Below are 72,089 nucleotides of genomic sequence, written 5' to 3' on the forward strand. Positions count from 1 at the left end.
ATAAAGTACTTTCGCGATGGTATCGTGTACCGACCACCCACAGGGTCATGTTCCCCTCGGCACCGGACTCCTGCTGGAGATGCACCACAGCCAAGGGTACGTATAGTCACATTTGGTGGGAATGCGATCGGATCCGCCCGTTTTGGTCCCAAATTTTCCTGATTTTCACACTGGGGCACCTGTAAAGCGCCTAAAAAAAGCCTCTCTAACCACCCCAGTGTGAAAGCCAGAGTGCTTTCACACTGGGGCGGTGCGCTTGCAGGATGGTAGAAAAAAGTCCTGCAAGCAGCATCTTTGGGGTGGTTTGGGAGCAGTTTCGGCAGCGCAGCCACACGGGCGCTATTAACCCTTTCTGCATCCGCTAGCGGGGGTTAAAAGTACCCGCTAGCAGGCAAAAGCACCGCTATAACACCAGTAAAAAACTAGGGGCGCTTTACCGCTAACACCCCCACAGCTCCAGTGTGAAAGGGGTCTAAGTTTTCTACTGCTGTGGATACTGACTCTTCATTGGGCATTTGTGTATGTCGCAACTGTTTTTCTTTTTTAATGTGTTTATTAGGTTATTTGGTAACCATAACATAAGAAGTAAGCTTGCTTAGGAGAGCAAAGCACAACTGTTTTTTTTACTTATACAAGCCAATAGGAATGCAGAAGCAGCTTGAAGAAGGAGGTCAGAAGCACCGGTTAAGGAATACAAATAGATCCCTGGTGTGTTTTAGTCTGCCCCACCTCCTGTCACTGTCACCTTTGCTGCTCAGCTTGATCTGCATGAAAATGTGAAATACTGGGGTTTATTTACTGGAGAGTGTAAAATCTGATACAGCTGTGCATAGAAACCAATCAGCTTCCAGTTTTTATTGTAAAAGCTTAATTGAACAAGCTGAAGTTAGAAGCTGATTGGCTACCATGCCACCATATTTTTCACTCCAGTGTTAGTAAATCAACTCCTAACATAGGTGTGCGTATCCTATTGCATTAGGGTGTGCACCCCAAAGCTCCAACACATATGCGTTTGACATATTTACCGGCCTCTTCCCCGCTCCCCACCCTGAAACAATGGGAGGAAGGGGAACAAGGGAGCACATGGGGGACCCGAGCAACAGAAGGAAGAGTAACAGGGAAAGGAGGGATGGCATATATTGGTACCGATCCCCTGTATTTTCCTCCTGTGGCAGCTGTATGTTGACGAGAGAGAGAAAATGAGAAGCCTACTTTTAGCTGCTGCTTGGGGAAAATACAAATCGGTTACACTAAACTCCACCGCCGCCGCCTCTTCTGTCCAGGTTCTGAGGGTCAGCAAGGAAGGATTGCGGTTAACATGTCACCTGCTCGTCAATGGCAGGTTGCCAACCACAGGATTAGGGTGTGCCCAGGCACACGCCTTGCGCACGCCTATGACTTCAAAATATAAATACAGTTTGATAACAGAGACTGGCGCAATTCATTTTGGCAACACAGAGTCATATTATACAGACATACGTTCTATTTACCTTAGGGTATCAGTTTCCTGAGGCACCCCTTCTTTCTGTCAATTAGACAGACACTGAAACATTTTCTTATACTTCCTTTCTCATTAATCATATAGGTTGAGGAGTGCGCACTTTATTCTACATGGCATGTTGTGAAATATACATAGACGCTTTATAGTGAATAATATAAAATATTTATTGAAACAATAAAATAAAATTAAGAAATAAAAAGTGCACAAAAAATTCCAGTGCTTTTTGTGATCACAGTTTGTGTGTCCGTTAGTCACAGGACAGCTATGGTGGTCGGAGTGTGAGCTTTCTTATCCAGTAGGCAGGGACTACACAGAGAGTCAAACAGTGATCATTTGGATCCATAGGCATGTTTCCTTCATTATGACAAAAGCACACTTGTCAATGGAAGATACAGTATGTCTGTATGTAAACCAGCAATAAACTTTTCTTCTACACAAGGGTTACCTATGCAGTGGAACGTGGACGGCATGGTAACTTATTTTAGGGTGAACTAAGAATTATGCAGCATTAATGTAGTATGCTTCCATGTGTTATTCACATTTCCTTATGTTTCTTCATCGGCATGCTACAATATTAACAATACAATTTTCTTTATAATTTATGCATATATATATATACAATAGTTAGAAGTAATTTAGTAGGGTTCACAGTTAAGAAAGAGATACTACAAATGCTGCCATGTGTTTATGCCCAAAACATTATGTACATGATGAAACGTCTGCTATATAGCTTATAACATAACATCTCATTATGCTACAAGTGGTCTTAGGTTTCGTAACTAAGTTTCAGTCATAAAGAAGGTATCTAGGAGTCATTAAAGACTAATGAGATCATACATTTATCACTTGATTGTAGAGCACATGATATCGTTCCACAATTTGGATTTTTAAAGCAATGGAATGGCTTCTTTATTTGTGAGTGGTTTAAAGTTGCAGTTAAAGTTGATTGCGGTGAATCAAAATCCTGGAAATAGCAACCTTCTAGCCATATTCCAAGATAGGCAGACTTGCAAGGCTTGCGTTCCTCTAGGGCTTATATCCAGTTGTCTTGTTAGTTTGTTAGATGGCAAGCCTCTGTCATAAAACATACATTTTTGGAAATGCTCTGGAAGGCTCCAGACGGATTTCTTAGAGAGGGAGTCATTAAAAATGTCTTTTCAGTATAAAGTCTTTGTTATGTTCCCATGTCATCCAATAATACTGAATGAGTAAACCAGGCTTGCTTTGAAGCCATCAAATTAATTCTCTCGCACCATGACTTCAGTCACTCCATGTACTTGACTCATCTCATTGCTTTCCAAACTAGCCACAAGCTGACGCAATCCGGCACGCCGAGGTGTAAAGCATTCTTTGATAGAGACTGTTTTCAAGGGCCCAATATCTCTGTAGAGAAGAAAACATTGTAAAATGTGTTAGCGTCCTGAAATGTTGTGCTTTTCAAGCCAGAAAACAGTAACGTGGATTGAACTGTTAATTGCTGTATGCTATTTCTTTAAAAGTAATGTTGGTACTAGATACTCTATAGAGAATGGTTTATATTTAACACAATTTTTTAAAATGATTGGCTTGATGAAAAATAACATAATGTTAACAGGGCAAAAGAGGTAGACATATATGAGTTAACTTACCCAACTTGCACAATCTTTGGTCTTTGAAGACCAGGTCCTTCCACATGGAAGCAGGCATTGTGCAATGTTGTCTGAAGAGGGTTCTGGAATATGATTTCTGCCACAATTTGTTGGCCAACCACAGGGTTACCCTGCACCTGTAATACAGACATAACAATACATTCTTTAATATTTGTCCCAAGGGCACCTTAAATTCTTAATAAAAGCAAAATATTTGTGACATTATATTATCCCTAAGGCCGCGTACACACGATCGGTCCATCCGATGAGAATGGTCTGGTGGACCGTTTTCATCGGTCCAAACCGATTGTGTGTGGGCCCCATCGGTTAGTTAACCTTCGGTCAAAAAAATAGGAACTTGCTTCGGACCGTTCTCATCGGATGGACTGATCGTGTGTACGAGGCCTTAGACTTTTAATTCAGATTTTTGACAGGGAAGTTCCATACGTAATTCATTCCAGTTTTTTTGGAAAGGTGACTGCTGCAGTAGTGGAACTACACTCCCAGGAAAGCAACACAATCCCCATCTCTACCCCTTTCCAATGAGCAGAGCCCCTTCCAGAATGTGTTTTGGTGGGTACAAAGAGCTGCACCTGCTCAACAAACATGTGAGAAAAAAAATACTGACAGTAGACTGGAATATTAGTTCATAGTAGAGCCTCCAATGAATAATTTACAATACATATGTTGCCCCCAAATAGCCATTGGAATCACTTGGATCACAGTTGGCACATTTTAGTGCCATCCCTAAGGCCCCTTTCACATTGAGGAGTTTTTCAGGCGGTAAAGCGCTAAAAATAGCGCTGCTATCCCGCCTGAAAAACTCCTGCACTGCAGACTCAATGTGAAAGCCCGAGGGCTTTCACACTGAGGCGATGCGCTGGCGGGAGACAAAAAAATCTCCTGTCAGCAGCATCTTTGGAGCGGTGAGAGGAGCGGCATGTATACCGCTCCTTCACCGCTCCTTCCCATCGAAAACAATGGGAACCGCGGCAATACCGCCCGCAATGCGCCTCTATAGAAGCGCATTGCGGGCGGTATTAACTCTTTATCGGCCGCTAGCGGGGGTTAATACCGCACCGCTAGCGGCTGATACCCGCGGCAATTCCGGCGGTATAGCGCCGCTATTTTTAGCGGCGTTATACCGCCACCGCAGCTCCCGCCCCAGTCTGAAAGGGGCCTAACCTTTCCTGAAAAATGCCTCCTCTGAAACAACAATTCAGTTATCTGTTCTGTTAAAGCCATGTCTTTTTAAATAAGTGAATGGTCTTCCAAAAATTTTTTCCATAATTCTCCTCACAGCAGTAAAGGTAGTGTGCTGTGTGTTTTGTATTTATAATAATTTCTGTTGTTCCCATTTCCTCTGTCATATAAACTAACAGGAGAGGTTTTCTGTTGCTTTTTGCAGTTTGGACCTGTATCACTGTACATTTTGAGGACATTAGGTATATCTTTCAGGTAGGCTTGCTTTCAGTTTTATTATTGATATATACACTCTCCTGCAACTTTATTAGGTACACCTTGCTAGTACCAGGCTGGGCCCCTTTTGCCTTCAGAACTGCCTTAATTCTTAATGGCATAGATTCAACAAGCTGTTGGAAACATTCCTCATAGATTTTGGTCCATATTGACATGAAAGCATCACACAGTTGCTGCAGATTTGTCAGCTGCTCATCCATGATTATAATCTCCCATCCTAACACATCCCAAAGGTGCTCTATTGGATGAGATCTGGTGAATGTGGATACCCATTGAAGTACAGTGACCTCATTGTCCTGTTCAATAAACCAGTTGTGAGATGATTTGAGCTTTGTGACCTGGTGCATTATCCTGCTGGAAGTAGCCATCAGAAGATGGGTACACTGTAGTCATAAAGGGATGGACATGGCCAACAATACTCAGGTAGGTCGTGGCATTTAAACAACGCTCAATTGGTACTAAGGGGCCCAAAGTGCGCCAAGAAAATATCCCCCACACCATCACAACCAGCCTGAACCATTGATACAAGGCAGGATGGATCCATCCTTTCATGTTGTTTACGTCAAATTCTGACCCTGTTATCTGAATGTGACAGCTGAAATCGAGATTCTTTAGACCAGCAAGGTTTTTCCAATCTTCTGTTGTCCAATGTTGTGCGAATTGTAGCCTTTAGTTTCCTGTTTTTAGCTGACAGAAGTGGCAACCCAGTGTAATCTTCTGTAGCCCAACTGCTTCAAGGTTCGATGTGTTGTGCATTTATAGATGGTATTCTGCATACCTTGGTTGTAACGAGTGGTTATTTGAGTTACTGTTGCCTCTCTACTGCCCATTCTCCTCTTACATCAACAGGGCATTTTCCTCCACGTCTGCCGCTCACTAAATATTTTCATTTTCTCTGACCATTCTCTGTAAACCCTAGAGATGGTTGTGTGTAAAAAATCCCAGTAGGTCAGCAGTTTTTGAAATACACAGACCAGTCACGTAAATCCCCTTTCTTCCAAATTCTGATGCTCTGTTCGAACTTCAGCAAATCATCTTCATTATGTCTAGATGTCTCAATGCATTGAGTTGCTGCCGTGTGATTGGCTGATTAGCAATTTGTGCTAGCAAGCAATTGAACAGGTGTACCTAATAAAGTGTCCGGTGAATGTATTTTTTAACACTGCTAGTTCCAGAAAAACCAAAGTACTCTTGAGAGGCACCTTGATAGTGGTGTGTGGCTTTTATGTATGGTTTAGAACTTTCTTTATACCATAACTTTAGATACAGGATTTAATTAGGACACCTTTGCTGGCTAGTATGTTTGTGAACTGTGGGATTTTTGTTTGTCACATTTGCAGTCATTTCCACCCAGCAAAACATGAGTATAAAAAACAAACAAAAAAAAACATATTATAAATTCTGTATAGTCTGTGCATGTAAATGTTCTAATTTACCAAGTTTGGGTATAGCTAGTATTAGTAAGTCACATTTATCTGATTTTGTCCAGTATTGTTGAAGATGTTTTGCAGCTTATCCAAACAACCTCTTCAGCTGAAGATATGGATGGATATGGCGTAAAATACAGTCAGCGTTTAACAATAAGTCCACCTGAATGTGACTAACTACTGCTAGCTGTATATGGTGGCAGGGCTGGACTGGGACAAAAATTTGGCCCTGGACTTCATCCAGACTGGCCCACTTTGACAGGTCTCTCCCACGGCGGCTGGACAACTCCCACACACCCCCGGCCACAGAAGTCCCCTCTCCCCCTTCACTAGCCGTTCTACTTTATTAGAGTAGAACGGCTGGTACTGGTACTCTTATAGGCAGTACCAGTGTGGAAGCTAGACATTATTTCACCTGGGCAAATAATCAGTTTGGTGCCCCCCCTTATGGGACAAGATTAGGCAGAAGTGAGAAACGCCCAGGCCATAGCTGTTGAGTCAGCTGTCTGTCCCCTCCCCCCATGCTCCTCTGTCGTCCTCCCTGCTCCTCCGGTCCTCCTCCTGCTTCTTGGTTCCCCCCAGGTGAGCGCTGCGGGGAGGGAGAGACAGAGGAGCGGAGGGGGGCGGCGGCCACTGTCACTGAAGCCGGCCCACTGAGCCATCAGCCCACCGGGAAACTCCCTGTTGTCCCAATGGCCAGTCCATCCTTGTATGGTGGGGATTTATATTGTAACAATGCCAAGTCTATGGAGCTTACAAGCAAAAACTGTGCTAAAGCATAAACTCAGTCCGTAGTAATTCAGAATATTAGAATACCTTAATCACAAGATCTGGGGTTCTTATTCTAAAGGTGTGTTGTTTGGCTAATTTCTGTCCACTTTCTTTCACAATTCCAGACACTGTTAACATCATGGCTGACTGGTCCACCAGCTGTGTATGATATTCACTGTAAGGTAACATCATCCCAACTGCTTTAGCTGTGCAAAGGAAATAAAGGAGAATGACATAAATATGTTATATATGGAGAAATATTTTTTTTCTTCAATATAATAAATGATATACAATGAAAAGCAAAGATATACATAATGTAATGCTATTGTTTCAGTCCCTCACTACTGTCTTAACATTAGATTCCTAAACGCTTTCAGCTGAGTTTAGCCCATTTGGTCATGTGGCTGGCTACTGATTTGCTTTAGAATTTGGAAAAACTTTTTACCATACAGAAAACAAAAATAAATGAAAGGTATACTCAAATATTATGTAGAAAATGTTCTGACCTCATGGTATTACAATGGCAATGAGTTCATTGGAATGTAAAGACAGACATGCCATTTGTATTAGATGTGTTAACAGGCAGTCCTCTGGTGAATTTACTTTTTGGTATTTCATTAATAAACATGTGACTATTTAAAACTGAGGACTATTTGTGAATTCCATCCATGAAGAGGATTTATTAAGAGTCATACATATAAAACCAGCTGATATAGGATGATAAAAGTACATAGTATACACTCATACATTCCTATCCCTATACACGCAATACTCATTTAGCACCTTATAACTAACTGCATTTACAGCACTAGTTCACATAACTGCTTAATGAGTAAATTATTACCTGACTTGAAACACAGTTTATAAGGTCAATCCACCCAAAAACTACTGTGTTTTTTTTTTTCTTATGATAAAAAAATTATTAAAGTAAGTAGTCGGTGGCATTTCTCATAGTATTCTCAATAACAGTGGATACCAAATGCTGATACAAAACCTATTTTTTTTAACTTGTTGAAAAAGGGAGGTAAGTTGGTAGCATTTATTATTGTTGAGGGAGTCAATTCTGTATGCTATCTAAGATTGAGGAAGTTCCTACCAGGCCTTTATTTCCAGATGTTTACATACCCATCGTGGCTGCACAACAGCAGAAGCCAGTAAGAAATAAAGGGGCTTTGAAAATAGTAGAGAGGGTGTAGATGAGAGACTAATACAGCAAAATGAAGGAATTAAGGAAGTGAAGAAGGGGAGGAAAATGATATCGAGATTTTGATAGGGGGCTGGAGAGGTAAAACACTTAATGGATTCTTATGCCCCATATACACGAGCGGAATTTTTTGCCAGCAAAAGTCTGATGTGAGCTTTTTTTATCGGAAATTCCGACCGTGTGTGTGCTCCATCAGACTTTTGCTGTCAGGAAATTTCCGCAAGCAAAGGTTTGTGAGCAGGTTCTCAATTTTTCCGACGGAAAAAAATCCTATCGGAAAATCCATTCGTCTGTATGGAATTCCGACGGGAAAAAAAACACACATGCTCGGAAACAATTTGACGCATACTCGGAAGCATTGAACCTGATTTTCTCGCCTCGTCGTAGTGTTGTACGTCACCGCGTTCAGAGAACTTTTGTGTGACCGTGTGTATGCAAGCCAAGCTTGAGCGGAATTCCATTGGAAAAACCATCCCACTTTTTTCTACCTGAAATTCTGCTCTGGTGTACAGGGCATTAGAGACTCAAGATGTTAAGATAATGCTTGTGATCCCAGGCATCCACAGCTGTTATGGTTGGATTTGTAAACCTTATACCTTAGCAGTATACCTGTGTAGCCCCCAGGTTGCACAATACAACCTTCAATATTTTTTACTTCAAAGTGAAAATCTATTTTAAAATTAACTTTTTTTTTAATGGAAGTTATAATTAAGCTTGATAGTGGGATTAAAAAATCACGGTATGCCTAGGTAAAATTCCCTATTTAGCCTCATATGACTAATTGCAATTTTCTTAACAGTGATGTAGAGCAGTGGTTCTCAACCTCAGTACCCCCAATGGGCCATGTTTTAATGATATTGTATTAATAAGAGCTATTTTATCTAAGGGAAGTTCCCAAAACATGTCCCGTTGGGGGTACTTAAGGACTGAGGTTGAGAACCACTGATGTAGAGCATATCCACCTTATGACCTTCTGTGTTTGCTCCTTCTCCCATTATACTCCCCATTCTGTTTTTACTGTTCTGTTTCATATCTTTAACCACTTCAGTATTTAAAAAAAAATTGGCATATTGTAACTTACTTTCTCCAGGGCTTAGAGTTGCATTGCAGGTCTCATTCTTGAATGACTCTTTGCAGACACCGTTATAAAACATAATAGCAACAGCCATAGATAAGGACACTGACCGCCGACTACTGCAGCCATTTTTCAGTAAGATGCGGACATTAATGTCACTGCCCATATTGAAACCATCCTGTGACTCAATGGTAAGTGATACATCACTTGACACATCTGTAGCAACTTCTGCTATGGGCTTGTTGCCGTATTTGGCAGCTGTCTGCACTGACTCACGTTCTGCAGCAGAACCTGATGATAAAAAAGTAGGGTCAGTGAAGTACAAAATAAGGCCAGAAAGAATTGAATTAAAAATTAAACTTTATTATAACATGATGGAAAACATTGCAATAAAAGTAATGAATCTGATTGCACACTTTAGTCCCTAGTGTCTATTGGGGCCACAAAATAACTCCCTTTTTGGGAGGTTATAATGACATAAAAATGTAATGTTGTCACCATAGCTTTTAGTAAGTGACATATTGAGAAGATTTCGGTATAACCCCTTGACTGTGCTGTTCCTGAGCAACAGAACCACGAGGAGTGGCCATACATAGCATGGATGTCCTGAATTGTGCGGCCTTAAATTTGGGCTACCAGCAATCTTAAATGATCTTCGTTTACATTAAAACATTTCTTTGAGAATCACCATTCCTTTCCATCTGAACAATGTTGATGCATCTCTCTTTATAAGAAGGAGAGTTTTCTTCTCATAAATATATAAAGTTCAACCTGTACTACTTCTACACGTTTTAGAAATGTAAATATTAATTAGGTGAATGTGTTACCTTCAGGATGCTTGTACAGGTAAGTGATGTCTTCCCTTGCATTTGATCCTACAGCTTTGGTGCTGATACAGTGTCCTACTGCTCGTTCTTCCACATGGACTTGCTTAAACTTGCCATTTGGCTGCCGCTGGTAGAACACCTTGTCACTGTTTACCTGTGTGAAATACAGCAGACAGTTTAGTTTGCTTACCATTTATGTTAATAAATAAATAAATGTTAATAAATAAATATGTTAGAGCCGGTTCACACTGGGGCAACTCGCAGCTGCCTGACGAATCGCGTCCCATTCTATGCAATAGAACTGTTCTATTAGGAGCGACGCAAGTCGCTCCGACTTAGAAAAAGGTTCTTGTACGACTTCTGGGGCGGCTCGGGGCGACCTGCATTGACTTCTATACAGAGGTCATTTTGCAGGTCGCCTCTGAAGTCGTCTTCAGGACGCCTTGCGGAGTCGCCCCCAAAGTCATGCCACCTAAGTGTGAACCGGCTCTTAATAAATTAAAGACCATTTATTGTGGTCAGTGATTTACTAAATATCAACATACAAGAGAATGCATATATAGTACAATCATTGTGAACGTATCACACATAATTCAAATTACCTCAGCAAAGATAAATCCACAATCATATTTAATATTCACTAAGCCATTCTTTATGGCCAAAAGGGGACATGGGCCACAGCAGTATATACCTGAAAAAAGAAAACATATGAAATGATTAAACAATATAGAATTGGAATCAAGAAATCTTTGAGGAAAAAAAAGGGGGTAAAAGCAAAATATGCATATGCAACATTGTAGTGCATTACCATTGCTGGTTTCTTGAGGTGTGGCATCAATAGCCTGCCATCCATCATATCCACCAGGCAGGTCTGGACGTCTCATCCAACAGTCATTCCAGCAATGATAATTCCTAGGGAAGAATTCAAAAATCAACATATGATTATTTACATATATTTAACCATTAGCATTAAATGCATGTCAAAATATATAAATATTTTTCCATCACTCACCAGACTGAATCACTGTTTTTATCTTCTATTGGCTTCATATCTTCATCAAAATACACATCAAATATTAAATTGCCATCGGTGTCATGAGCAGAGGCAAAATTGGTGACGGTACGTCCAGGGATTCCAAGACAACGTAGCACTAGAATAATTTAGGTGATATAATAAGTAAAGGTTGACCTACTCCATTTATATGAAAAGCAACTACAGTAGCTTGACATACCTCAAACCCAGTACAGAGTTCCTACACTACTCCAGACTCAACAACCCCAACCACAACCACTCTATGCCTCCTACAGCCAACATGGTCACCTTAAGGCCCCGTACACACGGTCGGACAAAACCGATGAGAATGGTCCGACGGACCGTTTTCATCGGTTCACCGCTGAAGTGGCCTGATGGTCTGATGTGCGTACACACCATCAGTTCAAAATCCGATCGGGTCAGAACGCGGTGACGTAAAACACACGACGTGCTGAAAAAAACGAAGTTCAATGCTTCCAAGCATGCGTCGACTTGATTCTGAGCATGCGCGGGTTTTGAACCGATGCTTTTCTGTACTAACCATCGGTTTGGTCCGATGGGGCAGCGGTCCATCGGTTTGGTTTTGAAGCATGTTTTAAAATTTTGGACAAAGGAAAATAGACCGATAGCCTATACACATGGTCGGTTTGGTTCGATTAAAATGAACTTCGGTTCATTCTCATCGGACCAAACTGACTGTGTGTACGGGGCCTAAGACTTCCTGAATCTAATCCCTGTCTTACATATATTCAATCCTCTCTACTTCTATGACCCCCCATCTTGCCCTTCTTGCACACTTGTTTTAGGTGGTGGTGAAGGAGTGGGTTTTTAAATAGGGTAGTCCCCATAAGCCCTATATCAGCAGCTCAATTTCATTTACAAACTCTGAAAAGATTATTCCTACACCACTGGCACTCTTGAGGAAAAATACATCATATTCTATATCTTCTCTAACATAACTAACAGGGCATATTATTAATGTGCATATTATTACATTTAAGAATCTCCTCATACAACATTACCTGTGGTGGTGACAGCTGCAAACACCCAGCACTGCCCATACTTCACAGAGCAACCACTTTGGTGATAACGAAGCAGAATGTCCACACTACCAACCCAAGAAACTGGGTTCACACCATCAGCATATTCACCAGACCAACTTCCAGCAACAACTCCATTGTCATCCATAGAATTTACCTAATAAGAGAAGAAGGACCAGGAAGGTTATCTGTTATTCCACTGTATGAAAAACAGCAAATAATACACAAAATACAATTTAGGCAATGTATTAAAAAAATTTTCATCATTCTGATTACAGTAATTTGCATGATGTGAGTAATGTGCTAATTATTAAAATGTTTCATTCTAACAGACAGTGACACGTTTTCCAAGTAATGTTTGGTCATTATAGTCATAGATAATATCACTACTTACACCATTAAAAACAGTAATTTTAGCTATAGTCATAACTGTAGGTAGAGTAAACGCTATAATAATAATAATAATCCACATTCAGCAGACGCAGAAGGAATTTTGTGATATGTCAGTCATGCTTATATATAAAATCCAAGTAAACAGGGTTAGAAAATATGAGCCAGTCACTGAGTGCACAGTTTGTCATACATACATCAGCTGCAATTTGTCCTGTGCAGTTTACGACTATAACTTGGTCTGAAGTACAGTAATAAACTGAACTTTATCATGAAACACTAAACAGTAAATAGGACTTTTTTAGTGCATACAAATTAGATGCTGTAATCCAGACTACTGAAGCAGAATTAACTCAAGTCACTAACACAAAATAGATTCTAGTTGGTTACTGGGGGTTTTGCACTTAGGAATACGAACTCTTAAAACAGGCTATTTGGTGTTCACTAATAAGCAGAAATCTTGGGGAATCATCAACATAAATGCTTCTATCTTTCCATATTTAGATTAGTAGATGAGTAGGACTCACCAGGGCAGAAATAACTCTGGAAACAGTTACAGGATCTCCTCTTGATCCAGGTGCAATACCACTACGATCCAGTATAAACATTACAGCATCCAGAACCCCCTTATCAAACTGTAGGTAAAAAATAATAATAAAATAAAGATTAGCATCATATGATTCTTGTCATGAACTAGCATAAATAGACCTAATTTAAGAGAAATACTGTTAACACTCATAAAAAAAAATAGATTTTGACATATACATCTTAATTTCCAGTGATAATCAAAACCAGTCAAATCTTTTAAAAGATAAAGCTGTAACTTTTTTTTTTTTTACGCGATACAGGATATTCTGAAACATACAGATACACTCTGCCGCCGTTACTTACAGCGTATTTTCCGTATCCACAAAGAATTTGTAAGTTACGGCGGCGTAGTGTAAATGTGTCGGCGTAAGGGCGCGCAATTCAAATGACTAAGTTGTGGGCATGTTTTATGATAATACGTCTTGACCCCACGTAAATGACGTTTTTTTTTAACGGCGCATGCGCCGTCCGTGGGGGTATCCCAGTGCGCATGCTCGAAATCACGTCGCAAATAGTCAATGCTTTCGACGTGGACGTAATTTACGCAAAGCCCTATTCGCGAACGTTTTACGCAAACGACGTACACCACCGAAAATTCGATGCTGGCCCAACGTCCATACTTAACATTGCGTACGCCTCATAGAGCAGGGGTAACGTTACGCCGAAAAAGCCTTACGTAAACGACGTAAAAAAATGTGCCGGACGGACGTACGTTTGTGGATTGGCGTATCTAGCTAATTTGCATACTCAACGCGGAAATCAACGGAAGCTTCACCTAGCGACCAGCGTAAATATGCACCTTAGATCCGACGGCGTACTAGCCCAGCTTCAGGCGTATCTTGTTTTGTGGATACAAAACAAAGATACGCCGGAGCATCCTAGAAGTTACACGACGTATCAATAGATACGCCGACGTAACTTCTTCGTGGAACTTGCCCATTGTTTTTATCATGCAAGTAGCAGATATAGAAACAATTTTGAGAGGGCCTCCTTCTTTCTGTTGTATTTTACATCTTTCTTTAGACTATGGAAAATGCAGCAGGCAGAAAAAGACTCCACTTTTGCAACGGGAGATGGAAAGTTCTATTAAATGAAATGAGTTAGGAAGATCCTGTTCTAGTGTTTATGACCTTCAAGCTCCTCAAGCCTTCAGTCAAAACAGGAATATCAGTATAGGGCGCATGGACTTTTAAAGGTTTACAAGGAAGAATGTCCACAATCATACCTGTCCATAGTTCCATGAACGTTCACCAATTTGATGCTCAGTACCATAGTAAATTCTTCCAATCTCATTAAGAACATATTCCTGTTTCCATGCTTCATTATCCAAAAATACAGAATCCACTAGAAAAAAAGAACATAGATAATTGCAGACAGGATTTCTGAAAAGTTGGTTTACCTTAAGAGTAAAGAGAAAATATCAGCAGAAGGAACAAGAAAATGAATGGATAATTGGTTCATAAGGAAAGTTAGTCATACTTACTGTTACACCAAGGATTAAACAGAACGTAGACTTTTAGTTTAGCGTCACTGCATATTCCTCCGCTACTTTTAACACTGAGCTGGTATTTTCCAACAGGAGCCTGAGCTGAAGTGTTCACCCAGAAAATGACATTCTGTCCACTTGCTTCTGCCAGTTGACATCCCCAGTTTCCCTCATCAAACTCTTTTACCAGGGGTAAGTTGATTGCTTGGCCATTTCCTGAAAGAGTGAGGGTGACTGTTACAAAGCAGAACACTGAAAAAATATACCGTCGGAAGAGATAAGCAAAATGATTAAGAAAAGAACTGCAGCTAAAATCAGATGTTGAAATAACCATCTTATATCAACGGTCAACATTACCCAACATTTTTAACGTAATCTTTCTGCTAGGGACAGGTCAGTTAATCTAACTGAAACAAACAATGGTTAAACCGGAACTTAAGGCACTATACTTACGTCCTTAGTAATGGCCTGAAATCTGCAAAGGGTCCCTCGCTGGCGCTGGCATCTTCTCCCCGGGTGCTGGTTTTCGGGCATCTCCATTGGCCGGCGCAGGATGAAATAACTCCTGCACATGCGCAGGAATCAGTCATTTCAGCACACAGGGACCGTGCCGGCAATGTAAGCTGAGCTGCACATACACAGCTCAGTTTACAAGCTGCAGAAGACTGCAAGCAGGCAGGCAGGTGAATTGTATTGCAGAAGAAACATTGCATGACTCTTCTGCGATAAATAGCCAGCCTGCTTGCAGTCTACCTTCAGGAAATACCTTCAGTCCCACTTTAAGTCACTTTAACATTACCAGAGTGGAGTCAGACACAAAAAAAATGTCTTCAGGTATTTTAGAAAATCTTCTGTTACTTCTTTTATTGCATGTAGGGATCTACAATACAACACTCACATAGCTGTGCTTATCATAATTTTAGGAAAGAAGCCACCATTTTTCTAAGACCAGTGGCTGCTTTTCCTGGCCTCCACGTGTGGGTAGGTGCAGCGTGGTGTGGCAGCAGAAAATACCCAGAGTCTAGGTGCAAAGAACAGAAATATATTGTAATTGAAGTTTGCCTATATACAGGGAACCATCCTGACTGGGGCACTCACAGGATGTGACTGCGATAAGTAGAAGCAAAAAGTCTCAAGTGTGCCGACAGCATCTGTCTTGAGGGGCAGAATGAGGCCTGGCCGGTCCGTACCCAAGTGGGAGGCTTCCAGGAAGGTTGCCGTGTCCGTGCACTTTCCCTACTCATCTGGAACCTCCCCCTGACGCTAAACACTATCCCTGACAGATGGGTGACCTATTCCTACTCTAACAGCACGTAAAATGTGCACCAGGCCCGGGAGCCAGGATCTTAGGTAGACTCTGCCTAACCCAAGATGACTGTCAGGGTCGTATGGGGTGCTAAAATCCAACCGGATAGCTGCCCATTTGTGACCCAGGAAACCATAGAGGAACTAGGATCCTCCCGACTTCCTCTCCCTCTGCAATGCCACTGCAGTTGAGCACCACCTGCAGTTGAAAAAATAGACTGTTCCTGCCTACACACACCCTTACTCCTTTTAATGTTTTTTTTTTTTTGTTAATGGACAGTACTGGTGCAAGATGTCCTATGCCTGCTATTTGTAGGGGTTTCCCATAGCTCAACCAATGTATCTTAGTCAAAATGACAGTGTATCAATACCATGTCATGTTCTGTATTGTTGTAAATTGACAAATGATATGTTTTAGTTGATTCTCAGATGCACCTGAGACACTTATGGGAAATCATATGTTTGTACCTTTGCCATAGTCGTAAATAAGGAATAAAAAAAATATCAGCATAAGAATATCAAAGATACTCAATAGCCACAACCTAGCTGAAGTGGTAACTAAATGTCTTTTTATAACAATATACATTTCATTATCTGACTCATAATGTCAGCACATCACATTCTTCTCACTAACCTTGTTGTAGCAAAATGCAGATTTGGTCATTTCTGCCAAATTCTTTTTGGAAAGTAACACAGATCTGGAAGGGTTGTCCCCTTCTTACAATTAGATCTTCACATTCATATTCATCAGTGTGATGAGATCGACGATTTTCACCAGTCCGAGATGGGAGAAGATCCACTTTCTGAATTTTCAGAGGTCCTCCTGGAAATAGAAAAAAAAACAACAGGTCTTCAGATTGGTTTGCTGTAGAGAAGTATTATATGGACAAGTTCATACAGTGAATACCTATCTAAACATAGGAACTCAAATTTTTCAGTCCTTAGATGTGGGGCTGTATTAGTTTTATTTTTTCCCTTATTTTCATCTGGTGATCATGCCAGTAACACAATTTCTACTCACTCACTGTACTGTATTTATACAGAAGCAGAGTTTTCCCCCTTAGGGCAGGACTACAGAGCATCTACCCCTCTACTCTTTTTCATAACATACGGGGGGGGGGCGTGTTCTATAGTTCACAGATAGAGCTGAGAACAACCCAAGCAATAACATCACAGGCAAAGAGCACATGACGTTATCAACTCACAAGATTTCTGGCAGAAATAACAGGTGTTTTGTTTCTTATCGAACAGCTATACGGTATATCAATTGTATAGTTAACAGACCAAAACAATATGTATTTGCTATATTTTAAAGCTGAACTCCAGACAGCAGAGTTGACATCCAGTGCAGTCTACATTGCAGCTAGGAAATACAACCTGCTATGGGACTTATTCCAAACTTTAAAAGAAAATGAAGAAGCATCACCATACATGAATCAAAATTCAGCTGGTTCAGCAGGGACCGGACAAATTTCATTCTGTGTATGGGCAGGGAGGTTGTACAGATCTCAATCAATCAATCACCTTCTTTACAACAACCCTGTCGTAATTTTGTCACTTGATCAGCACGGCTGGCTATAGCCGGCCGCGCTGATCAAAGCATTCTAATGGTGGGGAAGTCTCTCTATTGTTAGAATACAATAGCTCAATGGGAGAATTCACTTTTTGAATGAAAAAATTACTTATATAAGGGCTGCTTAAAGGGTCTGTTTTATAAATATTTTCATACAACTTTCACTCCAAAATCACAATTTTGGGTGAAAGTAAACCTTGCATTTATTAAGAGATTAATAATTGTGCTAAATCGCAGAGTTGAGTAACTCTCAGGACCCATGTGTAAACATAAAGCTTAGGGCAGTCACAGGTATTTGACAAGGTATACATAATCCAATACTTTTTCACCAACGTTTCAGTGGGTCACAGCCCACCTTGCCTTGTTGATGGTGGACTGTAACCAAATGAAATGTAGGTAAATAAAGGCTTGGATTTGTTTATGCTCTTTTAAATGCCTGTAAGTGCCCTGAGCTTTATATTTACTTGGGTATCCTCTACAGCATGCATCCAGGACTAACGTGTGTGGGGATCACCTATTGCTTTTTATATACAGTATATATGGCAATGGTGTATTTAGCTGACTGAGAGGAGCCCAGCTTTAAGGTTTTTTTTCATATCTGCGTAGTTTGTGCTACAGAGCACATTTGCAGAAAATATAGCCAAAGACAAGCTGAGAGAAAGTTGTAAAAAGTCCTCACCTGGAGTAACTGTAGGCAGGTCATCTAGGGTAGTTCCTGGTCTGTCTCCATCTCTACCTGGTTGAGATCCATCTCGGTGTCCTCCCGATTCATTGTCCACCCCAGAATTTCTGTCTCCTGGAGCTCTTGTATATTCTTCTACATCTTCTCCTCTTCTACTAGAGCAACACGAACAGCAATTAAGCCACCAGGACTTCTTTCTTTCTGGAACACGAGTCATATTTTAAAAACCTGCACAGAAAAAAAAAAACACACATGGATGAGAAATAAAGAGAGTGACAGAATAAAATAAAAGCTTAGGAACTGCTTTCTTAAAGATGTGAGAGGGACATTTGAGATCTAGAGCTTAAGGGTCTACATAACGCCCTTTGGGATTTTACTCTGCATTCAACTTTTCATATCATCTCTGTTTTACCTAATCCAGTGTGCCAGGCCTCCTCTGGATCTTGTGCTGGTTATTTAGTTCAGGCGCACAGAACCTTAACTTGTCATATCATGATTAATATGGATTTAAGTAGCATAAGCTGTTTTTTGAATAGCTAGCTAAACCAGTCTTGTTAGAAAGCTGTCCCATAAATCTTGAGAGAACTTGCAGGGCTCTAACAGTAGTAATTGAAAAGAGCAATGTAATTCCAAGTTCAGTGTTAATTAGTATCAAGCTGACTTGATTCTGCCTACACAATACAGTGGATGAAAACAGTTAGAAAAAATAGATAAAAATAAACTCAGCTTTACCAAAAGCTACACCCTCTAACTAGCTTCCTGTTTAAAGCACTCTTAAAAACAGTGCTAGAAGTTCTCTATGGCAAGAACAATTACGTCTTTTGCTGTGCAGTCTCGAATATTTGCAAGCAGACCCCTCTCTTCCCTGTTATTCTGAACTTTATACCTCCTCTTTCGAAACACCCAGACTCCAGCCTGCGCCAGCAACCTCTCTTATCCGCCCAATACAGAAACCAAAAAAAGAAACTAAATTAAGGAGGAAGTTTTGCCAAAAACTGGTCACACCCTCCCTCTACAAGCCTCCTTATCCTCTACTTACACATCTATCACACAGTCAGCACAGTGTCCTTTGACACTCACATTACTGGATGAACTGCCAACTCTACATTCTCATCTCTGAACGTAGTGTGCTGCTGTCCATAAATCTCATCTACAGTATAGTGAGAAAAATATAACATAACCACAGACACCAGACAAACCAACTAATATACAGATACTTTTATATGATGTTTATTTGTGTTATTTTTGGACAGAGTGAATAGGTTACCCTAATTCCTGTAAGGTTTTGTGTAATCTCTGGAGAGATTCACCCTATTTGTCCCGTTGATCACTAAAAAGAAAATAATAGAAAGCTAAAAGTTTAGAATAGTCTCCATAACAGGGAAAATTTTCCAATAGGGATACACCTATTACGGTGACAACACCAGTAACTTTTGCTCTCAATGACAGGATGTGAAGGGAAATCTCCCTAACAGGACACAGACAGCAGAAAAAGGACAGGGCTTCTAACCATTTACACTGAGGTTGATTTATAAAAACTGGACCGTGCAATCTGGGTCAGCTCTGCATAGAAACCAATCAGCTTCCAGGTTGTTTGTCAAAGTTTAATTGAACAAGCTGAAGTTAGAAGTTACCATGCAAACCTAAACCAGATTTTGTACTCTCCAGTTTTAGTAAAAAAAAAAAAACACTATCCGAAACTATCCAAATCATGGCAATGTGGACCCGGCTTAAAAGTTTTGGCTTCAGACACATTTTAAATATACAGTATATTGTGATATATAGCCACACAGACCACAAATGGTCAACATACAAAAAGCTACTAATACATTTGTACAAGAAGAGCCTATAGCAGGCTTCACACAATATGCTTGCTAATATGTTCCGGGAAATCAACAAATACTTATGAACCTATAATATTGTCTATTTCTAATATATATGCTTTAAACTAAAAAAAATGTACGGGGTCTCACTAAATGTTAAAATGTTTTTCATTACAGAACATTGGAGATCATTTGGTTATATTTAATTGTTTTTTTTTTACTTTGACATTTATGATGTATAGAATGCCAGATTACATTATCCTTTCAGTGGCTCAACATTAGATGAAGGCATCAAAATACATGCACTCTACTGAAGACTTTACTTTGCACTAAAGTCCATTTAAGGCTCGGTCCAGAATACCGCGACCTGAAACTTGTGGGACTTACGGTGCGACTTTGTCAGGTGACTTCCTGGTGATTTGCTGTGGTTTTGAGTACTACTTGATGCGACTTTGAAGCCACTTTTACAAGACTTTGTAGTGACTTTGAAGCAACTTTCAGGTAATGCCTGGGTAATCTTCCTGTAATGTCGGATCAAAATCACATCAATATAGATGAGGCTCTGACTTGGAGGCAACTTCCATTAAAGTCCATGGGCACAAGTCGGATAGAAGTCATCTTGAAGTAGTACAGGAACCTTTTCTAAAGTCGGAGTGACTTCAGTAGTGCTAATTAAGACAGCCAGCATTGACTAACACCGGACTTTTTCTTAACTTGAGGTCTCAGAAGTCGGATCCCAAGTCGCGGCAGGGTGAACCGAGCCTTCATTTCCTACATAACACATATTTTTTCACAAATGATCCTTTGGCATACATTTACTCCAGCACAGGAAAAAAAAAAAAGTGACTACGAACCCTCCTAACCAGAAAGAAATCAAGCAAACCTAATGGAAACTTTCCCTGCACCAACATGTTTATACAGTAAGCAGATAAATTCAAAGTCAATTAAATTAACACTCCATGACATAGATACCTAGCGTGTAAATTCAGGCAAAAAGTAACTTGTGGGGTTCATAACATTAAAGATATACAGATAAAATAAATGTGGTTCTAGCATTACAGCAGACAACACATAACTTCTAGAATCTACTATTTCTAGACAATTTAAAAAAGAAAAGTGTAAAATAAACTTTACATTCGCCCCAAAATGAGGGGAAGAACAATAAAGGCAACAATAAGACTAGCTGCCAGATTGTATAGCAGAGACCTAATCATCAAAGAGTTGTTTCTAGCTGTCACACTGTGCCCTGTCCAAGCATGCAATCACTGCTTTCTTACTTATGCCAACAACTACACATGTACTCTTTACTATGCTTTCTTCCTTTATTTCTTACTTTCTTCGTTTTGTTTTTCTTTCTTTCTTTCTTTTTGTTCTCCTCTTTCTTTCTCTTTCTTTTTTTTTCTTTCTTTCTCTCTTTCTTTCTTTCTTTCTTTCTTTCTCTCTTTCTTTCTTTCTTTCTTTCTTTTTCTTTCTTCTCTTTTGTTTTCCTCTTTCTTTCTTTTTTTTTTTTCTGTTTCTTTCTTTCCTATCTTTGTATATCCATCTGTCTATTTCTCTCTGTATCCCTTACACAAGAACAGATAAGTAACAACATCCTTACGGAGTATTCGTGGATAGCATTAAAAGGCACATAGGAAGTAAAGGTAGCACTAACCTGTAGCAGCTGCTGTCTGTATAATGACAGATCCTCTCACTGTGGCTTATGCTATGAGGTTAGGGATGGCTATAAATCCTGGGGTGGTACCAAGATATTATCCACACCCCATGAAAGTCCTTCCCATATCATATTCCGGCAGAATAAGAATCTTTGGAATGTGGAACTTGTAAGTGTCATAACTCATCATTGCACACCCATAGGAGGGCCCCCACAAACAAGTCATCTGTGTTATACACACCTTAACCTCTCCTCTCACATGTCTTCCTGCATCCGACTACATTGTTACAAAAATGACTTCTATTGCATCATGAACATCTTATACATTCTGTTACAAAAATTATCCACACCTAGCTCTGGTTTTCTTCTGTTTTTAGGTGTTTCGAGCATTGGGAACAGTAGCATTTTATTTGAAGTGTTGACAGCCTTACAAATTTCTTCTCTATGGTGATATCAGCCAGTAAACTTAAAATGTTGGCTTAAAGAGCAATCAAGGGTTTTTGTTTTTTTGTCAGTTTTAGATAAAGTGGAGAGGCATAAGAATACCTTTTTACTGCAGTTTGTGTCTTTGTAAGGGTCACAATACATGTTACAATCTGACTGTACAATCTTTTTAGATTTACCTAAACGATGTAATGTGAGGATCTACCTAATCTATCCATTCTGGGCTGGATTCAGATACAATGGTGTATCTATCCACCCGGCGTAACGTATCTCAGATACGTTACGCTGCCGTAATTTAGGGCGCAAGTTCTGTATTCAGAAACAACTTGCGCCCTTAGTTACAGTGGCGCAACGTATCTGTGTCGGCGTAAGCCCGCCTAATTCAAATGTGGATGATGTGGGCGTGTTTTATGTATATTACAGTAACTGTGACCCCGCGTATTTGACGTTTTTTACGTGCGCATGCTCGAAATTCCGCCGCAAATCGTCACTGCTTTCGACGTGAACGTAAATTACGTCCAGCCCTATTCGCGAACGACTTACGCAAACAACATAACATTTTCAAAACTCGACGCAGGAACGACGGCCATACTTAACATAGGATACACCTTATATAGCAGGGGTAACTATACGCCGTAAAAAGCCTAACGTAAACAACGTAAAAAAATGTGCCAGCCGGACATACGTTTCTAAATCGGCGTATCTAGCTCATTTGCATATTCCTCGCATAAATATACGGAAGCGCCACCTAGCGGCCAGCGTAAATATGCAGCCTAAGATACGACGGTGTTAGACACTTACGCCGGTCGAATCTTAGGGAAATCTATACGTAACTGATTCTATGAATCAGGCGCATAGATACGACCCCGCACACTCAGAGATACGATGGCGTATCTGGAGATACGCCGTTGTATCTTCTCTGTGAATCTACCCCTCTATCTGTATCTAATCAGGCAGGACCTTGCACTAGATAGCTGTTGACAGATCTAAAGAAGTTCGCACAATCAGATTGTAACGTGTGTGGGGAGCTTTAGGTTTATTCCACCTCTTTATTTGGCTTGATGACCAATAGTACTAGTGAAAAAAATCCCAAATATTAAGGCCCCTTTCACACTGGGGCGGGAGCTGCGGGGGTGGTATAGCGCTGCTAAAAATAGCGGCGCTATTCTGTCGGATTTGCCACGGGATTCGGCCGCTAGCGGTGCGGTAATAACCCCCGCTAGCGGCCGATAAAGGGTTAATACCGCCCGCAATGCGCCTCTGCAGAGGCGCATTGCGGGTGGTATTGCCGCGGTTTCCCATTGTTTTAAATTGGAAAGAGCGGTAAAGGAGCGGTTTACACGCCGCTCCTCTCACCGCTCCAAAGATGCTGCTGAAATGGTTAGCTTACATACTGTTTACACCTTGCTTCAATGAGGCTTTGATGAGGCTTCTGTGGGGCTTTAACCAGTTCCCATCCTGCGGCCGACTATTTACGGCCGCAAGGTTGGCTCTGATCTGCCGGGAGGCCGTCTATATACGGCCTCCGGCCACGCAGCACTGGGGGGTACGCGTGCACCCGCCGCGTCACACAGGTGCCGATGCGCGTGCCTGTCAGCCGCGATGTCCGCCAAGCACCCGCGATCATCAGTAATAATTCTATTACCTATTTTGTAGTCGTTATAACGTTTGCGCAAACCAATCACTATACCCTTTTTGCGATTTTTTTTTTACCAAAAATATGTAGAAGAATAAGTATCGGACTAAACTGAAAAAAATATATATATTCATAAAGAACTTGCGCCCTATGTTACGGCGGCGTAACGTATGTGGTCCGGCGTAAGCCCGCGTAATTCAAATGTGGATGGTGTGGGCGTGTTTTATCTAAATTTACTGTGACCTCACGTATTTGACGTATTTTGGCGCATGCGCTGTTCGTGAAAAAATCCCAGTGCGCATGCTCGAAATTCCGCCGCAAATTGTCATTGCTTTCGACGTGAACGTAAATTACGTCCAGCCCTATTCGCGAACGACTTACGCAAACGACGTAAAAATGTTAAAGCTTGACGCGGGAACGACGTCCATACTTAACATAGGATACGCCTCATATAGCAAGGGTAACTATACGCCGGAAAAAGCCTAACGTAAACGACATAAAAAAAAATGCGCCGGGCAAACGTGCGTTTCTGAATCAGCGTATCTACCTAATTTGCATATTAGACGCGTAAATATACGGAAGCGCCACCTAGTGGCCAGCCTAAAATTGCAACTAAGATACGACGGCGTAAGAGACTTACGCCGGTCGGATCTTAGTCAAATCTATGCGTAACTGATTCTATGAATCAGGCGCATAGATACGACGCCGCACACTCAGAGATACGATGGCGTATCTGGAGATACGACGGCGTATCTGGAGATACGCCGTCGTATCTCCTACCTGAATCTACCCCATTGTGTTTTTTTTTAAATTGTCGCTATATTTTTGTTTATAGCGCAAAAAATAAAAACCGCATAGGTGATCAAATACCATCAAAAGAAAGCTCCATTTGTGGAAAAAAACGAGCGTCAATTTTGTTTGGGACCCACGTCGCACGACCGCGCAATTGTCATTCAAAGCTTGACAGTGCCGAAAGCTGAAATTTCACCTGGGCGGGAAGGGGGTATATGTGCCCAGTAAGCAAGTGGTAATGAGACTTTGGTGGAGCTTCGATGGGACTTCGATGAGCCTTTGGTGGGGCTTCATAGGGGCTGCGTGGGGCTTCGATGAGGCTTCAGTGGGGCTTCATGCAAGCTTTAACAAAGCCTGTCCGAAGCCATGTTTCAAAGCAAGTGTAAACTAGCAGTTAATGGGCCAGATTCACGTAGCTCAGCGGATCTATAGATCCGCTCGTTCTACGTGAATTAAGATCGGCTCCCGCAAGTTTAGGAGGCAAGTGGCTAATTCACAAACCACTTACCTCCAAACTTGCGACGGCGGATCCTAAATCCCCCAGCGGAATTCAAATTCCGCGGCTAGGGGAGTGTCATATTTAAATCAGGCACGTTCCCGCGCCGATTTAAATGCACATGCGTCGTCCGGGGAATTTCCCGGCGTGCATTGCTCCCACTGACGTCAATAGGACGTCAGTGGTTGCGACGTGAGCGGGACTTGCGACGCGCGTGTTCGTGAATCGGCGTACGCAAACGACGTAGGAAAATTCAAATTCGACGCGGGAACGCCGGCTATACTTAACATTGGCTGCGCCTGATAAAAGAAAGGGTAAGTATACGACGGAAAACCGCTACGGAAACGACGTAAAAACAATGCGACGGGTCCGCGTACGTTCGTGAATTTGCGTATCTCGCTGATTTACATATTATTTATCGTAAATCAGCGGGAACGCCCCCGGCGCCATTTTTAAATTTAAAAAAAGATCCGACAGTGTAACACAGTGTAACACTGTCAGATCTTAGCCCTATCTATGCGTATCTGATTCTATGAATCAGACGCATAGATAGGACCAGTTTACGTCAGAGATACGATGGTGTATCTGTAGATACACCGTCGTATCTCTTTGTGAATCTGGCCCTATGTGTGTTGAAGCCAAAACAAGTGCAAATGAGCCCTAAAGGGCAAATCTTCCAATGGGGACATTAGTTTGGTGACCCTGGTGACTACAATGGATTTCCCTTTTTGGGGGGGTTTTCCTTTCACATCCTGTTTTTTTTTGTTGTTGTTATAAAACAGGCTTTAAGGCTTCCTCCCCCTCTCCTCTTTAGAAAATAGCTTTTAATTGGGGGGGGGGGGGGGGGGTACCTGGTTTCTGTTCGGATCGCCTAAATAAATAAATAAAGGAAGCCCCCAGAATTATGAACTCCATCACTGTTTCAAGATTCATAAATCCCACACTGAGATACTGAATTGTGTAATGACTTAATATCTTTTGCTATAAGTCAGTAAATATGCAAATATATTTCCTGCTTTCACCTATCACTAACATTTCTGGTGTTAGTATTTGCATATCAAATAGTAGACAGTACATACCCATGTGTGGCTCAGAAGAACAGCTGTCATGTTTATGCTATATATATATATATATATTATATATATATATATATATATATATACTAGAGGTTGCCGCACTCAAATCATTTAATGAATCATCGTATAGCATATTCGAAACTCCACCCAATAGTCATCCGTGTGTGATTGCAAGGTAACAGTTTCAGGCTTGTTTCAGTCTGTCGTCAGATCTGACACACGTCTAATGTTAAAGCTAAACTCTGGGATTCACAAAAAAATACTTTTGCAGTGTTACTCCTGCAAGGGTTAAACACTCGTTAACCACTTCCTTACTGGGCACATATACCCCTTCCTGACCAGGTGAAATTTCAGCTTCCGGCACTGCGTCGCTTTAACTGACAATTGCGCGGTCATGCGACTTGGCTCCCAAACAAAATTGACGTCCTTTTTCCCCCACAAATAGAGCTTTATTTTGGTGGTATTTGATCACCTCTGCGGTTTTTATTTTTTGCGCTATAAACAAAAATAGAGCGACAATTTTGAAAAAAAAACAATATTTTTTACTTGTTACTATAATAAATTGCCCAATTTTTTTTAAAAAAATATTTTTTTCTCAGTCTAGGCGATACGTATTATTCTACATATTTTTGTTAAAAAAAAAAAAAAATCGCAAGAAGCGTCTGGTTTGCGCAAAAGTTATTGCGCTTACAAAATAGGGGACAGAATTATTTTTTTTTTATTATTTTTTTTTACTACTAATGGCGGCGATCAGCATTTTTTTTTCGTGACTGCGACATTATGGCGGAGACATCGGACACTTTTGACACATTTTTGGCGCCATTCACATTTATACAGCGATCAGTGCAATAAATATGCACTAATTACTGTATAAATGTGACTGGCATTGAAGGGGTTAACAATAGGGGGTGAGGAAGGGGTTAATGTGTAGCCTGAATTGTGTTACTAACTGTGGGGGAAGGGGGGTGACTGTGGGGGAAGGGGGGTGACTGGGGGAGGTGACGGATGCTGTGTCCCTATGTACAAGGGACACAGATCCGTCTCCTCTCTCCCCTGACAGGACGTGGAGCTCTGTGTTTACACACAGAGCTCCACGTCTTGTCCCTGTAGCCGCCGATCGCGAGTCCCTGGCGGACATCGCGGCCGCCAGGCACTCGCATCGGCATCTCAGCGATGCGGCGAGCGCGCGCGTGCCTCCGCCAGACCCGCGGGCTGCGCGCGCAGGCCGTAAAAACACGGCCTCCCAAAGATGTAGAGCCACCCTGCGGCCGTACAAAGTCGTACGGCCGTCGGGAAGTGGTTAAGCATAGGGATTAGGGCCAAATTACTGTCCTTCAGATTTTAGGGGGCCGGACTGTGATCAATGAGAGTAGAAAAGGTCCCGACATCATTGAGAGACAAATAATGCCCCATTGTTTGTCTCAGTGGGAGTAATTGTGCCGCATCATTTGTGTCACTGGGAGGAATTGTGTCCCATCATTGGTGTCATTGGGCGAAATTGTGCACCATCATTAGTGTCAGTGGAAGGAATTGTGCCCCATTGTTGGAATCCCTTGAAGGAATTGTCCCCTATAATTGGTGTCATTGGGCCCCATTATTGGTGTCATCGGGAGAAATTGTGCCCCATTGTTAATATCATTAGGGGGAATAGTGCCCCATCTTTGGTGTAATTGGTAGGAATTGTGTCCCTTCATTGGTGAGAGCGGGAGGGAGGAATTATGTCCCATTGATGGTATCAGTGGATGAAACAATGGGCCCCGGGCAACAGTTTGGAGACCCCTGGGTTAGAGCAAAAGGCTTTAATACAGTTTGTTTCTCATTCTTCTTAGTGTTGTTATGATTTGTAGGCAGGCCCTCACCATCCTCATGTACACTGCATGTTTCTTGGTCCTGCTTAGTATGTGGTGATGTTAGTGGGCAACTGCTAGCCAGAACCCCTAAAAGGAGAGCCCTGTGGAAAAGGGAAGGCAACCACAGTGAGGAACAAGGTAAGTAGCTTATTCCTCAACCTCTTTGTAACAAGTATTTAACCTTCACAAACCAGGGAGGATCCTCTGCAAGGTTATTTTTTTCTCATGTCTGGAGTTGGGATTCAATTACAAAGTATCTGATTATGTCCCTGGGAACTGGAAATTGCATGGGTATTAACCTTATAGCAAATTAGTCCCGTGCCAGTCTATACAGAGAAATGTTAGTGACTAGAAAACAAAACATTAAGGGGTTGTAAAGGTTCATTTTTTATTTTCTAAATAGGTTCCTAGGGCCAGATTCACAAAAGAGATACGACGGTGTATATCCTGATACGCCGTCGTATCTCTGAGATACGATTGTCGTATCTATGCGGCTGATTCATAGAATCAGTTACGCATAGATAGCTCTAAGATCCGACAGGTGTAACTGTGTTACACCGTCGGGTCTTAGGCTGCAATTCTAGGCCGGCCTCTAGGTGGCGATTCCATTGCGGTCGGCGTAGAATATGCAAATGACTAGTTACGCCGATTCACGAACGTCCGCTTTGGCCGTCGATCTAAATTTACGTCGTTTCCGTAGAGATGCGTCGCATAAAACTAAGCATGCCCTCTAGGTGGTGTAACCCATGTTAAGTATGGCCGTCGTTCCCGCGTCGAAATTTTAAATTTCACGTCGTTTGCGTAAGTCGTCCGTGAATGGCGCTGGACGCCATTTACGTTAATGTCGAAACCAATGACGTCCTTGCGACGTCATTTAGCGCAATGCACATCGGGTAATTTTACGGACGGAGCATGCGCAGTACGTTCGGCGCGGGAACGCGCCTAATTTAAATGGTGCCCGCCCCATTTGAATTAGGCGGGCTTGCGCCGAGCGGATTTACGCTACGCCGCCGCAAGTTTACAGGTAAGTGCTTTGTGAATCAGGAACTTACGCTGTAAACTTGCGGCGATGTAACGTAAATGGGATACGTTACGCCGCGGCTAAGTTACGCGGAAATACGTAAATCTGGCCCCTAGTGCATTGTTGGTTTACTTACCTTTTCCTTCGATTTCCCTTTTAAATGTTTTTTTTCTTTGTTTTCTTTGTCTGAATTTCTCATTTCCTGTTCCTCCTCAGTAAGCTGTTGAGGCTGACTAACTCCCAGCCAGAACAGCTCGGATGATGGTGGCAAGCTTACAATGGAGAAACAGGAAGTGAGAAATTCATACAAAGAAAAAAAACATTTAGAAGGTAAATCGAAGGAAAAGGTACGTGAACCAACAATGCACTAGCTTAACCACTTAAGGACCCCTTCACGGCGATATACGTCGGCAGAATGGCACGGCTGGGCACAATCACGTACCAATCACGCACAATCACGTACCTGTACGTGTCTCTTTAAGCCCAGCCGTGGGGTCCGAAGCTCCGTGACCGCGCCTGCGCCGGAGCTGAAGAACGGGGAGAGATGTGTGTAAACACACCTTCCCTGTTCTTCGTTGTGGCAGTGTCATTGGTCGTCAGTTCCCTGATATAGGGAAAGACGATCAATGACATCACACGTCCAGCCCTGCCCCCTACAGTTAGAAACACATATGAGGTCACACTTAACCCCTACAGCGCCCCCTAGTGGTTAACTTCTAAACTGCATTTGCCATTTTCACAGTAAACAATGCATTTTTATAGCACTTTTTGCTGTGAAAATGACAATGGTCCCAAAAATGTGTCAAAATTGTCCGATGTGTCCGCCATAATGTCGCAGTCACGAAAAAAATCGCTGATCGCCGCCATTAGTAGTAAAAAAAAAATATTAATAAAAATGCAATAAAACTATCCCCTATTTTGTAAATGCTATAAATTTTGCACAAACCAATCGTTACCAAAAATAGGTAGAAGAATACGTATCGGCCTAAACTGAGGAAAAATATTATTTATTTATATATTTTTGGGGGATATTTATTATAGCAAAAATATTGCATTTTTTAAAAATTGTCGCTCTATTTTTGTTTATAGCGCAACAAATAAAAACCGCAGAGGTGATAAAATAACACCAAAAGAAAGCTCTATTTGTGGGGAAAAAAGGACGCCAATTTTGTTTGGGAGCCACGTCGCACGACTGCGCAATTATCAGTTAAAGCGACGCAGTGCCAAATAGCAAAAAGGGGCAAGGTCCTTAACCTGCATAATGGTCCGGGTCTTAAGTGGTTAAAGGAACCAATTTTGAAAATAAAAAACAAACAAAGGGGCACCATTCCTTAAGGGGTATAATTACTTTCACTGACACAGGGGCAGTGGGGCACCATTCCTTCCACTGACACGGGCACAATTCCTTCCACTGACACAGGGGCACAATTCTCTCCACTGACACGGGCACAATTCCTTCCACTGACACAGGGGCACAATTCTCTCCACTAACACAGGGACACAATTCGTTCCACTGACAAAGGGGCACAATTCTCTCCACTAACACAGGGACACAATTCCTTCCACTGACACAGGGACACAATTCCTTCCACTGACACATGGACACAATTCCTTCCACTAACACAGGGGCAAAATTCTCTCCACTAACACAGGGGCACAATTCCTTCCACTGACACAGGGACACAATTCCTTCCACTGACACAGGGACACAATTCCTTCCACTGACACAGGGACACAATTCCTTCCACTGACACATGGACACAATTCCTTCCACTGACACAGGGGCACAGTTCTCTCCACTAACACAGGGACACAATTCCTTCCACTGACACAGGGACACAATTCCTTCCACTGACACATGGACACAATTCCTTCCACTAACACAGGGGCAAAATTCTCTCCACTAACACAGGGGCACAATTCCTTCCACTGACACAGGGACACAATTCCTTCCACTGACACAGGGACACAATTCCTTCCACTGACACAGGGACACAATTCCTTCCACTGACACATGGACACAATTCCTTCCACTGACACAGGGGCACAATTCTTTCCACTAACACAGGGACACAATTCCTTCCACTGACACAGGGACACAATTCCTTCCACTGACACATGGACACAATTCCTTCCACTAACACAGGGGCAAAATTCTCTCCACTAACACAGGGGCACAATTCTTTCCACTGACACAGGGACACAATTCCTTCCACTGACACATGGACACAATTCCTTCCACTAACACAGGGGCAAAATTCTCTCCACTAACACAGGGACACAATTCCTTCCACTGACACAGGGACACAATTCCTTCCACTGACACAGGGGCACAATTCTCTCCACTAACACAGGGACACAATTCCTTCCACTAACACAGGGACACAATTCCTTCCACTGACACAGGGACACAATTCCTTCCACTGACACAGGGACACAATTCCTTCCACTAACACAGGGGCAAAATTCTCTCCACTAACACAGGGACACAATTCCTTCCACTGACACAGGGACACAATTCCTTCCACTGACACAGGGGCACAATTCTCTCCACTAACACAGGGACACAATTCCTTCCACTGACACAGGGGCACAATTCCTTCCACTGACACAGGGGCACAATTCTCTCCACTAACACAGGGACACAATTCGTTCCACTGACAAAGGGGCACAATTCTCTCCACTGACACAGGGACACAATTCCTTCCACTGACACAGGGGCACAATTCTCACCACTAATGCAGAGACACAATTCCTTCCACTGACACAGGGACACAATTCTTTCCACTGACACAGGGACACAATTCCTTCCACTGACACAGGGGCACAATTCTTTCCACTGACACAGGGGCACAATTCTCTCCACTAACACAGGGGCACAATTCTCACTACTAACACAGGGACACAATTCCTTCCACTGACACAGGGACACAATTCCTTCCACTGACACAGGGGCACAATTCTCTCCACTAACACAGGGACACAATTCTGTCCACTGACACAGAGGCACCATTCCTTCCACAGACCCAGGGGAACTAATCCTTCCACTGACACAGGGGCAGCATTCCTTCCACTGACACAGGGTCGCAATTCCTTCCACTGACACAGGGTCGCAATTCCTTCCACTGACACAAGAGCACAATATCTTCCACTGACACAGAGGCGCCATTCCTTCCACTGACACAGGAGCACTATACCTTCTACTAACACAGGGGAACCATCCCTTCCACTGACACAGAGGCACCATTCCTTCCACTGACACAGGGGCACAATTCCTTCCACTGACACAGAGGCACCATTCCTCCCACAAATACAGGGGCACTATTCCTTCCATTGACACAGGGACACTATTCCATCCCCTGACACAGTGGAACCATTCCTTTCAGCTAATTGACCAGAGTGGTTAGAGCTTTCAGGGGTGGGGGTGCATTGGCATATAACGTTTCCTAGAAATTGCCCAGGTATGCCTATCTGTCAATCTAAGTTGAGGTTTGTTATTGTCTTTCAGTTTTGGTGCTTTCTATTGTGCATTGTGTCTGTAAGTGTTCTCCAGTCATTATGTGCCAATTTTAATTAGACTACTAAATCCTCTGCCTTCAGACTGTGTAAGTGTGAGTTTTAAAGCCTATCTAAACCCAAAAATGTAATACATTGCAGCTTATCAGTCTTTAGATGGCCCTTAGTGGCTGTATTCGTTTTTGTTTTTCAAGCATTTTATGGAGAAGCAGCATTGATACAAAAATCACCTTTAGGTGATTTGGACTACAAAAAAGTCCTTGTCTCCTTATTTCCATTACACAGAGAGAAGTTTTTTTGTAGTTTACAGAAAATAGCTTTGAAGACTGATAACATTGTTTTAAATTTCAGTTCAGGGCACATGAAATTATAAAGACACTGGGCCAGATTCACAAAAGAGATACGCCGTCGTATCTCTGAGATACGATTGTCGTATCTTTGCGGCTGATTCATAGAATCAGTTACGCATAGATAGCCCTAAGATCCGACAGGTGTAATTGACTTACACCGTCGGATGTTAGGCTGCAATTCTATGCCGGCCGCTAGGTGGCGATTCCATTGCGGTCGGCGTAGAATATGCAAATGACTAGTTACGCCGATTCACGAACGTCCGCTTTGCCCATCGATCTAAATGTACATCATTTCTGTAGAGATGCGTCGCGTAAAACTAAGCATGCCCTCTAGGTGGTCTAACCAATGTTAAGTATGGCCGTCGTTCCCGCGTCGAAATTTAAAATTTCACGTTGTTTTCAAGTCATCCGTTAATGTAAATGGCGCTGGATGCCATTTACATTAACGTCGAAACCAATGACGTCCTTGCAACGTCATTTAGCGCAATGCACGTCGGGAAATGTTAGGGACGGAGCATGTGCAGTACGTTCGGCGCGGGAACGCGCCTAATTTAAATTGTCCCCACCCCATTTGAATTAGGCGGGCTTGCGCCGGGCGGATTTACGCTACGCCGCCGCAAGTTTACAGGTAAGTGCTTTGTGAATCAGGCACTTACTCTGTAAACCTGCGGCGGTGTAACGTAAATGGGATACGTTACGCCGCCGCAGTGTAACGTATTTCTATGTGAATCTGGCCCACTGCATTTTTTTCTACTTGTAGAGAATGTAGTTAGCCTGAAAAAAAGAAAAATAATGAGGTCACCACAATTAAAAACCAATAAGCTGCAATATATTTGATTTTTGGTCAGGGGTATAAATATACTTTAAAATATATATATATATACACTAGTCATGAACAGATCAATAGAAATCAGCAACAACTGCTTGAGCAGGTTTAACCGGAAGTATTTGCTAAAACTTTGCCTGGAGAGAGGGACGGGTTAGAAATCAAAAATGTTTTTTTTTCTGAGATATGAATTCTACTCTAATTTTATTTTAATATAGAAGTTTTGGATATCTACGGATGACTCACGGGGTGCAGTGACTTATTTTGCATTTCCTGTTTTATCCTATGATCGAGACACATGATAATTCTTAACGAGTTAATGTGATGTTTGAAAAGGGTTTGCTGAGGTTACATGTGTCATCAAACATAGACGACAGTACAGCATTCTTTAAGTGTTTTAAGCTTGGAGTTCTACGTCTGTGTACACAACACTGTGACGTATACCTTGCCTGCTGCATGGATCTATTATTCCTAATGACACGACTCGACGCCACTACATTTTTTTCTGATTTTTTTTATAGAATCCTCTTACAGGAAACGTACTCACACAGTTTGCGTCTATCAAGAGTTTGCTGTACAGATATCTGAATTTACAGGAAAAGTAACCGAATTGAACTACAAATTAGATCCCTTTTTGCTTATCAGCAATTAGTAACCTATTTACCAGACATGAACCCTTGAAATACCTTTCCAGGCTTAGGGAGTATTTTATAAAAATATTTTACATTTACAGCTCCTCACATAACTGTGTAAGGGGTACTTAGGGCCCCTTTTACTTACTTTACTCCTTCGCTAAAAAATGTACATAGTAAATAAACAAAATACACACACACTATACATCACACATACATGGATTTACATTATATAGTACATATACTGTAAATCTATCAATAATCATGTGGTCCATCGACGTAGATCCATTAAAACAGTAAATGTCAACACACTAAAAAAAAAATTGAAAACCCTAACTTGAACCACTATTCATTTTATTTATATTGCAGCAGTGTAATACTCATATTATGATTTCCACTACTTACCGGTATATACTGAATTATTTTATGTTATGACTAGTGCACATCTTGTTTCAGAGCCCTTTGTGTGCTGCCATTTTATCTTTCACTGGTGTCCCTAAATGCCTCAATGAACAAATTTTAGCATTTTGTTATTTTTATTGTAACAAGAAAAAACACCATGACAGTTATAATGAAGCCAGATTACCAACAACAGAGCCTGTGTCCTGCCTAAAGCCTCGTACACACGACCGAGGAACTCGACGGGCGAAACACATCGTTTTGCTCGTCGAGTTCCTTGTTAGGCTGTCAAGGAACTCGGCAAGCCAATTTTCTCCATTCCTGTCAAGGAAATAGAGAACATGCTCTCTTTTTGGCTCGTCGAGTTTCCTCGACGAAAATGTACACACGACCGGTTTCCTCGGCAAAGAAATATCTCCCAGCAAGTTTCTTGCTGGTTTTTGCCGAGAAACTCGGTCGTGTGTACGAGGCCTGATATACATTTATTGCATAGGTTTTATGCACTGAACCCTTCATATATTAAACATGGTTGAAGAACATTTAGATGTATTATTCAGCATAAACCTAATGCCCCATACACACGAACGGTTTTCCTGACGGAAAAAGTCAGATGAGAGCTTTTGGCCGGGAATCCCGACTGTGTGTATGCTCCATCGGACTTTTTCCAACAAGAAAACTGCTGGAAAAAAAAGCAAATAGTGTGGGTGATGGGGGCAACCATTTCTAGTGTCTAGAGCAGGCGAGGGCAAACTCTGCCCTCCAGCTGTTTTGAAACTACAAGTCCCATGAGACATTGCATGACCCTGACAATCACAGGCATGACTCCTAGAGGCAGAGGCATGATGGGATTTGCAGTTTCACCACAGCTGGAGGGCCGAGATTGCCCACCCCTGGTCTAGAGTGATAAAAAATGGTTTAGAGCAGGCCTGTCCAAAGTCCGGCCCACGGACCAATTGCGCCCCGCATTCCGGTTTTGAACGGCCCACCTGGTTATCTGGACATGTATATCTTTTGTGGCCCCCAACGATCTCCTATCACTAGGGCCACACAAGATATATATGCTGGCTGCCTTAGAGGGGACAGGGAAGGAGGCAGGACAAGTGTCGTACACACAGGAGTATTTCCTGTTTACACGGCAGCCTCTGTTACAGGAATTCCCGTCTTTGGCGCTGCCATTGGATGACTGTTCTGTCCATCAGAGGAGGCGGGACTTTCTATTAAAGAGGCTGCCGAGAAAACAAAAGTTTTTCATGTATGTAATCTTTTGGCGCTCGTCCCACCCCCTCCCTATCCCCTCCAAGGCTGCAGATGGCTGGGCATCAATCAGGCTGCACCGATGGCAATGGGCACTGACCCTTATTTTGTTTCACAGTTCTTTATGTAAAATTTAATTATTTTCTTACCTGAAACTTCCCTCATATAGTAAAGGTGCGTGTTGTACGCCGATAAATACGGTATATCCAAATAACACGCCCAAGCTCATCTCTTAACTCACACACAGCCATAAAGGGAAGAGAATTCTTGTTTGCCTGTGTATTAGCGCTCGGACGAACACACTTAGACCAAATTTTAATGGTTCAAAGAATTGTCAGGCAAAATGGTTGGCCCTCACAAATGTTCAAATCTGGCCCTCTTTGAAAAAAGTTTGGACACCCCTGGTTTAGAGACAGTAGAATTGACCCTGGTTTTTGCCTGGTGGGTAGAATATAGAAGTTTCACCCAGGCAAGAAACCTAGAGTAGAAACCAAATTTGTGCAGGACAAACCAATGGTAAGGCCCCTCAACACTATTGAAGGCCTTGTCCAATGAGTCAATGGCCCAGTATGTCAATGCAGATATTATAAGTTAGTGAATATTTGTATATTCAAACAGGTGGACCTATTGGGTATGAATGTGGCCTGGTTGGAAACCCCCCAGGCCCCCAATAAATTTATTAAGACTTAAGGCTCAAATTTTGGCCATATTTTGCCTGTGTTGATTGAAGAACAAAAAAATATTATATTACAGCTTACTATTCCTTTAGATGTGGGATCTGCATTTGTTTTCTTTTGTAGGCCTTTTTTTTCCTTTCTTTCCTGGTGATCCTTCCATAAACTCACTTACTGTCCTAGCTCATTCACTGTAATGTATATGTGGAAGAGCAGCGTTGTGACCCTAGAACAGGAAGTGTGTTAGGATTACACACCTCCTCTCCTCTTCCATAACATGTCGGGAGGTGTTCTGAAGTCTGTAGAGTGAACCATGAACAGTACTAACTGGTAACAACAGAGGCAGACTTTACAGGAAGTTACAAACTCAAATGATTTTTGGCAGGATCAGCAGGTAATTTTTACACTTATGAAACAGATATAATAAAAAAACTTGTAATGGCGTGAAAAGTAATAGAGGGGTAATCTTCCAATGTGGATGCTAGTTCTGGTGACCTGGGGGTCCCCAAGGAATTTCCTTAATTTCCCTCTCACTTCCTGTCTTGGCAATGGGACCCAGAAGGAGAAGAAAAATCTGACGTGTTTTAACCCTCCCATACTGTATCCAAAATGAAAAGAAAAGTTTTGCCTATAGTTCTACTTTAAGGTAAAAAAAAACTTATGTACCCAGGATTTACCCTAGCCCCCCCTTATACTTATCTAAGCCCAATCTGTGCACTAGAGAAGCGTCTCTCTCCTCTTTCTCCCTCACAGGGCAGAATAATAGCAGCGGGAGCCATTGGCTCCTTCTGCTGTCAATCAAATCATATGACAAGGGTCCTGCCTTTGTCTATAGATGCGGGCAGTGGGGCACAGGACCAAGCCCACACGAGAATGTCCCTTAGCAAACTGCTGTCTAAGAAGGGTACTTGTAAGGGGGGAGGAGCCAGGAGAGTCAGCAGGGGACCCCAGAAGAGGAGGATTAAGACTACTCTGTGCAAAACCATTGCACAGACCTGGTAAGTATAACATGTTTGCCATTTAAAAACAAAATTAAGCTTTAGAATAACTTTAATAAAATAGAGTAATTGTAAATATAATAGGTATACATACACTTTAAATGTAAATAGTAGATGTATTATTATACGTCAAGACTTATTTCAATTATGAAAGCGTGTGACCTACAGATGAGTATTGCTGAAATTTCAAGTGGAGTGCATCCAAAGGAGGTGTCAGTGTGAGAGGGGCCATACCCCCCCCCCACCCCCCATTCTTCCCAGTGAAATATACCCTGCTTTTTTCGAACAATTTGGGCCCTCAGTTGGTGGTAAATGTTGATAAATAACAATTAAAATGGAACTAAAGACAATCCTTTTTTTTTTATTATTATTTTGGATATAGCCTAGGAAGATTTATAAACCCTGTTATTTATTTATTTTTTGCATCCATTGTTTTTTAAAGGCACCCAGGACGAAGCCAAGTGGTATTCCAGTTAAAAGCTGGGTTTAGATAAGCCAATATTTTACATTGTTACATTGGTCAATTTTGACCAATGTAAGTTTGTACAGTATGTGCCATACCTGTGGGATCCCTGTAGAAGCTGGAAATCACTGTAGTAACTACTGCTATAATACTACCATCTGGGTCCCATGCCGAGCAGCTGCCCTGCCACATACTAAACACAAGAGGGTGCTTACTCGGCACAGGTATCATTCATTTTCTCAATGAATGCAACGTGTTCTTTGTTTGAATAAGGTGTATGGATAAGGTGGATATTGTGATGTCACCGCCGCCCCTCTTCACCCTGTCCAATCAGAGATCACATTGATTGAGAAAGCGCAACGGTTAATATTTAAACAGTATATTTAGCTATTTCCCTCTATTTACATTTTTATCCATATTTTGTAGAGTCCTCCAGCTATGCATTAATGGGCTTTTATACATAGTTACATGGGGCCAGATTCACCAAAGAGATACGACGGCGTATCTCCTGATACGCTGTCGTATCTCTGTTTTAGGGCCGTTCTTACTATGCGGCTGATTCATAGAATCAGTTACGCATAGCTAGCCCTAATGCCGCGTACAGACGGTCATTTTTTGTGATGAAATAAAATGACATTTTTAAAAATGTCATTTAAAATGATCGTGTGTGGGCAAAATGTCATTTTATGTCTTCTGAAAAATGACAAAAAAAAAATTCGAACATGCTCGAATTTTTTGTGTCGTTTTTCAAAATGTCATTTTTTGTGTCAATGAAAATGATAGTGTGTGGGCAAAACGACGTTTTTAAACCCGCACATGCCCAGAAGCAAGTTTTGAGACGGGAGGTAAAACTACCATTCATAATGGAGTAAGCACATTCATCACGCTGTAACAGAAAAAAAAGCACGAATCATCTTTTACTAACAAGTAACCAGCTAAAAGCAGCCTCAAGGCGAATAGAACTTCCCCTTTAGAGTGCCGTCACTTTGTTCATCATTTTTCAAAATGATGGTTTGTATGCTACATCGTTTTTGAAAATGAAGTTTCAAAAATGTCGTTTTTTTTCATCACTTCAAACGTCACTTTTTTTTCATCACAAAAAACGACCGTCTGTATGCGGCATTAGATCCGACAGGTGTAATTGAATTACACCGTCGGATCCTAGGATGCAATACTTCGGCCGCCGCTGGGGGGAGTTTGCGTCGTAAACCAGCGTCGGGTATGCAAATTAGCAGTTACGGCGATCCACAAAGGTTTTTCCTGTCGTTCCGTCGTCGCAAGTTTTAGATTCCCGTCGCAAACATAGGGCTGCTATTAACATGGTGTAAAATTACTCCACCATGTTAAAGTATGCCCGTCTTTCCCGCGTCGCTTTTGAATTTTTTCGTTTTCCCTGCGTAAGTACGTTACACACGTCGCGATTCTCAACACGTCGGCGCGTCATAATTTCGCGCAAAGCACGTCGGGAAACTTGCGACTGGAGCATGCGCAGGACGTCCGGTGCGGGAGCGCGCCTAATTTAAATGGTACCCGCCCCATTTAAATTGGGGCGCCTTGCGCCGGACGTGTTTACGATACACCGCTGCAAGTTTCCAGGTAAGTGCTTTGTGGATCAGGCACTAACACTGAAAACTTGCGGCGATGTAACGTAAATGGGTTACGTTACGCTGCGCCGCAGGTACCAGAATCTGGCCCAAGGTATGTGAGGCTGAAAAAAAGACATAAGTCCATCCAGTTCAACCTGTGTGTGTATATTTTTTTTATAGCACATTGTATGTTGTGATCGTTAAGATACCCATCTAATAGTTTTTTTAAATTATTGATGCTCCCCGCTGATACCACTGCTTGTGGAAGAGAATTCCGTTTTTTTTGCTAATTTTAGTGAATGGCCACGTGTCTTTTTAAATTCCCTTTCACTGAAAAGTTTGTTCACCAGTATTTGTATCACACCTGGCCCTGGGACACGCTTGTGGTTCTACCAAACGCCAAGCGGTTTTTGCCCAAATTACCTCCTTGCTGCTGGCATAGCCTTACCGGTTACCTCCAGCTGCGCATGTGGCTTTTATTTCAATTGCCGTTTATTACCAGATAAGTCCCTGGGCCCTCTCCTTTCAATACCTTTATACAGCCAACACAGGTTCCCTCCTGCGCTGGGGCAAATTGTTCCACCTGGCCCCCGTGTGAGATCGTCTCTCCACGTTGGACCCATGCTCCCCCAGCGAGTTGATACTCTGTGCACAGAATAAAATCTCCTGACGAAGCTACTACAGTAGCGAAACTAGTAGAGATGAGATTGTGTTTCTTGTGAAAAAAAAGAGATGAGATCGTGACTTATATGACCCCCCTTAGCTCCACCGCCACCCTCTGATCAGGGTCTCTAACCATCTCGGTGATGAGTTGGCTGGTTGTATAATACGTCTATTTTTATACTGCTGTTGATGTATTTTATAAAAACCGTGTATTTCCTGTTTTTTTTATGTTACTTTCAATAAATTGATTCATTTTTTACCTTCATTACTATTCTCCTCCAAATTCCTTTATTTAGTACCGCTATAGTCCCCCAGTTTACCCTCTTGGCTTTCTTGGGCCTCTGGGGTCCCAATAAACCCTACTTCTATTCAATCATATGCCAAGTAGTTGCCCACCCCATTATTTTGTTTAGGTCTCCTTGTAAGCTTTGCCCATCCTGCATAGAAGTTATTGCCCGGCTTAACTTTGTATTAACTTTGTATCGTCCGCAACTACTGAGATTGAGCTGTTTATCCCATCCTCCAGATCGTTAATGAATAAATTAAAAAGGATTGGCCCCAGGACAGAACCCTTAAAAAGGATTGGTCCCAGGACAGAACCCTTAAAAAGGATTGGTCCCAGGACAGAACCCTTTAAAAGGATTGGTCCCAGGACAGAACCCTTAAAAAGGATTGGTCCCAGGACAGAACCCTTAAATAGGATTGGTCCCAGGACAGAACCCTTAAAAAGGATTGGTCCCAGAACAGTACCCTTAAAAAGGATTGGTCACAGGACAGAACCCTTAAAAAGGATTGGTCCCTCCCAGGACAGAACCACTTTATTTGAGTGGTAATCATTGTATGGTAGAAATCTTAGCATTGTGCAATTCTCCATAGGCTTTATTTAGCAACTCTCCACCCTGACTCAAAAAAGCCTTTTTCCTCATTTTCAAAGTGTGATGTAGCAACAGAGGTTCACAGAGTTCTCAGAGGGTGTGCTGACAGCTGCGTCCCACTCTGTTCATAAGAGTAATGCAGTAGGTTCAGAGTAGGCAGATTCAGTAAGAGTTAGGCCGGCTTATCAGTAGATAAGCCGACCTAACTCAGAATCTACGCCGACTTATGTTTAAGCGTATGCTCAAACAGAGATACGCTTAAACATATCTAAGATACGACGGCTTGCGCCGTCCTATCTTAGATTGCAATATTTTAGTAATGTCAAGTATGGCAGTTGTTCCCGCGTCGAAATTCGAATTTTTTACGTCGTTTGCGTAAGTCGTCCGTGAATCGGGATTTACGTCCACATCAAAATCAATAGGCCCGTGCGGCGTACTTAGCCGCATTACACACTGGGAAATGTAGGCGCCCGGCGCATGCGTAGTTCACAAAAAACCTAAAAAACGTAAGGTCAAGCCCCATTGACATACAACACGCCCCCCTGAAACACATTTGAATTAGGCGCCCTTACGCCCGCCGATTTAGGCTACGCCGCCGTAACTTAGCAGGTAAGTACATTGTGAATCATGTACTTGCCTAGCTAACTTACGGCGGCGTAGCTTAAATGCCTTAAGCTACGCCGCCGCAAAGTTAGGTATAGGTACCTGAATCTACCTAAGATGAGTTTATTTAGTAGGAATTCTCCTACTATGATGAACCAAATAGATGGGAAACTTTTGGATATGATTTTTTCTCATAGACCAGACTCTATTTGTACCATTTGGACATCTGTGACCTCCATATACTAACTCTGTATTCAGTAAAATATTGAATTGCGAAAATCCAAAACAAAAATAATTTTATCGAAAAGAATGTGAAAATGTGTATGTTTAAAGTGTTAAAATTAAATATGAAGCTTATGCTTCCTACTGATTAAGGAATTCTAATCTTAGAACTCTACAGAGACCACTGCTTCCACACAGGAGGCTAAGGTCCTTGTCTACAGCATGCTAGAATGTATTGTAAATGTGGTCCCCCGCGCTCCCAGGTAATAAATGAGTGACTAATTAAATTAAATGAAAATTCCAAACTCCAGATTACAGGCCCTTGTAGTATCTCTAACAGCTCCGCACCACATGTAGAAATACAATAGATAGAAAGCCTCCCATAGTGTAATTCGTATTAAAAAATCAAGGATTTATTAAAAAACAATTATATCTTCTTAATCCTTCCCTATGGTATTATATTCCTATACATATTGGCCCAGATTCTCAAAGGGCTTACGACGGCGGAACGCCATGTACGCCATCGTAAGTCCTAATCTGGGCCGTCGTATCTATGCGACTGATTCTTAGAATCAGTTACGCATAGATATCCATTAGATCCGACAGGCGTAAGGCTCTTACGCCGTCGGATCTTAAATGCATTTTTTTTTTGGTCCGCTAGGTTTCGCCTCCGTCGTTTTCTCCGCCGAGTATGCAAATTAGCTAGATACGCGAATTCCCGAACGTACGCGCGGCCGACGCAGTAAAGTTACACCGTTTACGTTAGGTTTTTCCGGCGTAAAGTTCCCGCGTCGAAATTTATAAATTTACGTCGTTTGCGTAAGTCGTCCGTGAATGGGGCTGGACGCCATTTACGTTCACGTCGAAACCAATGACATCCTTGCGACGTCATTTGGAGCAATGCACCCTGGGATATTTTACGGACGGCGCATGCGCAGTACGTTCGGCACGGGAACGCGCTTAATTTAAATGCTTCACACCCCCTACCCGCCTAATTTGAATTAGGCGGGCTTGCGCCGGGTGATTTACGCTACACCGCCGCAACTTTACAGGCAAGTTCTTTGTGAATAAAGCACTTGCCTGAAAAACTTGCGGCGGCGTAACGTAAATGAGATACGTTACGCCCGCCCTACGCTACTCCGTTCTACGAGAATCTGGGGCATTGTACCAAAGGAATATTTTGACATCTCGATGTTCCTTTTGATTTCATTATTTTTAGATTAGTATATCTAACCTTTTTATCTATAGGAAAATGTCCGATGGACTTTACATGCACTACAATAAAGTGGCCACATTGTTTTTCCCATCACCCTCTAGTTTTTTAAATGCACCATCTGATCCCATAGAAAATGTCCGTGATGTTTGTTATACATGAACTTTAACAAAATGGCTGCTGATGAACTGATTGTCCTCAACATATAAATATAATCACTAGACATCCAATCCGGTTCCCCTGATGAAGTCACGCGATGTGACATAACGTGTAGGGCATGACCAGAGTGAGCAGTGGACAGGAAGTTAAGTGAGAGGCGACCAAGCGCTGTTGTTTTGTCTTGAGAGCCAGTTCACACCAGACGCAGTTCCGTTCAGTTCCGTATTCTTTTTTATGCACTAAAAAAGTATGCAGAGTTTTTTCATTGTATTCAAATGGCTCTAGTTCACACCATGCAGTCAGTTTGCGCTGCATATATTTATAATAGAATAATAGAAAAGAATAGCATAGAAAAAATATAATATAATATAATATAATATATATATATATATATATATATATATATATTTATTTATTTATTTCTATTCTGTTCTATTGCTTTTAGGGCTGTGGAAATTAACTATTAATTCCTTGATTAATCAATCAATTTTTTTGATTGATCAAAATTATTTTGATCGGTACTCACCTCTCCGCCGGCTTCTGGGTCTTCAGGGAGTTCCGTCGGAGATACAGTGACGTCAGGGACACTGGCGGGGCTTGCCGTGTCCATCTGAAGGGCTCCTTTGCTGTGCCTTCATATCTGCATGCCGGCGGGACCTTACTATCTGCCTATGTAAAAAGGGGGGTGTAATGGCGCTTGCCAATTAAGGACTGAATAATCAAAAGATATAATACGCAGAGCAACGCATGAAACTTGACCAGTGTATCTAATAAAACGTGTTCCACTCCTATTTCCTCAAAAAAAACCCTCATACATCAACAACCATGATGTGAAGGATGGAAATTGTGAAAATAATGAAATCCAAAAAAATATATGACTAAAACAACAAATAATAGTCATTCAATATTGTTAAACAATTGCAATATTGTGTGATAAAATCCAGTGCAGACAATAAATGTGCAAGAAATAATAATAAAGTGTATAAAAGTATAAGGAGATCCAAGACAAAGAGGGTGAGAAAACACCTTGAAATGTAAAAAAAATTATATAATAATCAAATATAAATATAAAAATATAAAAATATATAACGTGCACCGAAAATTGTGCAGGTGAATAAATATATAAATAATGTTCAGGCAAAAAAAATTGTGCTTGCAGGGATTTTCCAAAGTGCACAGTGCTGTGTAAGGAATAAATAATAAATTAAATTCAAGTTTGAACAATCAAGTGCTTGATTCAGTCTTCCCCCAAAAGTGCAATAGTGCTTAAACAAAGGATGATGCTGCAGTCCAACGCACGATCCTTCAGTGTAGTTGTGCAGATCAGAGTAAGGAAATACTAGCCTCTCACCTCAAGTAAGGCTAGACAAGCCTAATTGATGTCAATGAAGCGCAGCAGGTACAGCTATGGATGATAATCTCCAGGACAGCTCAGCTTGCTCAGGTCATCTGACCACAGATTATCCAGACCGCTCTCAACAAAAACACAATGCAATCTCCATAATATAGTAAGCAATGATGCGGTTTAATGAAAAAAATGTAGTCAGCATGCAGATGATTATAGGAAACGTATTCAAAGCAGCAGTTCTCCGCTCTCGGCCGCGAGCGGAGATGACGTCACCGACGGCACTTCTCCTTCACCTGACGCGTTGCGTGGCAGATCGACGCCACTTAATCACCTATGATTAAGTGGCGTCGATCTGCCACGCAACGCATCAGGTCAAGGAGAAGTGCCGTCGGTGACGTCATCTCCGCTCGCGGCCGAGAGCGGAGAACTGCTGCTTTGAATACGTTTCCTGTAATCATCTGCATGCTGACTACAGTAATCAGACCAGACCAGTTTCAGCGGACATGTTCGGTCGTCTGTACGTCCGACCGGACAATTTTCCGGTGGATCGGACAGGTTTCCAGCGGACAAATGTTTCTTAGCATGCTGGAAGCCTGTCCGTCTGACATGTTCGGTCGTCTGTACGACTGACCGGACATGTCCGCTCTGCCGAAAGCCCTCGCATGCATCAAAGTGATTAGACGCATTCGTGGAAGCATTGACCTTCCAGGGTCGCACACGTTGCCACTTCATCGTCGCGGCGACGGCGCAGCCACGTCACCGCGTATCATGTACGCAGGGTTTTTGGTTTGATGGTGTGTACAACCATCAGACCAAAATCCGGCAGGGGACATGTCCGATGAAAACGGTCCGGCGGACCGTTTTCATCGGACAGTCCGTCCGTGTGTACGAGGTCTCAGAAAAAATACCCAGATTGGTGTCATACAAGATTAGTAAAAATGTACATGTAAGGAAATGTCCCAACTGTGTAAAGTCCTTTGGTTAACAAAGATGGAAATGACCATTAATAATAAAAGTATACTTTAGACCCCTTTCACACTTGGGCGTTTTTCGGGTGTTTTTCAGGCGCGTTGGCATTAAAAAAAAGCATGTAAAGCTCCTGAAAGAAGTGTCATCTGCAATCCCAATGTGAAAGCCAGAGTGCTTTCAGAGCCCTTTCAAAACTGCCAGCACCCGAAAAACGCTGGTAAAGAGCTGCTAAGACCCCTTTAACACTGAGGCGTTTTTCAGGCGCTTTGGCGTTAAAAAAGCTCCCTACTCATGTTCTGACAAGTGGTTGCAGTAACTTTCATTCCACCAGGTGTGTCAGAGGGGCTGTGGTTGTTCTTGGATTTGAGCACAGAGCAGAGAACCAATTTACTAACCAGCTCCTGCAGGGGTAGTGCTACTTTAGAAATCTGACCAGGAATTATAATAGTTTTTGGTATTGTGTTGATGTATTAGATCAGGGGTCATCCAGCCATTGAAGAGCCACAAGTCCCATCATGCCTCTGTCTCTGAGGGTCATGAAGGGCTGTAGTTTGGAGACCCGTTAAGAAGTTCTTACAGGTTTTTGTTTCTCTCTGTATTCTCTCTGTATTCCCACTGGAGTGAGTCACTTTCATTTTCTGTCCTCGTGACCACTGTCAATATACAACTCTATTTCAATGGTAATTGTCAATGGTGAGGTTTCCCTTTACTTTTGGGGGATTTCCTAGAGACACAACAGGAAGTAAGAGGAAATGAACATAATGAGGCCATGAATAGAAATAAAACCTGACAAAGATTCTAATCTTTCCTGGAAAGGCTCTTCTAGATCTGGAAACACTCACATGTGTATAAAATAAAATAATGTTGAGCACTTCAGGTATTCCAGATATTTGAGATAAGTGAGTGTTCTCGATTCGTTTTTTTTTCCCTCATGGGTTATTCTTCTACAGATCACATCAGTTTATCCACTAAACCTTCTCACTGGAGGAAAATACCTAAACTCTGCACGCTAGCATTCTCTCTTCAGTTACTATTGCAAAATGTAGGGAACTGTGGGTTTCTGTTTTACAAATGGTTTCGCATTTAAAAGCCACGTGACTTGTTTTAAATGGAAATAATACAATTTTTTTAATAAGAAAAGATTAAAGGGGTTGTAAAGGTAAATGTTTTTTCAGGTGAAAAAACATCCGACAATAACGCCCCCCCCCCGTTTTACTTACCTGATCCGTCGAAAGTCCCGCGCTCGCCCCGTCATCCTCCTAGTTTCCGAGCCTGGCCGTTGATTGGCTACATTGAATGGATTGAAAGCAGCGCAGCCATAGGCTCGCACTGCTGACAATCACAGCCAATGACGCGGTTCGTCGGGGGCGGGGCCGAGTGATACAGTGAGCGGCAATAGCCGCCGGCTGTATCACGGGAGCGCTCCCGCAGGAATTCAACACTATGCCAGCTTGCTCGCATGAATGTGTTGAGTTTTTGTGGGGAGAAGCAGAGACAGTCGCCAAGGGACCCCAGAAGACCAAGTTTGGGGACACTCTGTGCAAAACGAGCTTCTCAGTGGAGGTAAGTATAACATGTTTGTTATTTAGAAAAAATATATATAACGTTACAACCCGTTTAATAATAGTACATACATCCAATGTACAAATAGGTATTATCAACCAAACCTCTAGTAAACAGCATCCCCTATGGGCAATACCTTAAAGGGTCACTAAAGGAAAAAGTTTTTTTAGCTGAAATGACTGTTTACAGGGCATAGAGACATAATAGTTAACTGATTCCTTTTAAAAATGATTAAAAATAGATAAAAAAACAATCATATAATGTGCCTGCAGTGTAGTTTCGTTTTTGCTGTTGTTTCCTGGTTCTCTGATGTACAGAGAGCCACTAGAGGGCAGTCAGCCAATAGAGAGCAGTGATACTTTGTCTAAAACTCCTCAGCACCAATCCAGTTTCGTTTTACACACAGCTCCTTGATTAGTGACCACCGTGAGAAATCTCCCAGTACTGTGGTTATCAGGAAACAGGCAACCAGGATGTGTCCAGAACAGAGAGGAATTACAGCAACATCAAAGCAAAAACGAACAATGAGGACATGAAACCAGGACTGCAGTAAGGTAAAGGAAGCTATTTAGCTAAAAAAAAAAATTCCTTTAGTGACCCTTTAAACTCAGAAGGAACTGCACAAGGGAAGAAGATTTCCTTTTGCGAGCTAAAGAATTACAAGGAAGACTTCTGAAACAAGGTTATTCCAAGACCTGCCTTCAACAGGGCAAAATAAAAAAGTAGACATTCTTTGATTCACTCCAGAAGACAAGATAGCGAGTCGCTACAAACTAGACTAGTCACCAAGTTCTCCAAACAACATTCACATCTACATGCCATATTGGCACACCACTGACAGCTTCTCACTGATGATGCCATTGTGGCCAGATATGTTAGCCCAAAACCAACTATTACATACAAAAGGGGCAAATGGTTAAGCAATCACATAACTGGGAGCCATCTTCCTAAAGGCTCCACATCTTCACACTATAGGCCAAAAAACAGAGGGACCTTCTCTTGTGGTAAATGTGAATTTTGTGAGTGGATTAAACCAAACAGATATATAACTTTTCCCAATGGATGTACCTGGACCCCCCAACACTGATTACAGTGGGGTGGTCTACATTATGATCTGTAAGTGCAAGGCATTCTATGTTGGCAAAACCCAGAGGCCCTTTTGGAAACGGGTACAGGACCACGTTTATTTAATAAAAAATGGCAAGATATCACAATTTTGACCTCTTAGCTATGTAATTCTTTGCACTGGAACACGTTCCCGCCTCTGACAGAGGGAGGAACATTTGACCCCCAATTGCTACATGCTACCAGGTCCCCAGGCCTTAACAAATGTGGTAGCCACAAGCCATTTTTCCAGTAGAGAGAAATATACTTCTGGCTGTACCTACTTATTTATCCATATGGCTTTTGTATCTATGCAAATATCTCTATCCTCCTCCCTTACTTCATGCTATATTTGTACCTACTAGTTCTGTCAACAGATTTTGGAATGTAATGTAAACATTTGAACTGTATATTTTACAAGTACTTGTATTTTCTCCTAATTGCACTATTACCAGTTGATGGATTTGTAGGATGCTCAGTGCCTGATGTGGTCCATCCATGGGGGATGATAGGCAGCGTACGAATGGTTGATGATGAGACTGACTGAATATCCCTTTTCCCCTTTCTTCTCTTTTTTTTTATATCTCAGCCTAGGTTTAGTGGACTGCAAGTACTACTCATGGATCTTGTATGAGGTATGTGGTGGGTTTGCACCGCTCCCTCATGTTCCACCACATACAGAGTAGCTTTTGTCTTTCCCCAATCAGTTCCATGTCCATCTGGTAGTGCTGTGTTCCCTTCAGGTGGTACTGATTGTATGTTGCAGCCCTTAGCGGGGCATAGCTATGTATATCCCCAACATCCCACCATGTATTTAAGTGGTGGGGATGTTTGCACGATTACGTGCCCCACCATCAGGACCAGCCGGTCCGGACTGACATTGGGAGGAGGGACTTTTCTTTCATAGCCCTCCCCGCCATTTCTGGATATGCGCGGCCTTTCCTTTTTGCCATGCATGCCCAGAGACACAATTGCCAGCGCCTTCGCCGTCTATCACATAGCGCGGCAGGCGTGGGGAGGAGCCAAGCCCAGGCAGTCATTTTACTGGTCCCATATATATGGGGGAGCCAGGAGGGACGATCCAAGTGGATGTCTCAGCTCTCTTTTTTAGCTAGAGGGATTTAATCTGCAGCCAGGATCGGCACTGGCGCCAGTGACATTTATTGAACTAAGGCGAGACACAATGTTTTTTACACCAGCTTCCTTGAGATGAGGGGTTTTATTGAACTTTGTTCCCTATAATATTTTTTTCCCTTATTTCCTTTTTTCCCCTTTTCTTTTTGTTTTTCCACCATACCTTCATGATATGGCGGAGCTACAAACTCATATACCTTATATTTATATCTACAGCTGATTTATGGTACTTAGGGATGACATAATTACAGAGGATGGTCTGGCATCTGACATTACCCAATGTGTTGTGGCTCCTCCACCCAGACAATATATATATATATATTTATTTATTTTGTATATGGTAGGTATATATGTATTGCCATTCACATGGGCGTACAAAAATAATATATATACTTACCCATATTTGTTACATGTGTGAGAAACTGTTATGAACTGCACCCTCTACCTCTGACTATATAATATATTCCTACCTTCAATATGGTATAATATACCACAAACATTGATTTAAATATATCTTGTCTATTTGCCAGGTATATGTTTATGACCTTAGGGCAAGCTCCCTTGTTTAGCTGAAGTTCTTTGGACGCACTCTCGATCTGGGGCTATTCATGCGCTACTTCCCTTTTCTCTCCCCCCTTTCTGTTTCATGTTGTGTACTGGGCACCCCAATCTTTCCATTTAAAATCTGGGTAGGTATTACTGAGTACTCAAAACATATAATACCAGTATAAATATTGCCATGATTGCTAATTCCATGAGGAATATATATACACATACTCTTTTTCTGTTTTTGATATTGATGTACAAATTGTTTTTGAGATCCATATATGTATGTGCATACCCTAATTTATATTATATTCCTTAGCACCAATAGGATCCCTGAGGAAGTGATTAGCGAAAAGTGTAATGATCCCTTGGTACTTTTCACACTCTGTGGGGCCCTGATATGGAAGATCAACCATAATTCAAGTCTCATGCTCACCATATCCATGGAAATACTTACAGGTCATTTTGCACATACATAGGATCAACCCACATGGGACGATACTATATATACAATGTGTACAATTCTATTTTTTAATTCATTTTATGATTTTAAAGTGTTTTTTTAATGTTGTCATAATACATTTTGTATTTTATTATACTGAGTACTCTCTCTTTTTCATTTGGGTCTACAAGTGGCTACCAATTTAAAGTCCAGTATCTTTCCACAATCTTTTTTTTGCTATTTATTTCTGGATGTGGTTACACACTCTGAGTTATATCTCAACATACTTTATTACTAGATCTTTACAAAGAACCAACATTTTAATTTATAACAGGTTTTAAAAGTGCCCAAAAAGGCAAGTGGAGGACAAAGGATTAGTATTGCCTGTAATCTCCATACAGCTGATCATTTTCACATTTCTGATTTACTTCGTCTTAATTTGCACTGCGTCTCTTTGTGGAGGCAAAGCATGTATCGCCAGTACAACATGGATCTTCAAAATATTGTCCAAATGTTTATTAAGGGTATCACATCACAGCCGTAAGTCGCTTGATGAAGGAGTCCTGCATGGTCCCAAAACGTTGCACCTTATGGTTTGCAGGTGAAATGTGCTTTGATTTATGATGTTACTGGTCTCCAGTTGGTAGCTGCTACAGCACCTGCTTTTTCCTTGCGATCTCCAGGAATGTATGCAATAGGAATATTAGAAGCCACAGTAAAGGTGCGATATGTAAAAAAAAAATGGAGCAGAAGCAGGTAAATCTTTGCACTGCAGATCCGCCGCAAGATCACTTTTATCGGTGGCGGCGATCGGGTCCTGTCCCTGGACTGACATGGAGATTAGTGAGGGGAAGATGGCCCCCACCCGTCTCCATATCATTGCAGGGTGGAAGCAAGGTCAAAACGTCACTTCCGCCCAATGCTCTAAAAGGGAATTTTTTTTTGGGCATTTTAGTGTAAATATAAGATCTGAGGTCTTTTTGAACACATATCTCATATTTAATAGGGCCTGTCATGCCTATTTTTTTATTCAAGGGATGTTTACATTCCTTGTAATAGGAATAAAAGTGACCCATCAGAGTAGGGCCATATTGTGGCAGAAAAAAGATACTGCAGGGGGAAATTTCTGAATTGAAGATAAATATTTCTGCAAAATTGTCATTTGCAAAAAAATTGTCATTTTATCTTCTATTGGGCTATTCATTTTTATCTCATTATTTTTCATGGAGTACTGCTTTGAGCATACGATCATGTCCAGCCGATTCTCATTTGTCTGTCTTCTTTTTACTAATAATGTTTCATTATTAACAAACAAACTGGTGTAATTGTGCCTCTGAACAGTGCAGAGGCAGCCAGGCAGGCAGCCAGCAACAACAGTACATTCACACCAGCTCATTAATCAGTCCAGGGGTTGTTTTATAGAAGTTTACTTGCTATTAGAAATTTGGAAGGGGATTTGGGGTGATGCAGGACACTCCATAACAAAATGTATTACAAGTAGGACACTCCTAAACTAGCACCAGTAGCACTAGTGTAAGTAAACTGGAACAGACCATGGTTTATGGCTGGGGACCATGAAGCAGAATGGGCACAAGTAAAGGCAGACTCGAACAGTCCATGGTTTATGACTGGGGACCATGAATCTGTATGAGCATAGGTAGAGGCTTTACTCACTGCATCCTGGTACACAGACAGTTCATAGGCGCAGTCACTTGCAAAGTAGTCCACTATTCAGTCCATAGGGATCCAGGGGCAAGCAGGCCCTCTCCTTTCAGCTCACAAATCCATGCCCTCAGCAGGGAAAAAGACAATCTCCTTAGAGCTCCGGTCTATTTAACAGCAACCTAGCCCCCTTCTGAGCACACCTCCCAGGGATTGGCTAGGCCCTGCTGAATATTCAAGCTTGACATTTGAATTATTTTGCAGTAAGTTCTAGAAACTTCTTCTGGAGGCAGGGAGGAGTAATCAAACTCTCAGCCTGTGAAGATCTGAGCAGACTAAACCAAACAATCACTGCTCCTTGCCCCTGTGATTACTGCAGAAGCCAAAAACTATATTTGCCTAACAACCTAACTGGGAGGGTGCTACACCTGTAATAGTGTAGACTGAGTAAGGGTGGTGGAGAGAGACAGAGTAACCTAGTGGAAGCAGGGGACACAGATTTTAACATATGTACAATCATTTAATAAAAAGCTAATATGTTGATAACCGTTATAAAATGAACAATAATGGCAACTATACAATTAGTAAACTAGTTTTATAGTGGAGATCTTTATTTGTCTGTGATAAGTGTTATTTTATTTTTTTTAGATATACAAATTTTTATGTTCATCTGTAGCACTGTTGTATGTAACATATGTTAGATGTCATTTGTGTTTACAAAATGAAAAGATAATAAGATTGCCTAATTAAAGATCAACCGGTATTACCTTTGCTTTCCTAGACAATGAAGTCACTTTACCACATTATAAAACCACAGCACTATATGTGTTTTGTTTTCAATCCATCTTTATTATTTTTTTCTTTTAAAACGTACATACAAATAGATGATCATATTTCAACAAAAACTTTTCCCTTACATTCTGCTTATTTTTTAAAACCCCCCGTATCTCTTATCTATCCTTTATCTGTTTTGGGATGTATTATAGGAACATTTTGCCCTGATTCTAAGAATTCTTTAATCTATTCATGCATCCACACTCACACACACACGCACACACACACAAAAAAAAAAAAAAGTTTTTGTTTCTCCCCTTCATAAAACAAAAACAGTTTCCCTCTCTTCCCCTCACCTCCCAGGGTCCAACTTCATTCTACTTTATAAATAATCTATTTTTCTTTTTGAGGTCCGAAACTCTTGCCATTGTTGCCATATCTCTGGCATTTGATTATTTATATATATATATATATATATATATATATATATATATATATATATATATAGAGAAAACTGGCTAAAAGACAGAATTCAGAGAGTAGTGGTTAATGATTCATACTCTGAATGGTCTAAGGTTATCAGTAGTGTTCCCCAAGGTTCAGTGCTGGGACCCTTACTTTTTAATAGCTTTATAAATGATATTGGGTCTGAGATCAAAAGTAACATTTCTGTCTTTGCAGATGACACCAAGCTATGCAGTGGAATAACGTCCTTGCAGGATGTCTCCAATTTACAAGCCGACCTCAATGCTCTGTCTAATTGGGCGACTAAGGCCCCATACACACGATAGAATCCATGCGCTTGAATTTATCCGCGGATCGTTTTTCAGCGGATCGGCGGATTTATCTGTTGATCCGCTGTCACGTACACACTAGCGTATAAAAATCCCCGCGAACCAGAACGTATGCAGCGTAAACCACGTAAGACGTCACTATAAAGGGGAAGACCAAAGTCAACGGCGCCGCCCTCTGTTCCGCTTTTGCTAGTTCCGTGTGACCGCGTGCTAGTGAAGGTTTGGTTAGAGCCGATTCGTGCTTTTCAGTCTCCGTGTTTTGACAGGTGGTATTCTTGGGTTCAGTGCGTGTGCTTGCGGGTTTGCAGTTGGCATTCGGGCACAGGCTTTCAGCACGTTTCCGCGTACTGTGCGCTCGTATCTGTGTGTCGTGCGGGCTTAGCAGGTTGTGCTGGATTTGGGGGTGCTTCTGTTGGAGTGTGTTCTTGACTGACCAGCCTGTCGGTTTGAATCCATGATGGAGCAGCATCGTCGATTCTCGCGAATTGGTGGTGTTTATGGGTTTGCTTATGGACAGGCTCAGCGAATCAGTTGTTTGGGCAGGAACACTGGGAGGAGGCGTTTCTGGACCAAGAATTGGTTGCGCCAGCGTGACCATTTTTCACATATGCCTCTGCTTAGGGAACTCCAGGAGAATAATCCTGATGATTTCAGGAATTTTCTCCGCATGACGGACCCCGTATTCAACCGTCTGCTGGAACTTCTGTCCCCCTATATCACGAGGCAGGACACTGTGATGCGGGAATCCATCACGGCCGAGCAGAGGCTTATTGCCACGTTGCGGTACCTGGCGACTGGGAGGAGCCTGCAGGACCTCAAGTTCTCCACAGGCATCTCTCCGCAGTCACTTGGGGTCATCATACCGGAGACGTGTACTGCCATCATACATGTTCTGCAGGAGGAGTATATTAAGGTAAGTTCCCTAATTTTAACATCACCATGTTTTTTTTTTAAATGTGTGATAAAGTCTAATTTATTTTTCTTCCATAATAACCATGAGATTTGAATCTGCTGTGTGTGGGATGTTCCCTTTTCTCCCCATGCATGTTGTTAACCTTAAAAAAATTTTATTTGGGCCTACCTGCATATTTTGTCCTTACCCACCATAAACCTGTCCAGCATGCTTTGCTAGGCCCAAACACACCTAGCCAATTTTTGCATTTGTGGCTAATCAATTGTAGCTCTGCCCCCCCCCCTCCTCCCCCCTGAAATTAGTTTATTGCTCTATCATCAGAGGGATGTGGAGTCTGATAATTAAGTGGGCCTATATTGTTTTAACTAAATACTCACTTCACAATGATGTTATGAAATTAGAATCCTGTTTTTGAAGTTGCACAATGTGATGGTTTTTGTATTGTGATTGCAATGTTTATCTGATAAATTACTTAACATTTTTTTTTGGTTTGTCCCCACAGCTACCCTCCACACCACAGGAATGGCAGTCTGTGGCTTCCCAATTTGCCCAGCGTTGTGATTTTCCGAACTGCGGTGGAGCAATAGATGGGAAACACGTCCGCATTGTGCCCCCACCCCACTCGGGGTCCGACTATTTTAACTACAAGGGTTTTCATAGTATCGTGTTGATGGCGGTGGTGTCGGCACAGTATGAGTTTCTCTATGTGGACGTGGGGAAGAACGGCCGGCTGTCAGATGGGGGAGTGTTCTCACGGACTGAATTCTACGATCGTCTACAAACTGGTGGTCTGGCATTGCCACCAGATGAAGATAATGTGGAAGGACTTCCGTTTGTGTTCCTAGCGGACGAAGCTTTCGGGCTTGGACCTAACCTAATGCGGCCTTTTCCCCAGAGGACCCTCACCTACGAGAGGAGGGTGTTCAATTATCGGTTGTCCAGAGCTCGGAGGGTAGTCGAGAATGCCTTTGGGATTCTCTCCAACCGGTTCCGCCTGTTCCTGACAGCTATACATCTGGCGGAATATAAATTGAACACCATTGTATTTGCCTGCTGCATTTTGCACAACTTTTTACGCAGGCATTCCCAGACGTACCTACCCGACAGCGTTTCTGAGGCAAGACTACTCTCAGATCCTCTCCCTGGGCTGGTCACTGGTCGCGCTGGCATTGGCACCCAATCTGCTCGTGAGGTACGCAACAAATATGTTGAGTACTTCATGGGTCGGGGGGCCATTGCTATGCCAGATGATATTACTTTCTAATTCGGCCCCCAAAAGAAAGGAATATTCACAGAAATAATAAATAATTAGACCATTGGACTTTATACAGTTGTTTGTCATTACTGCTTTTTCTCGTTTTATCTGTCTTCCTGGTTCTCAAAAAAAATAGTTCACTTCTAGTGCCAAATGTAGGGTTCAGGTTTTAGTAAATAAACACAATTGTACATTATTCACTCATCTACAAACTGGGTATCCAGCATATAAAAGAAGAAAGCCACTCATTGTTTGTTTTTTGGACAATCTTTTTTTATTTTCAGCTTTTTCATTTTCCTTGCTGACTCAATCAAATGTTTCTTAACAAACATGTCAACTTTGATTTTTTGCCTAGATTTTTTTTCTTTTTATATTTTTGAGTTCTCGAATTCTTGGAGTTTTAACAATCATTATTCTCCTATATTTTTGGAGTTCACCAATGTATTTAAAATTGACATTTTTCCCACAACTAGAATATTTCACAATAGTAAACAGAACACAATTTTTGTGTGTGAAATTTTTTAGAAACAAATTTTTTTTTTTTCTTTGATTTAAATTTTTTTTTTTTTTTTTTTTTTTTTACTTTTTCGGCTTTAAGATTGAAGCCTTTATTTTTTAAAAAATATATAAAATGTGTAAAACATGTAAAAGACAAAAATGTTTCACTTGTACATCCCAGTCATGGTGTGAGTTCACACCTGAACACGCCAAAATTTGAAGATGCACACACCAATGGACAAATGTCAGTTCTACAACATCTAAACAACAACAAAGGGCGAAATGTGCTATCTGCCATCATGAGTGATCAATGTCTGTGTTATGTGGGAGCAAACCCTTCCTCCAAAACTACTTGAGAATGGAGGAGGGGGTTGTACCCACAAAGCACAGATAATCCAGATTCTGTGATGGCAGATAGCACATGTTGCCACACTGTGTGTGTGCATCTTCAAATTTTGGCGTATTGCTGACTAAAAAAATAAAACAGGTTGGGGGATGGGCGGGTGGGGGGGGGGTGGTCAGTCTTTGACCCGGCCCATCATGTCAATGATGTTTTTATATTTCAGTTCTATGGCACTCATTTGTTGGCGCATAGTTTCCAGCTCGGTGCAGCACTCTAAAAAGTATGATTTAACATTTTGTTCCATGAGATGCAATCTTTGGCGCATGTTGTCCATCTCACTGCTGCACTCCATCACTTGCTGTATTATGATTCCAGCACTGGCGGCAGAAAAATGATGACCAACATCTTCATCCCCTACAAAATGAAGCCAAAGAAATACAATGTCAGAAAAAGCCTGTCTAGATCTATATAGGGTTGCCACCTCATCCCTTTAAACCACAACACATATTAATTTTACATGTTCTGTGGCTGATTAAGGTGGTAATTAAACTCATCTGGTGCCATATCAGCATTACACTAGCCACAGAACATGTGTAATCCATATGTGTTTGTGAATAAAGGGATGAGGTGGCAAGCCTATCTACATCTGTTTTTCCATATCAAGCTGGTGTGACACTGACCTGATGGTGTGCTCCTTCCAACCTCCACATCTTCGACATCTTGAATCACTCCTCCTTCTTGCACCACTTCCCCATCATCCTCCACGACTCCTCCTTCCATCAATCCACCATCTTCTAAATTGTTAAAATCATCCTCATCAAATTCCCCTTCCTCATCCACAAGTACCAGATCCAAGATGACTCCATCCTCCTCTCTTCCTTGCACATCCTCCTCCTCCTCCACATCCTCCTCTCTTCCTTGCACATCCTCCTCCTCCTCCACATCCTCCTCTCTTCCTTGCATATCCTCCTCCTCCTCCACATCCTCCTCTCTTCCTTCCACATCCTCCTCCTCCTCCACATCCTCCTCTCTTCCTTCCACATCCTCCTCCTCCTCCACATGGCGAGATGTTTGATGTTGGCCTTGTCTGGCCCTCTCAGCCTCCTCAAACTGCAGGCGTCTTCTTTCCCCTTAAAAAAACAATGACAAAAAGGTATACTCATCAACACACAGATATTGTAGAGCAGAAATCGCATACATTGCTTTATTAAGGAAGAGGCTTTTTTTTGGGGATAAATTGGGTCTTCTCCCCCCCACTCCTACATTTTGGATGACTTCTATGGCAAGCTCTGATTCGGGCCCTTTTTGGCAAAGTGACACACATGGATGTCCCCCCCTTAAATTTTAACACGGACACCATACAAATTTCAATCATAATATTTAGGTGGAGACACAGGTGCTCTGGATTTCAGATATGAAAACACCAGCTTAGTAGCACTGTTGGCATTACACAGTCTTGGATTTGCATTTTCAACAACTCTATTTGTACACAATGTTTACAAACCATGTTTTTGGCCAGAGAGGCATGTCCAGGTGTTTTGTTCCTGGGCTAACATCGTATTTGGGAGAAATAAGCTGATGTCAAAGATGTTTACTATTAACAGTCGTTGCCCATGCAAAATGTTGGAGAACAACACCTTCTATTTCAACATGAGCTCAGAAGTACAACCAGGCCAAGGAGACAGATGTAGAAATGTACCTGACCAAGCTAAAATTCAAAAAAGGTACCCCCCCCCCAAATAATATAATTAACTTACTTTTCTTTAAGATTTTTTTGATCCTCTTGTACTGATGTGGCTCCCTCAGTTTCAAATCAGACCACCGCTTCCGTAGCTGCTCCTTGGACCGGGTGATCCCAAACATTCTCTTCATTTTTCTTGCCACCTTCTCCATTATTTTCCCCTTTCTGCGGTTGGGGGTCTTGTATGGCCCATATTTGCCATCATAGTCCTTCCTCCGCATTATATCCACCAGCTCTATCATTTCCTCAAAAGCCATATTAGTGGCCTTATACCGTTTGGGACGGGATCGGGACGTTCCTGCCTCTCTCCCCTCACTTCTGGCCTGAGAGCTCCGTGCATGGTCGCCTGTCATCGCCATCTTTCATCCCCACAGAGATTAGGGGCGTGGAAACCAGGAAATGTCCCGTCATGGGCGTGTACGAGGGCGGCGGTTCATGCATACGCGGAGTGTAGAGAATGAATAAAACGTAATTACGTAGGTTACGCGGAGATTCTTCGCTCGTTTCACAGAAGTTACCCACTTAACGCCAGATATTTTGAGTTAACATTGATTAGGGGGCATGGCAAAGGCGGTGTGTCACGCACACGCGGAGTGTCTAGAAAGGAAGCCACGTGGTTACGTACGTTACGCGGAGCTGATTATCACATTTCACAGAAGTTACCCACTTAACGCCAGATATTTTGAGTTAACATTGATTAGGGGGCATGGCAAAGGCGGTGTGTCACGCACACGCGGAGTGTCTAGAAAGGAAGCCACGTGGTTACGTACGTTACGCGGAGCTGATTATCACATTTCACAGAAGTTACCCACTTAACGCCAGATATTTTGAGTTAACATTGATTAGGGGGCATGGCAAAGGCGGTGTATCAGGCACACGCGGAGTGTCTAGAAAGGAAGCCACGTGGTTACGTACGTTACGCGGAGCTGATTATCACATTTCACAGAAGTTACCCACTTAACGCCAGATATTTTGAGTTAACATTGATTAGGGGGCATGGCAAAGGCGGTGTATCAGGCACACGCGGAGTGTATAAAAGGGAAGCCACGTGGTTACGTACGTTACGCGGAGATTAATTGAAGGTGCTTCACGAGGAGCTAGAGATAGTAAGGTAAGAAAATTGGAACATGGGATCAGCAGAGGCCTAAAAAATATAGAGCCATGGGATTGGGGTTTGGTCTGTTGTTTGCACCCTTTTAACGCTACTTATGTTTCTTGTGTCCCCAAAACGTTAATTCCTTCTCACAATGCTTTCACACATCACTTTAATGTAGATGTGAAGAATGCTCTACGTATTTGTAGTTTCTGACAGGTGTATTGTGATCATGCAAGTATTGTTCTGTGTTGGTTGGCCAGAGGTTATTATGAAGTGTATTTATATGTCAGGAATGATGAGGGGCATGCTAGGTACACATGAAATAGTGCCTTGAGGAATGGTCAAAATATAAAAAATGGAGGATGGTTAGAGATGACACGTATTTAGGCAACTTTTTGGTAAAATGGGCTGCATATGAAATAATTTTTGGTCACAACAATGGGGCAGAGCTGGGCAGCATTTTAGCTGCAGGAGACACTGTGTTTGCATAGTAGTTTTGAAATCTGGTGCCACATATTCTTACAATGTGAATGCTGTGCATTTTTTTATGCTTCTTAATTTTTATTTTTACAGTGTGTTAATTGTGTTTTTTGTGAAAAAACATTCACCAAGGAAATGGACCAGATTGTGGGCCAAGAGGCGATCAGTATGCTTATAGCGAAGTTTCGGGAGACGCCCCTACTTTGGGATAGAAGACACCCCCTCTATAAAAGTCGGGCGCGCAGAAGGACAGCACTTGCTGACATTGCAACATATATGCAGACATGGGTTCCCGACTGCACAGGCAACATGGTCAAGAACAAATTGAACAACCTGAGGGCCGCATTCCGCACAAAAAGAAGACAACTACGGGCGCAACGATCAGGAGCAGCAGCAAGACAGTCCACGGAGCCAAGTCTGTGGTACTACCAGGAGCTGGAGTTTTTGGGGGAACAAATGGATGGCCGGCGATCAATGTCAAGCCTTCCACCCAGACAGCAGGGCAGCAGACCTTCCACGGATCACCCTAGACAGGAGGAGAACAGTGAGGGGCTGGCTGGCATGCGTCCAGAACTTCGATTGAGCACTTCTTCAGATGAGGTAGAGTATTTTACGCCAAATTTTTGGGCTGCTAATTATGGTTTAATTCTTGAGTTGATATTGTAAGCACAAACTAAAAAATGGCAGAGAAAATTCGGGGACTGAAAAATAGGGGTCCTGGATGACAAGTACAGGGATCAGAAGGAGAGTAGATTAAACATTAAAGTAAGCTAAAACAAACCAGTCTAGAGCCTTGAAAATGTGTGTGATTTGCTGGTGTCAAATTGTAAAAAATGTCCCTTTTTTGCCACAGGAAGAAGAGACCAGCCTGGATTTGACGGCTACTGAGCCCGAGATGCATGGCAGCCAGGAGGAAGGGGTCATTGCCAGCCAGGAGGAGGAGGCCGGGCCAAGCACTAGTCAGGAGGGCCCCAGGCCCAGGGCTAGCACAAGCCCACATGTCCCTCCCCCCCAGGTCAGGCAAGCAGGCCTAATGAGGCGCAGGAGGGAAGTGGAGGATAGGAGCCTTGAGATGATAAGGGAGGCAAGCGCCATAATGAGGGCCCCCCTCACCCGCACTGAGGCCTACAGTGCCTATGTTGCACACGAACTAGCAACAGGGGGGGAGGAAGATCAGAGGCGTGCCAGGAACCTATTTAATCAGGTCATTCTATGGATGCAGAGGGGCTGGCTGACGGATGACACCGAGATCAGTGACCCGGCCCATCCTGCCCAACATCTCTTACCTCCTCCTGCTGCCACATCCTCCCCATCTGCAAGAGGCCATTTCAGGATCCGTGGAAGATCTGCTGCAAGGAGGGTTAGAAGGAATAGGAGACGATGATTCCCGGCCTTCCATTTGATCCCCCAAAAACTTTTTGCTTTTTGGACTACCACAGCCTGGGCTCCATTGGCTCGCTTGCTGCTGCTCCTGGTTTTTGTTTTTTGTAGTTGTTCTCTTTAGTTGTCGGTATGCGGTCCTCAAGGTTTGCCATTTTGTCCTTGACTATGTTGCCTGTGCAGTCTGGAACACAAGTCTGCATGTATGTTGCTATCTCAGCAAGTGCTGCCCTTCTAGTTATTTTTTTGTTGAATTATGTTTGAAATAAATGGTGAGTTTATTTTCATAAATACCTTGTCTATTGTTTTTTTACACTGTGTTGATTAGGCATGAAACATTTTTGGTAATATGTGTCATTTATAAAGGACACCAACTCCTTGTGGGGGGGGGGACATTTGGTGTACCAACTTGGTGAAACAAAAAAGGAAAAACACACGCATAACAAAAATGGTGACATAACCTCACCCAAAAAAATACACAACAAAATGTGCATGAAAAAACAATGGTGCCAGAAATTGCACAAAAAAAAATTAAAAAAAAAAAATGTGCATGCAAAAACAATGGTGCCAGAAATTGCAACCAAAAAAAAAATATAAAAAAAAATGTCCATGAAAAAACAATGGTGCCAGAAATTGCACAAAAAAAAAATAAAAAAAAAATATGTGCATGCAAAAACAATGGTGCCAGAAATTGCACACAAAAAAAAAAAAAAAAAAAAAATGTGCTTGAAAAAACAATGGTGCCAGAAATTGCACAAAAATATTAATCAAATAAAACACCAAACAAAAAAAAATTCCATTTAAAAATTAAACACAAAACATAGACATGTGGAGGACTACAATAAAGTTACAACATCTGGATAGATAGCATTAGCAAGAAAACGGGTTTATTCTAGCAAGAGAACGCAGAGAAAAAAAGAGGCAAGAAACAACACAATAGAGCTTTAACAGGACGAATGTGCCATATCAGAAACAAACGAGAGTTTTACCTGAACGAGTGCTCCCATCCCCTTATTTCGTCTGAGCATGCGCGGGATTTTTATACGCGGATAATGTGTACTAACCAACGGATATATCCGTCGGATAGCTTCACAGCGGATATATTTGTTAAGCATGTCAGCAAATATTTTATCTGCTGAAAAGCGATTCGACGGAAAAATATCCGCGGATAATTATCCGCTGGAGTGTACACACCATAGAATATATCCGCTGAAACCCGTTTGCACGGATTTATCCGCGGATGGATTCTATCGTGTGTATGGGGCCTCAAGTGGCAGATGAGGTTTAATGTTGATAAATGTAAAGTTATGCACTTAGGGAATAAGAATATGCATGCATCATACATACTAGGGGAATACAACTGGGGGGATCCGTAGTGGAAAAGGATCTGGGGGTTTTGGTAGATCATAAGCTCAATAATGGCATGCAATGCCAAGCTGCGGTTTCCAAAGCGAGCAAAGTCCTTTCTTGTATTAAGAGAGGTATGGACTCCAGAGAGAGAGAGAGATAATTTTGCCCCTGTACAAATCATTAGTAAGACCTCATCTGGAATATGCAGTTCAGTTTTGGGCTCCAGTTCTCAAGAAGGATATTGGGGAACTGGAGAAAGTGCAGAGAAGAGCAACCAAACTGATAAGAGGCATGGAGGAGCTCAGCTATGAGGAAAGATTAGAAGAACTGAATTTATTCACTCTTGAGAAGAGGAGAATAAGGGGGGATATGATCAACATGTACAAATATATAAGAGGTCCATACAGTGAACTTGGTGTTGAGTTATTCACTTTACGGTCAACACTGAGGACAAGGGGGCACTCTTTACATCTAGAGGAAAAGAGATCTCACCTCCAAATATGGAAAGGTTTCTTCACAGTAAGAGCTGTGAAAATGTGGAATAGACTCCCTGCAGAGGTGGTTCTGGCCAGCTCAGTAAAGTGCTTTAACCACTTCCATACAGGGCTTTTATACACACATCCATACCAGGCCTATTCTGGCACTTCTCTCCTACATGTACAAATCATAATTTTTTGGCTCGAAAATTACGCAGAACCCCCAAACATTATATATGTTTTTTTAGCAGACACCCTAGGGAATAAAACCACGGTCATTGAAATGTTTTATCTTGCACGGTATTTGCACAATAATTTTTCAAACGCCTTTTTTTTGGAAAAAAATTGTTTCATGAATTAAAAAAATAACAAAACAGTAAAGTTAGCCCAATTTTTTTGTAAAATATGAAAGATGATGTTACACCGAGTAAATAGATACCTAACATGTCACGCTTTAAAATTGCGCACACTCATGGAATGGCGCCAAACTTTGGTACTTAAAAATCTCCATAGGCAACGTTTTGAAAATTTTTACAGGTTACCAGTTTAGATTTACAGAGGAGATCTAGTGCTAGAATTGTTGCTGGCACTCTAACGCACGCGGCGATACCTCACATATGTGGTTTAAACGGCGTTTACATATGTCGGCGGGACTTGCGTGTGCGTTCGCTTCTGCGCGCGAGCTACTAGGGACAGGGTGCGTTAAAAAAAAAAAATGTATTTCTTTTTTTTTTTTACATATTTATTTATTTTTTAACACTTTTTTTTATTTTTATTTTTTTATTATCACTTTTATTCCTATTACAAGGAATGTAAACATCCCTTGTAATAGGAATGTGTGACAGGTACTCTTTATGGAGAGATGCGGGGTCAATAAGACTGGAAAGCATGAAATCGGTGGAAAAAAATTCACCGATCTCATGATTACTGTTGCTTAGCAGCCGCAATTTCGGTTTTGTTTACTTACGGGGACCCGGGCGTGACGTCATCACATCGCGTCCGGGTCCTCCGACGGTCATAGAGATGACTGGTGACCATCTGGTCACCAGTCATCTCTATGCTTCCTGCCAGCGCCGGACGATTCGTTCTCCGGGCCCCCGATGGCACGGGAGAGCCCGGAGAAGCACCCGGAGAAGCACCCTCCCGCCGCCTGTAAGAACGATCTAGCGGCGGAACCGCCGCTATGATCGTTCTTACGTTGTGCAGAATCGCCGGCAGAAGAGAAGGATATCTGAATGATGCCTCTAGCTGCAGGCATCATTCAGATATCCCCCCACAAAGTCCAGGACGTCATATGACGTCCACCCAGATCGGTAGAGGTCCTTTGTGGACATCATATGACAATGGGCCGGTATTGAAGTGGTTAAGAAAGGCCTGGATACTTTCCTAAATGTACATAATATAACTGGGTACTAACATTTATAGGTAAAGTTGATCCGGGAAAATCTGATTGCCTCATGGGGGATCAGGAAGGATTTTTTTCCCCTGCTGTAGCAAATTGGATCATGCTTTGCTGTTTTTTTTTGCCTTCCTCTGGATCAACACTGGGTATAGAATTGGGTATATGTGATTGTACGTAATTATTATTATTTTATTTTATATGGTTGAACTTGATAGACTTGTGTCTTTTTTCAACCTGACTAACTATGTAACTATGTAACTATCCCTCTTCTTGGATCTGCTTTTCCATATATTGAATTTCGTCCAGTTCACATATCCATTCAACTATAGTTGGCCAAGTTGTATTTCTCCATTTATGAGCTATAACCTTTCTGGCTGCCGTTGTCATGTGGAAACGAATATCTGTTTTAATATTCTTTACTGACCCTGGCATTATAGATAATATTGCATGATTTATATTAGATCTTATGTCTTTACCAGTCACTTAATAATAAATATCAAAAATCTTATCCCAAAATTCTCTCACCACATGACAACCATACTAGATATGTTCCATTGTCCCTTTTTTATTCAGGCATCTCCAGCAGATCTCTGAATTTTCCCTATTTATTTTATTTAATGCTACCGGGCTCCAATACCATCTCTAATATGTGTTTTGCAGTATCTGACACAAAGATCTCTGAACCATATGTCTTCCCATAGAAATTATTTCATACGTGTTAACATGTACCTTCTAAAGGCAGCAGCTATATACCAAGACAACATGTGTAAGCCAAAAAAAAAAAAACATGTATAAAGGAAATAATACATTTTTCAATACCACTTATGATTATTCCATGTTATTTATTTATTTATAATCTTAAATGATTAGTCAGTTTTGAGTAAACATTATTGTCTACTGTTCACGCAAAACACGTGTTTCCTCTATAAGGCACACTGGTTCCTTCTACACAGCTGGGCTTATCACAAGATCTATAGACTAGTGCACAAGGTGAAGGTAAAAGGAGCAATAACAGACCAGAAGATATACAAGAACTGTACTTCACTGTTGCCTTATGCCCCGTACACACGATCGGAATTTCCGATGGAAAAAGTCAGACTGACTTTTTCCATCGGAAATTCCGACCGTGTGTATGCCCCATCTGAATAATTCCATCGGAAATTCCAATGAATTCCATCGGAGTTTACATAGAGAACATGTTCTCTTTTCCTCCGATGGAATTCCGTCAGGATTCCGATGTGAATTCGGTCGGACAAAGGTCCGATCGTGTGTACAGGGCATTAGACTGACCATAAATAGCTTGATACCAGTGAACAATGTTCCCACTTTTGACCATTACTTTAATTTATGGTCTTTTTCAGAAGGCAATAACAAGTGCATCTGGCATCTGGCAACATCTTTGGATACAAAGCATATTTACAAAAAATGCAGTTTTATCAAAACCCTTATTTTTATTTCTTTAGGTCATCATCCCAGGTACAGTCAGAGGCAGGTAAAGAAATGTCCCAGGTGCAGCTGAGAAGTATTGATACAGTATTTGTTGATAGATCAAAGACAAGATATACAGTTATACAGAATGTTGCACTAGGTATAGTTATGGTGCACCTAGGGTTGCCATCTGTCTGGGATTCACCCGGAGTGTCCATGGTTTTGAATCATGTGTCTGGGTTTTAGCTCACCTGAAACCTGGACACATTATTCTGGCAGGAATGTGGGTTGGAACCGGGCCTGACAGGAGGGTGAGGGGGCACTATGTGCGCCGCATTACTATTCTCTTTGGAGCGCCCAAAGGTGTCCCAGGACTGTATAATCCTATAGTGAATACTAAAACAATTTTTTTTTACTGTGCGTGCTAAAGTGTTTGGGTTTGACTTGAAGAAAAAGTGACAACCCTAGGTGACTCTATCTTGCTAAGTCACTGTTGCTGTAGTTGCACAAGTCATTCTCAAAGTTGACAGCTGACTTTAGTATCAGATAAACTAGTAACCTGATGGTACTAACACCTGAGCTACTAGCCAGGCCTCAAGGGTTACTCACCACCAGTTGCCTTGCCCAACCCCTACCATGTTCCACCGCTAATCCCGCCCCTAGACACGCCCTCATAAATTATCTCATGAAATTGCACTTTAATGTTTTATGCAGAATTAAGTTATAAAAATAAATATTAACAACAACTTTATCCATGCCCAAAAATGCAGCCTGCCCATGTCTACCAATGCAGCATGTGTCCCCAGTGCAGCCACGTGTCCCCAGTGCAGCCACGTGTCCCCAATGCAGCCAAGTGTCCCCAATGCAGCCATGTGTCCCCAGTGCAGTCATGTGTCCCCAGTGCAGCCATGTGTCCCCATTGCAGCCTTGTGTCCCCAGTGCAGCCTTGTGTCCCCAGTGCAGCCATGTGTCCCCATTGTAGCCATGTGTCCCCATTGCAACCTGTGTCCCAAGTGGAGCCTGTGTCCCCAGTGCAGATTTGTGTCCCCAGTGCAGCAAAATGTCCCCATTGTAGCCATGTGTCCCCATTGCAACCTGTGTCCCAAGTGGAGCCTGTGTCCCCATTGGAGCCATGTGTCCCCAGTGCAGCCTACCTATGCTGGGTAAGAGAGAGGAGAGAAGTCGGAGCCATTGCCACCGCCTGGTTGTTCAAAGCGCAGGGAACATAACAGCTTTCAATTCAATAGCTGTGTTCTCCACCGCGAGCCGTCATATACAGCCCCTCTCCCCTTGTCCGGGAAACTTTGATAGACATATCACCCATCCAATCCTGGGATGGGTAATCTGTCTATCAAAGTGTCGGACAAGGGGGAGGGGCTGTATATGACGGCGCGCGGTGTTCAGCCGGCTCCCCGCCGGCTGAACACAATAGCACTGCGGGAGGGATTCCCCCATCAACACTATCTGTGATGATTGGGAATCAAGCTATTTTCCTTACTGCAACCTGTGATGGAAGGAAAGAAAATTGAAAAGTGTATGACTAGCTTAAAGCCTTCCATACATGGACTGAAATTTTGGCCAGTTCAACAGGGACTGGCCAAATTTGGATCCATATATGGGCACTGAGGTAGATCAACTTCTGTATAACCTCCCTGTATAACCTCTCCTTAAAGAAAAGTAGATGAAGAAGTGATAGAAGAAGGGGGGAGATGGAGCGGAAGGTCTAGTGCATCCTGACGGAACTGTGAGTTGGGGTGTGTAATGGGTGTGTATATAGTTAGCCCATGGTTCTTAAGTGGCTTCGAACTTCCTAACAGTGTCCTGTAGAATGCTGACCATCTTCTCCTGAGCCATGATCTATGAAATCTTCTTTTTCATCATGGTAACGGAATCAAAGGGTCGCTTACAGGCTCTGGCAATTGTCAGTTTAGCCCCAAGAAAAATGAAGTGGATTAATCGCCCTGTATTCTTAGATGCCTTTTTAATAGGAAAATTTAATAAGGCTACGTGTGGTGTGTTTGTAACTTGAACACCAGTAATTTTGCGTATCGCAGTGAATATTTTGTTCCAGAAGCTTCTTATTTTGGGACATTCCCACCAGATGTGAAACATGGAGCCCATATAAGAGCAGTTTTGGAAGCAAAGAGGAGAGGCTGTAGGAAAGAATTTGGTTAGCCTTGTGGGTACCAAGTACCATTGAGTCAGTACCTTGAGGCTTGCTTCGATTAGTGAAATATTTAAGATTCCTCGGTAGGCCCTAAAGGTCATGGCGTACCATTCTTCTATATCCCACTCTTGTGACAGGTCCCTTTCCCATTCTGTCACGTAGCTGGGTTTAGAATTGACCCTGTCGAGTGACTCATAGATCACAGAGATTCCTCCTCTCTTCTCCATGGCCTGAGCACACCGGTGTTCGTAATGAGTAATGGTAGGAGGGAAGGGTTTGGTCTTCCACAATGAGTGGAGAAAGTTTGAAAGGGTAAGTGGGCCAGAAAGATTGTAAAAGTGGCCAATTCTGTACATCCCCTTGTCGAAGCACCATTGGAATTCTTTAATATCCATTTCAGGAATGAATTGAGGATTGTGGAATAAGAGGGCGAGCGAGCGGATCTGTGATGTTAATTCCGCGTGGCCTTTTAGGCTGTCCCATAAGGAGTATGAGTGGGACAGTGCTGGGGCCATAATAATGGGCTGTTTTTAGGGCGACACCACATTAGGTAGTCAAGGGTGAGGCGAGGTACTGCTTAACGTTCCATATGGACCCAGTCTGATTTGGTTGCTTGCGAGTAGATTATAGAAATCTGGGTTAACTGGGCTGCCTGATAGTACCAAAGAAGGCTGGGTATTCCAAAACCTCCCTTTTTATAAGCTTTGAAGAGGACCCCTTTAGCGCATCGATGACCTTTGTATCCCCAGATAAAGGAAATTATTTTTACTTGGAATCGCCTTAGGTGGTCCCTGTTAATAGGTATCAGGAGTGAGTGAAAAAAGATATAGTATATGTGGGAGTAGAGTCATTTTGATGAAATGGATTCGTCCTAGCCAAGAAAGATTGAGCATATACCATTATCTGAGGTCGGATTCCAATTTTTTGATTAGTGGGGTATAATTAGCTGAATGTAGTTGGTTCACTTTTTTAGTGAGTGTAATTTTTTTTATTATTATGCCAATAATAAAGGGCTGTGGCCATTTATACCACAATAGTGGGTCTAGTTGTTTTTATCTATTATTATATATGAGAAGTAGTATTTGATTTTGGTCTCCAGTGCCATAACATCACTTTGCTTTCCAATATGTGGTGAAAAAAGAATTGAACTCTGTGGTAGTTATGTCCCTTTTAGCAAATCAATTGGCTGTCATTAGAAGGGAGCATTTGGCCACCATGAAGGTGATGGCGTTGAGTATTGGTGTTAAATAGGACAGATTACAAGTCAAAGGGTCTTAATCCAGCTGTGGGACATTAATATATATGCTGTTATGCCTCACTATCCTACTTATAAAATTCTGGATATTTTTTTACATGCATTTCTTCTACAGAATCTATAGGTGTTTTACTGTTCTGTGTGCCAGTAATGGCCCATAGTGCCTAGTATTGACACTATCATTGTAGAGTTCAGGAGATTGAATAGATGGGCATCTCCAACCTCTGGGGTGCCAAAGTACATCAGAAATACTAAGCATGTACTTGGTCAGTTAAATTTGAATGTATTTGAACGGATGATTATAGTTGGAGCACCTTATACATCCATTTATGTGTTTGTGTGTTCCCATTATATTGGAGACACAGCAGTTTAATTTGTCATGGTAAAGTCCAAGTGGCAGACTTCGTTGCTAATTACATTAAAGCTCTCCTTAGTCCATGGGTCTTCAAACTACGGCCCTCCAGTTGTTCAGGAACTACAATTCCCATCATGCCTAGTCGTGTCTGTGAATGTCAGTGTGGTACAATGCCTCATGGGATGTGTAGTTCTACAACAGCTGGAGGGCCGTAGTTTGAGGATCCCTGCCTTAGTCCTTACCTCTCATTATCTTTATAGATTGTATTAACTTCAATGACAGAGCATCTACAGCAGCCTTTCCCAACTTTTTTACCCCAGGGAATCCTTAAAATGTATTTCCAGGTCTCTGGTAACCCCTGATAAAACCCATTATTTGGGAGTCATTGAGAAGAATGCCCTTTTTAACAGTGGTGGTAAGAATGGCCCCCTTACAGAGAGCTATAAAGATCATTGGTGTCATACCACTGGCTCCTCCAAGTGGCACTGGCTCAGAACTATGTAGGCACCATCAAACAGAAGGTAAATCAGCCACAGCTCACGGAACCCCCTCGCCACCTCTGGAGGAACCCTATGGTTCCAAGGAACCCTGGTTGAGAATGGCTGATCTACAGTGTTATGTTTTACCCATCTTTTACAGATTAATGGAAAGAGCGCTACATCTTTGGGAATACTTTGGTGGTTATATCATTTAGTATTGAAGCTACATTGAGCAAGTATTATTGATAACATCATTGGTTTGGAATATTTAGATTTTTTTATGTTTCTTACTAATATTCAGTTTTACTTGTTGAAGTTGAGGATAATAAAAACGATATGTTATTTACAAAATCATGAGTGGAATTGTCGATTTGCTAAAGGAATGAAGGCTGTTCACCAACCAATAAGAATGTTACTAAATAGGATGAAGCGGATGTACCAATATTACTGCGAAACATGTCGGCTTTGACTGCTTGTATATAGTGTACCTACTGTACATACTTTACCGTTTTTATAGGGATGACATTTGGTCCCTTGTTTATATATGTGTATGTCTTTGTAAACTTTTTTCAATAATAAATGATATATTTATTTATTTTTAAATTTTGTGTTATATTATACTTTTCAGGAGATGACCGTTCAACTCCCTATATCCATTAGCTACTTTCCTTATATTTCAATACCAGGGTTGGCACTGTATGACAATCACTATTCCAAATGATTGGTGGGTCTATACTATATATCTATATATACATATATGACTCTATTTTATTTTCACTAAATAGGATGAACTTCTAATAACCAATCATGTGTGAGGGAGATTAAAAATAAATTATTTTGCTAGTACATACTAATTGGGTATTCAGAATTCCCTTATTTACTAACATTCATTGCAAAGTTAACAAACTCTACTCCTTTAGTAAATTAACTAAATTAATGCGAAAATGTATAAACTGTCATCCCACACATATGGAAATGCTCGATGTGGGTGCTTTAAGATCATCAGGAAGCTTTCTGAAGTGAGAAAACAGAATGTGCTATATATAGTTAACCACTTAAGCCCCGGACCATATTGCTGGTCAATGACCGGGCCACTTTTTGCGATTTGGAACTGCGTCGCTTTAACTGACAATTGCGCGGTCGTGCGATGTGGCTCCCAAACAAAATTGGCGTCCTTTTTTTCCTACAAATAGAGATTTCTTTTGGTGGTATTTGATCACCTCTACGGTTTTTAGTTTTTGCGCTATAAACAAAAATAGAGCGACAATTTTGAAAAATGTTTATATTTTTTACTTTTTTCTATAATAAATATCCCCCAAAAATATATAAAAAAACATATTTTTTCCTCAGTTTAGGCCGATATGTATTCTTCTACATATTTTTCATTAAAAAAAATTGCAATAAGCGTTAATTGATTGGTTTGCGCAAAAGTTATAGCGTTTACAAAATAGGGGATAGTTTTATGGCATTTTTATTAATATTTTTTTTTTACTAGTAATGGCGGCGATCAGCGATTTTTATCGGTACTGCGACATTATGGCGGACACTTTGGACACATTTTTGGGACCATTGGCATTTTTTAACGATCAGTGCTATAAAAATGCATTGATTACTATAAAAATGCCACTGGCAGGGAAGGGGTTAACACTAGGGGCGAGGAAAGGGTTAATTATGTTCCCTGGGTGTGTTCTAACTGAAGGGGGGGTGGGACTGACTAGGGTAATAGACTGATCGCTGTTCATACATTGTATGAACAGACGATAATGCCCCGTACACACGATCACTTTTTGTCATGAAAAAAAATGTCATTTTTCATCATGAAAAAAAACGAAATTTTTCCAACTTCATCATTTAAATCGATGTTGCCCACACACCATCGTTTTTGAAAAATGATGAACAAA

General features: G+C 41.8%; 1 protein-coding gene across 1 annotated transcript; it reads right to left on the minus strand.

Annotated features, from left to right (window-relative positions):
* Positions 1–1,640: 1,640 nt before the first annotated feature.
* Positions 1,641–21,591, minus strand: TGM1 (transglutaminase 1). Its single transcript, XM_040354738.1, has 15 exons — positions 21,487–21,591; positions 18,007–18,237; positions 16,389–16,577; positions 14,447–14,665; positions 14,189–14,307; positions 12,903–13,010; positions 11,968–12,142; positions 10,925–11,063; positions 10,721–10,824; positions 10,515–10,603; positions 9,913–10,066; positions 9,092–9,376; positions 6,852–7,012; positions 3,130–3,266; positions 1,641–2,884 (listed from the first exon to the last, which is right to left on the minus strand). Exons 2-15 carry the CDS (start codon positions 18,224–18,226, stop codon positions 2,740–2,742), a joined length of 2,244 nt encoding a protein of 747 aa, XP_040210672.1. The 5' UTR covers positions 18,227–18,237; positions 21,487–21,591; the 3' UTR covers positions 1,641–2,739.
* Positions 21,592–72,089: the final 50,498 nt, after the last annotated feature.

The sequence above is a fragment of the Rana temporaria genome, chromosome 1 (assembly GCF_905171775.1).
Source record: "Rana temporaria chromosome 1, aRanTem1.1, whole genome shotgun sequence".
Lineage (NCBI taxonomy): Eukaryota > Metazoa > Chordata > Amphibia > Anura > Ranidae > Rana > Rana temporaria.

Bases quoted from the DNA above. Each gene is read 5' to 3' on its own strand.
- TGM1 (XM_040354738.1), bottom strand. From the start codon at position 18,226: ATGACTCGTGTTCCAGAAAGAAAGAAGTCCTGGTGGCTTAATTGCTGT. The intron at 14,666-16,388 runs GTTAGTGAGAAG...TCACTCTTTCAG, and splicing joins CTGCATTTTGCTACAACAAG to GAAATGGCCAAGCAATCAAC. The intron at 10,825-10,924 runs GTGAGTGATGGA...ATTCTTCCCTAG, and splicing joins AAAAACAGTGATTCAGTCTG to GAATTATCATTGCTGGAATG.